Genomic DNA, 60,948 nt, shown 5'->3' on the forward strand with positions numbered 1-60,948 from the left:
AAAACAAAACAGGTTGTTTTTCCCAGGTGGGGTGGGGGTGGGGTGGGAGACTGTTGTTTTTTAGTGCAGCCTCTTCTGTACATTTGTTACTATGTTATAGCGCTATGACTCAATGACTCAAAAAGAATTAACAGGAAAAAGAAATGTTCCAGATATCCTAAAAGAAACAACTCAAGAGGGTATCATGATATCCTGTCTGCCATATGGCTGCCCTTTAAAAAGTTTCCCTTTCTGTTGCCATCCCAGCTTTGCCTCCTAGGAACTCTCTGACCTGGGCGTATATCACTTCTCTCTCAGTCTCAATTTTATTCCCTGTAAAAAGGAGAAAAGAAAAAAACAAAATAAAATTAAATTTAAAAAAAGGAGAAAAGATCCCCAACCGGCCAGGTTGTAGTGCAGACTACAGGATGATGCATAAATATCCCAGTGCTGGCACATAGTAGGTGCTCACTAAAGGCTAGTTTCCTGTCTTCCTTTTTTTCTGCCTGCTTGCCTGCCTCTCCCTTGTTCTATCCTACAGGTTGGTATTTGAAGTATAAGACTGGCTAAAAAATTCAATAGGGAAAAAGACCTCAGTCTCTGAGAAACATTTCTTTGCAGCACAGTGATGAGCGGATGTTTTGCTTCGATGCTGCTCCTGCCTTCCAAGGAACAGTCTGGGCCGGCTGGTGTATGTGTGTGTGCCTGTGTGCCTGTGTGTGTGTGTGTGTGCGTACATGTGTGTATCACAGCCTAGTGGTACCTATTTAATACTTGGTAAGGGGGTGTCAGCTGGAGGCTGCTGTGCTGCAATCGTCTAGCTGAAAATGGAGGGCCAGGGGGTGACTGCTTAATGACTAGACGTTAAATGTTCCAAACAATTTATACATTAAGGATCCTAAGTTTTCAAAACTCAGCCCGCCGCGCATTTCTGCAGATCTTGTTTATAACACATTCAGCTAAAATTATCTCAGTGCATACTGCACCTCCTATAGCACAGATGCTCCGGGACCTGCAGCTCTGTTTTGATCCCAGATATTCGTGCTGAAGCTATTTGTGTTTGTCGTAAATGAAACACGAAACCAAGGAACACTGGCTCTGGTGATTTTTTCATAAATATATGCCTAATCTTCACGGCAGGCGCTGGGGTTCAAGTTTTATTTATGTGTGTTTTTGCCTCCCGGTGCCCCAAGGGGCTTGTTTTCCCTGGTGCCTACAGGGGCTTCTGCTTGTTCAAGGAGGAGGAGCCAGGATGGAGCCAAGTGTGATTCCTGAGGAGTCTATTCTTGTCCGGGGAGGCAGCTTGGAACAGGGCAAAGAACATGTGCCATGGATTCTGCTGCTTTCTTTTGGCAATGCACAAACCCTCCTGAGCCTTACTTTCATCGTCTGTGATAAGGGGATAATGTTAGTTCAGACTTCACAGGGTTGTTCAAGGATTCTATGAAATGCTCAATCAATGTTGGCCCATTCATTCAGGGGGTATTCACCGAACTGGAGAACAGAGGTTTCCAAAGCCCAGTGCACATGGGAATCAAGGTGAGGTGTTGGGGGGAGCTTTAAACAATCCAGACCTCCAGGTCCCACCCAGGCCAATTACATCATAATCTCTGCAGGTGGGACTCAGGCGTCAATTTTCAAAATACCCCAGATGATTCCAGTGTGCAACCAAGTTTGAGCATCACTGACCTAGATAAATAATTCTCATATTTTTATGTGCACACAACCCCCCTGGGATTAGTTAAGATACAGATTCTGATGAGTAGGGCTGGGGGGGGGGAGGAGAGAGAATCTACATTTCTAACAAGTGCCCAAATGATGCTGCTGGTCCCCAGACCACAGAGTGAATAGTAAGGCTCCAGGCACTCTGCTAGGTCCTGTTAAAGGCAGTTGCTGCCTATATAGATTTACGAGGAGTACTGACAATTAAATAAGCAATGAAAATGACAAATGTTAAGATAAGAGTAGTGCAGGACCTTTTGGGAGTGCATTGGGGACCATCTGACCGGACTTTGTGTTGGGGGTGGGAGTGGGAAATCAAGAATGACTTCTTGCAGCAAGGTGGGACTTACAGGATGATAAAGTGTTAGCCAGAAGTGAGGGGAAGGACGCTGGGGAAATTGGTGTGGGCACAAGGAACAGCAAGAGCTAAAGCCCAGAGGTAAGAGAGGGTAGTTAAGAGCTAGAGGTTCAGGGCAACTAGAATTTTGAGATAAAGCTGGAGGTAAGCAAAGTTCAGATCAAGAAATAGCTTATCAGCTCTATTGAGGATCTTGACCTTTATCTTGCTGGAAATGGCTGGGGAAAGCACTGAAAAGTTTAAAGCATAGAGGAAGACTCCATCAGTTTTGCCTTGTAGAATTCCCAGTCCTTCCATTTGACCCTACTTCTCATCAAAAAAGCATGTCTTTAGAATAAAATGGATTACTAGCTATGAATGAGAGAACTAAAGTCCCTCCTATGTGCAGAGCTCAGGGCTAGCTGCTGCTTGGAGACCTGGAGATAACCTTGAACCCATGCTGGTTTCTGACAGTTCTCAGGCTGTTAGAGAGTAGGATGGGGGACCGACACACATAGAACTCAAAGACGAGATGGATTCCAGTAGATGCAGGAGAGCAGTATGAGGGCAATGGGAGTGGAGGAGGAGGAGAGAGACAGGCTCCACACAGACTGGAGAGTCTGAGAAGATTTCTGAGAGTCAGAAGAGTCATGTAGGCTGGGAGGACTGAAGCAGATTAGAGAAGAAACAGGATGTTCCAGGTAGAGGGAATGGTCTAAACAAATCTGCTCCATAGCACTGTAGAACTTGCTGGAAATAGTGGTTAGACCAGTGCAGCACTGGACAGTAAAGGAGGGCAGGGACCAAGGCTGTCTCCCTCATCACTGATTCCCCAGTGCCTGGAGAGGTGGCACTCAATAAATACTTGTTGAATGAATATTGAAGGTAGGGTGGGATAAAATCTAAAGCTGGGAAGAGAGGTGGAATCTAGTGCAAAAGGTCTAGCTGTATCAGTTAGATCAGCTCTGCTAGCAACTTGTACCCTAATTTCAGACTCAATGAATTTGCTTATTCTTATTATTTCAGATCAGACAATACTTGTCCTTTTGTGTCTGCCCTATTTCACTTTAACGTGATGTCTTCAAGGTTCACCCATGTCATTGCATGTATCAGAACTTCATTCCTTTTTATGGCTGAATAATATTCCATTGGAGTATTTACCACATTTTGTTCACCTATTTATCTGTTGATGGACACTTGGTTGCTTCCGTCTTTTGGCTACCATGATAATGACTCTGTGAACATCAGTGTGTAAATATCTGCAAATCTCTGCTTTCAGTTCTTTTGGGTATATATCTAGAAGTGGGATTGATTGGGTCATATGGTAATTCTATGCATAACTTTCTGAGGAACTGCCAAACTGTTTTCCACAGCAGCTGTACCATGTTACATTCCCATCAACAATGAACAAGTGCTCCTATTTCTCCACATCCTCTCCAATACTTGTTATTTTCCATTTTTTAAAATAATAGCCATTTTAGTGGGTATGAAATGATATCTCTTGTGGTTTTGACTTGCATTTCCCTAATGCAAAGATGCTGCTCTTTCAATGTGCTTTTTGGACATTTGCATATCTTCTTCAGAGAAATGCCTATTTGAATCTTTTGCCCATTTTTAAATTGTGTTGTTTACCTTTTGGATATTGAGTTGTAGGATTTCTTTGTATATTCAGGATATTAAATCCTTGTTAGATATGTGGTTGCCAAATATTTTCTTCCATTCTGTAGGTTGTCTTTTTACATTCATGATGAGGTCCTTTGATGCACAAAAGTTTTAAATTTTGATGAATTCCCATTTATCTATTTTTCGTTGTTGTTCATACCTTTGGAGAAAAGTCCAAGAAACATTTGCCTCTCCTTAATTATGAAAACACTGCCCTTCTGTTGGCAAATAGTTATTGGGCCTAGCCCTGGGCCTCCCTTGGCACAGGCCCTGGTCCTCTCTACTCTCCAGCAACTGAAGGGTTAATGTGTTGACCAGCAGGGACCTTTGGGACTCTGCTCCAGGGCCAATGCAGTTGTCAGGGCTACCCTGTTTAATGGTTGTATATTTGAATTCTGGCTGCTAGTAGCAGAAGCCAACTCAAATCCGAATGAGGATGAGGTGGAGGATGCTGGGCTGATTCACTGAGGGCAAGGGCTGGGTGCTTGAGCAGACAGTACCAGGGCCTGGAGCTTCTGGTAGCTAGACCAGGAAATGTGCTCGCTGTCTCATGCTCTTCTCTCTGTGCTTCTGGTCCATTCCCCTCCCTCTCTGACAACTGGCTTTTTTCTTCTCTTGGTCCACATGGTGGGCATGGCTACCAAAACCTGCTGAGTTTACACATCCTACAGTTCGGTCACATCTAAGAACCAGGGAAGGCTTCTACTTGGTCCATCCTGAGTCACTTGTCCTCCCCTGGACCAATGAACTGTGGTTTGGGGCTGGGTCATGTTGTTGACTAACATGGTTCTTCCTATCACGAGTCTGTGGATGGGATGAGTGCTTATGTGTGTGTGGTGGGGGGGAGGGCTTGGGGGTTGAAGGAACACTTCCAGAAAGTAGACAAGAGTCCCAGAAATGGGGAGGAAGCTGGGCAGTACTCAAGGAGCATGCATGCGATTTATAAATAGGCCATGGGAAGCCATTGAAGATTTTGGAGGCATGGTATAATCAGATTTAGGAAAGATCACTCTAGCAGAGAGTAGAAGGATGGAGGAGACAGGAGAACCAGTGGAGGTGACTGCAGTTGTCCAGGTGAGGAGTGACGTGGTCCTGCATTATGGTTAATGAAGTGGGTGTGGGATCCAGGAAAGGATGGAGTTTGAGTGACAGGAAGGAGTCAGGATGAATCCTGCCTGTGGTCTTGCTGACTTGGGGTCCATTTGTTATGTCTGTGGATGGTAGTGGGTTGATCACTGAAGGCCAACATCTTACATTTGGAGTCCACCTGTTTCCAGGGGTGCTGAAGATGGACAGTGTTTGAGATTAATTCTCATTACAAGGAGGAAGCAGCTGGTATGATTCTTCTAACCTCTCAAAGGGACCCTGGGCCTTACATTTTCACAGGGCCCAGTGAATTTCTCAAAGGCACTGAGAAATATCTTCCGTATCAGCAGTCAGCAAACTAGGCCGGTCGTGTCAATATAGTTTTAACATAGCCACACCCTTTCACTTACATATTGTCTTGTGCGCAAAGCATAAAATATTTACTCTCTGGTCCTTTATGGAAAAAAAAATGCTGACCCTTGTTTCCCCTCAATTGACCCTAATGCCTTTCCCATTGCCAACTGTCACCCAGGCCCAGAGCCCCAGGACTGTCCACCAAGGAACTTCTCCCAGAGCTTGGAAGGCTTTCATCTCCCTTTTTAATTCAAGATGTGAATCCTGGTTTCCCAGAGCCCACGTGCCAGTTGCAAAGCCATTACCAGGTTATACCTCCAGAGCCTGGCGATTCCTCACGCGAATAGGATACCTGGGTGTCCTCTCAATATCCCAGCATTCTCCGGGGGCACCGGGACCAGCCCATGCCCCTCCCTGGGAGAGTAGATGTCAAAGCATTCACAGGAAAGCAAGGCTGATTATTAGGGTGCAGGAAGGGAGGGCAACTCTTGCAGAGGAAATTCTGACAATGCGTCTGTGAGGGGGTGCCGGGTGACATCAGTGGAAACACCAGGGCAGGGCTGCCAAGCTCAGCCGTGATGGAAGGAGGAGCACAGGAGGCTTGCAATGCATAGCTGAAGGTTGGAAGGACGGGGAGAAGTCGAGGCTTGTGAAAAATGTTTAGAACAAAACCAAAGGTGCTTCCGGGGCATGACTAGGTGGAGAGCACAAGATGAGACTCACCGCTCGGTGCGAGGGAGTGCGGACAAAGCACACAGCGTGCTCATTGCCCTCCTGCCCTCTCGTGAAGGAGAATGTTTTTCGGGAAGGAGAAGGAAGAGTTGCCTTAATGGAATGGCTGTTACGTGCCAGGTGCAAGTTAGGCATTAGGCATTCCTTTTAAAGTTTTTTTTTTTCTTTTTACTGAAGTAAAACACACAAACTGCACAAACGACCAGTGTCCAGCTCAGTGGATTTTCACAAACTGAGCACACCCTTATAACCACAACTCCCTTCTGGCCCCCTCCCAGACACCAGCTCTCCCTAGGGTAACCACAACCCCAACTTCTAACACCATGCATAGGATTTATCTGTTTTTGCACCTCCTATAAATGAGATCATAATGTATGTTCGCTTTTGTGTCTGCTTCTTTCACTTAACGTTGTGAGATTCACCCACACCGACGCCTGCGTTTGTAGTCTGTTCTTTTTCCTTGCAACATCGTGTGATAGGTATGTGTGAATTTCTATGATGTATACTTAGAAGGGGAGTTGCTGGGCATATGTTTAGCTTCAGTTGATCCTGAGTAGGCATAATTCATTTTCACATTTCATACATAAGGGAAACGAGACTCAGAAGAGAAGTGACTTGCCTAAGGATACTCAGGTTCCTGGGGCTACAAAACCTCTGCCATTTCCTCCCACGGCGGGAGCCTGAGAAGCCTCTTATAGCGTGCGTCCCGGTTCTCAACTGTTAACTGACGTTTTTCAAGCAATTGAGTCAAGTTATCAAAGACACACAAAGAATTGATCTGTGCTGACCTGAAGCTGGGAGAGATGGTACAAGGGCTGGGAAATAAAAACAATGCTGTGGATTTTACTTTAATAGGAATGGCTGGTCCTACCGGCTGGGGGCAGGGGCAGGGCCGGGGCTGGGGGCGGGGAGCAGACAGCAGGCCCAGTCTAGGACCAGGGGTGGAGTCCCTAGTGAAAGCCCATGTGGCTGCTGGGAGTGTGAACAGAAGGAGGCAAAGAGGTGGGACCAAGGTGGGGCTGGGAAACAAAAAATGGCTGCAGGAGACAATAACCAGGGGAGCAAATGCTGGATTCCAGTTTCTGAGTGTTTTAGTTTGCTAAGGCTGCTGAAATGCAAAAATGCCAGAAATGGACTAGCTTTTAATAATGGGGAATTTTTCGCTTACAAGTTACAATTCTAAGGCCATGAAAATATCTGAATTAACGCATCAACAGGAGGCTACCTTCTCTGAAGAAAGGCTGCTGGCATTTGGGACACCTCTGCCACATGGGAAGGTACATGGCCCATGTCTGCTGGTCCTTCTCTCCCAGGTTTCGTTGCTTTCAGCTTCTGGCGTCAGTGCCTCTCTCAGCTCCTGTGGGTCCTTGATTTTCTGGAGCTTTTCTCCCTCGGCTCTCTCCAAACTTCTCAAAGTGTTTCTCTCTGAGCTCTCTGGGCTTTTTCTGTCTTTTATCCTCATAAAGGACTCCAGTAAAAGGATTAAGTCCCACCTTGAATGGGCTGGGTCACATCTCAACTGAAACAACTTAACCAAAAGATCCCGCCCATAATAGGTCTGCACCCACCAGAATGGATTAAAAGAACATGACATTTTCTGTGGTACATATCAGCTTCAAAACACCACACTGAGGGTGTCTGACTACAATGTAGTCTTAGTGATCAAATGTTAGCCTGATGCAGCTATGAAGGATCTTCAAGGGTGGCCTGGAGATACCTGCAAATGAGGGTATATGGTGTGTGATCTTTGAGTGCATGCATCCAAGGACAGATAAATGCATGTGCACCGGTGGGCTCACACCGTGAATGCATGTGCATGCCCTATGTGGTCTCCTCCTTTTGAGTATGGGTAGGACTTACTTCTGACCAAAAGAAGCATTGCTGAGATGTCACCCCATGATGAGGTACACACACACACACACACACACACACACACACACACACACACGGCTTGGTCTTGCTAGCAGGGACAAGAGTCTCCTTGCAGCTTTGATGAAGCCAGCGGCCACGTTGAGGAAGCCCATGGGGCAAGGAACCGACGGTGGTCCTCAGCCAGCAGCCAGCAATCCTTGGAGGAGGCCTCTGTTACACAGCCACAAGGATGAGAGTGTTGCCAACAACCTGAATGAGTTTGGAAGGGAATTTTCTCCCAGTAGAGCTTCCAGATGACAAGCGAGCCAGCTGATACCTGGATGCGGCCCTGGAGAGATCCTGAACAGAGGACCCAGTTGCACATGCCTGGACTCCTGACCCATGGAATCTATGAGCTCATAAACATGAATTGTTTGAAGGCACTAAGTTTGTGGTAATTTGTTACGCAGCAATAGAAAACCAATATAGCTGGGGCATATGTGAGCGTGTGCAAGGTATGTGGTTACTTGGGGGGGGTTAGATAGGTATACAGATATGGATTTGGATGGCATGTGTTTGAGTGTGGGTTTGTGGGTTTGAACGTGTGTCTGGGCATGTGACTGGGTCTGTGTGTGTGTTGGAGTGGCCAAGGGGCGTGAATGTGTGTGCCAGGATGTCACTGTGTGTTTGTGTCTATGCATGAACAAGCGTGCATGTGTGCACATGTGTGTGCAGTGCCCCCTTCCCCATCTTCTTTTATTACTTCCTCCCTGGGTTTGATGTTGTGGGCGAATAAAATTTAAAGAGCTCTAAATTTTTTTAAAAGAGCCCTAAAGGGAGTGGAGCTTTTTGTGCCTGAGTCATTACCAGAAACACCTGTGAACTGTTGATTTTAATTGGGCCGCAGCTGTCAGGTTGTGGAGAGGGAGGGATTGGTCCCTCGGCTTGCCTGTCCCCAGCCCCCACCTCCTGTCAGATCTTTGAGTAGGCAGGAGGGGAGGGAGGGCGGGATGCCCCCTTGAACCTCTATCTGGCCCAGTGCCCTCAGTCCTCCCAGGAGGCAGCAGGAAGGGGCCAAGTGCTTTGGGGAGAAGCGCTGGGCCTGGGTGTAGCCTCAGGCTTTGGCTCTCTGCCTCGCTGCAGGGCTTGGGTCTCCCGTCCACCTGTCTCTGACTTCCCCGTGCCAGGAATCACCCACCTGAGACCTGGGCACGCCCACTCCTGCACCTGCGTGCGCACACAATAGCAAGTGTTAACATAGCACTTACCATGTGCCAGGCACTTTTTAAAAGCACACTACATTCTCGCCGTCCCTCACAATCAATACTCACAAACTTGAAAAGACAGTCATGTGTGCACACACACAATTAATTACAAATGCAAATGTGCACCCTGGGGCACACACGTGTATCCACCACCCACACATAAAGCACATACCTGCTCATTCACCCTCAAACTCAAACATACCCACATCCTTCCTTGAACAACCACACAATACACAACAGCCAGTTACATTAGCCACCGATATGGTAATGTGCGCACAATCTCAGAACCCTACCACAAGCTCACAACCTTAAAAACAGTCAATGCACAGACCCCACAGATCTGCACCCCAAAAACACATACCTGCACTCTCTCACAGATCTGCAACCCCTCCCAGATCTGCACCATCCCAGGTTTGCACTCCCTACAGATCTGTGTACCCCCAGAATCTGCAGGCCCCACGTGGATCTCTACTCCCCACATATCTGCACCTCACACACATACCTGTACCCCCTCACAGAGTCATATACCCCCCAATCTGCAACAGATCTTAGCCCCCCCCACAGATCTGCACCCCCCCCCCACATCTATGCCACCTCACAGATCTGTGCAACTTCCACAGACCTGCATAACCCCACAATCTACATTCCCCATAGATCTGCACCCCCAACATAGCTTCATGCTTTCCACAGACCTGCACCCCTGAGAGACCTGCACTCCCTCTCACAGGTCTGCACCCTCCACAAATTTGCACCTCCACATAGATCTGAGCCCCTCTCGACTCATTCCCTGAGGGCAGAAGCTCTGTGTGCTTCTTTTTTGGGCGCCACAGTATGCAGCACACAGATGGCCCGTGGTGGGGCCCATAAAGCTTCTGCTGCTCTCAGAGCAGCTGGTCTGCAGGAGCTGGCCGAGGTGGCACCTCTCAGGGCCCCCAGGAGATGGCTGAACCCTGTCCACCATCCACCAGCAATCCGGTCCATTGTCTATGTCCATGCCAGAAATAACAACCTATTTCCCACTGTAACAAAGGTGACATAGGACATTTGTGTGAGCCACTTTCTCATGCCATATGCAAGCACTTGCTGAAATGCCCACTCCCTCTCTTCCACTCAAGAAGTCGCAACAGAAAGCTGGTGAGTGGGAGTGATGTCCTTATACAGAAGACCCTAAATCATCTGGCATGTGAGTGCCGCCCAGGGACCACCACATCCTTCATGGTCACCCTTAACCTTAACAGCTAAACAAAACCATTGCCCCAATCCCACAAATAGCAGGATCCAGCCTCGCTCCTGCCCTCACTCAGCTCTGCCCCTCTGCCACCTTGTCACACTCCTTCACTCTATTTGGAGAAGGGGATTGTCTTAGGTTTGTTCCTGACCCAGTCCACGTTGCAGCCTGTTCCTCTGAGGGCGCCGTGTCTGCACGCCTAGCTCCCACACTGGCCATTGCTCTCCAGGCAGCCAGGCACAGCACGGACCCCGCTGCTGCCATCTCCTTCATTCCCCAAACAACAGTTTACTCCAGGCAGTTGAGTGTGACAGACTTCGGTGGGTGAGTGGAGCTTTTCATGCCTGAGCGGCACGTAGCACTTACCATGTGCCAGGCACTTTTTTAAAGCACGCTACATTCTCGCCGTCCCTCACAATCAACACTCACACACTTGAAAAGACAGTCACGTGTGCACACACACAATTACAAATGCAAATGTGCACCCTGGAGCACATGTGTATCCACCACCCACACATAAGCACATACCTGCTCATTCACCCTCAAACTCAAACATACCCACATCCTTCCTTGAACAACCACACAATACACAACAGCCAGTCACATTAACTACCGATATGGATAATGTGCGCACAATCTCAGAACCCTACCACAAGCTCACAACCTTAAAAACAGTCAATGCACAGACCCCACAGATCTGCACCCCAAAAACACATACCTGCACTCTCTCACAGATCTGCAACCCCTCCCAGATCTGCGCCATCCCAGGTTTGCACCCCCTGCAGGTCTGTATACCCCCACAATCTGCAGGCCCCATGTGGATCTCTACTCCCCACATATCTGCTTGAACTCCAGGTCCAAGCAGGAAGCAACTTTGCATGGAAGTCAGACAAATTCGCCCCTGGAGAGGCATCAGATGTTCTAGCCATGGAGCACATCTCACTGACTGCCTCATTGCAGCCACCTCTCTCATAGCGGGGCACGGCTCTCTAGACCTTCTCCTTTTCCAGAGCCCACCTCCTCCTCGATGCCTGGGGGCAACTCTGAAATCCCTCTTTACAGTAGAGTCGTTGGACTCTTCCCCGACTGAACTCCTCCCTCAGGGCCTTGCTGACATGACCAAGCAGGCCCATGAGGGTGTTTTCCTAAATAAAAGAGCGGTGCTCTCCCTAGAGAGCCTCTACACCCTTCTAGGCCAGCCAGCATCTGCTGTCGCCATCTTTCATGAAAGCAGTTTTTCCTGTGCCATTACATCAGAACAAGTGACTTGCTACACACCAGACAAAGTCAAGATGTTGAGAAATGCCGATCTAAGTCATTGAACCAAGGCCACGCTGGGTGTTAGAGAAGAAACTGGCATGTGAACCCATATCCCTATCTACAAGAAGGACGAGCTAGTCTGCACTCAATGAGAGGCTGGTACGATACCAGAAGGGAGAAATCAATGCTGAAAATTGTGTCATAGGGGCCGCTGCCCTAGAGAGACGGGCTTGCCTCTCCCTCTCAACCGATCATCAACCCATTTCATTCATTCAAAAAAAACCCTCAGCGATTCCTCCCCCTCTGGTTGAAGGGGAAGAGAAGAATTAGACCCCAAAGAGCTGGTGGATGACAGAGCTAACTGCAGTGCAGCAAAAGCCATGCAGTCGGGGAGTGGGGGATCTCTGAGTGCTGGGATGAGAGGGGCACCCACAGGATTTATGAAAGGTCCTGGCACTTGCAGTGCGACCCTGTCTTTCTCTTCTACCAAGAAATTACACTAGAGGGCAAGTGAGAGAGGAACACAATTCCTGGCAAACACCCCTCAAACTCTTGTGAGTTGCAGACTGGTGAGCCCCATGGCAAAGTGGGCCCCTGCCCCCCTACGCTTTGGTCCAGGCCCCTCAATCTCCCAGCCATCTCTGAATCCATCACCACCACCCCCACAGCTACCTCCTGGCCATTCTCTTTTCACTTATTCTGCACTAGAGGAGCTTTTTTGATTGATAGATTTGGGAAGAATAAACTGGGCCTGGTGCTTCCCTTTTCCCCTGGGAGCAAGCGGCCCACAGAGGGTGCGAATGTGCCACTGCCCGTCTGTGCCATCAGAATGTCCCCACTTCACAACCTCCCTGGGGATGGGTGGGCCTTATTCTGGGGTTCAGCTTACAGGCCCATTTGGTGTTCACCCAAAGCGATGCCCCTCACCTGGCATAGGTGACGTTTGGCACTCGTTCATCAGCCTTGGTCTTATTTCTTAAATTGATCAGGACTCAGGTGGGGAAGGGAGTGGTCCTTCGTTGGACTTTATCAAGAATCCCAACAAAATGCACCACCGCGTGGCCCTTCGCTTAAACGAAAAGTCCACCCCGCCTCTTCCCTTATCTCCACATCCCGCACCTAACCCGTCCGTCCGGGTCTATCAAGTCACCTTCACACTTTCTCTCAAGCCTCACCCCTTCCCCCATCACCACGCTTTGCCCAGGCCACTGTCACCTCCTGAACAATCACCTCAGCCTCCCTGCTGGTCTCTGCATCTAATCTCTCTGTCCCTTGTCCTCTCCTCTCCTGGATAGGTGACAGGCTTTCAAAGAGAGCCTGTCTCTTTCCCAGGGACTCACTCACTAACTTGGAGAAACTTCCACATTCTATTTAAAGGGGAACATTCCTCATGTCTTCCCCCCCTTTTTTCTTTCTCACTTTCCCTCCGGACAAGGAGTCTATTTTTATTTTAGTTCATGGAATTTGTCTTTTAAAATAATTAACCACCTTCTTGCAGCAATTTTTCTTCACCCAGGAATGCAAAATCACATAACACATTGGAATATTTTTTAACACCCACTTTAAATTATGCAGTTGCTGTTTTGTGATAAATATATAGCTTGGGGGAAGTTGGGGTCATGTGCCTGGATCTGGACTCCATCCAACCCAACTCACAGAGGAGGTCATGGGTGTGGGGAATGGGGTGGGGAGTGGCCAAGGCAAGAGCTGCCTTAAGCTTTTCCTTCCTCTGCAGATCTAAGACCCAGAAAAGCCCATTCAGACAATCCATGCTCCCTTCTTGGGACAGATGCTGGAGATGCCTAATCTCATTTCATGCTCCCAATAATTCACGAAGTAGGAATTAGGACCTCAATTTCATAGATGTGCAAAATGAGGCTCAAAGTGGTCAAGAAAATTGCCCCAGGTAATTTGGCAAGGCAGTGGACTCGCAGCACTGCCAGGCAATCCAGGGAGAGTGTCCTAGTCTCTTCCTGGCGATTTTATTATGACTTACAGGTGACTTCTGTATACCTTTATCTTTCTCCTCAAATCTCTGACTCTCTCTCTCCTTCTCCTCATGCTCATTTAATGACCTCACCTCCTTGTTGCACTAAGAACATGAGGCGACCAGAAGAGAATTAGCTCATCTGGTGGTGTGTTGGGAAAATATTTAACAACAGGCTCTCTGGATAAAAAGATCCCGATTCATAGCATTTGCTGATTTCCATTGTACAAATGTTCCCACCATGGCCATTTCGAGCTGCCAGCTCACAAAATTCCTGAAAATTTAGCCTTCCTTCCTTCCGGTTGGCTCCAGAGCACCAGCAGGCTGAATCCTCCAACCTTCCTGCATAAGTGTCATCTCATATTCCCTATCTCCCTTGCTGTCACAAAGGTGAACTGCCCCGTGCCTTCGTGAGGCCAGGCCTGCATAGGAGTGTCCCAGACCCCATCTTTCTCATCCAGCTCCTGCTTGTCATCTCCTCTCCTTCCTGAACCAATTTCTCTCTCCACTCAATCCATCCCATTGTCATGCAACTACGCAGTGATGCCCTCTAGAAAAAAGCTTTCCTGTCAGTCCATGTTCTTATCCAGATACCAGTTCATTGATCCAAATCTCCTTTTCAAAAAAGCAAAAATTCTTCAAAAAGTTGTCTACAGTTTCTGACTCCACTCCCTCCTTCTTCATTCCCTCCTCAGCCCACCCTTGTCAGGCTTTTTACTTTACCACGTAGGGGGACATTCTGGCCAAAGTCATCAAGAGTGGCCGGGAGCAGTAGTAACTTTCAGCTCGTGGCCTCTGCCCTGTGGACGGGGTTAGACTCAGGCCATGAGCCTGTCCACCACACCTGCCAGCATGACCTGCCAGTCCGCCAGGACCTGGTCTCTGCCGGCTTCCCCTGCCATCCTCCTCCCTCCCTTGCTCCCACCTCGCTGGCCTTCTTTCAGCTTCTCAAGGGAGGACAAGCCTGCTTCTGTCTCCAGACCTCTGCCCTTGCTGTTCCCATTCCCGGGACACCCTTGCCATTGGCCTTTGTATCTGAATTCCCCCAAGTTTCTGCTGAAATGTCATCTTCCCTGACCACCTGATCTAGAAATTATCCCCCCCCCCCTTTCCTCTGTGTCCCTTTTTCCTGCTTTATTTCTATGTATAGATCTTATTACCATCTGGCATGTTATATGTTTATTTATGAATTTATGGCAGAATGTAAGCTCTGGGAGAGCAAGGGTTTCATATTTTGGTCACTGATGTATCCTCAGTGCCTAGAACTGCGCATGGCATATAGTAGGTGCCCAGTAACTGTTAACTGAGTGAATGAATGAATGAATGAATAAAATGGTGAGCTAAAATCTAAACCCAGATCTGTATGATTGCAAAGCCTTAGTGCTTTCTCTGCCACACGGCCTTCTCTGGAGCTGTTCCTATGTGCCAATGGCTGCAGAGAGCCACTCTTCAGATTTGTTTGTTCTGTGTGGTCATCTTAGTCTTTTTTTTTTTCCCTTTTGTGTACCTCTGGTTTCTCTCTTGCTTAGAACTTTTCATGATACTTACGGCCCTTAGGGAAAAACTCTAAAATCTTAGCCTGCCATGCACAGCATGCATCTCCTTATCCTAGCACCCTCCCCTAGCATTACCCTTGTCTCTTGTCCTTACCAGGTGCACCCCATAGACAGACGATCATTTGCAACTCCCCAAACATACCAGGTTGCTTATGGGCTCACCTGGATAACTCAGCTTGATATCACCCCTGCCCTGATTTTCCACCCCATGGGTTGCATCAGCTGCCATTTCTGGGCTCCCACAGTCCCTTGCACTGCCCACCATGTCCCATGGGTCATGATGCATTGGGATAATTGTTTTTTGTATCTCCCATTCCCCTCATTAGACTGGAAAGTCCTCGAGTTCAACTGGGCCTGAATTTCTCTGCGCCTCCAGCTCAAGACCTAATACGAAGTTAGATGTTCAGCATATGTCTGAGATAAAAGGATGCAGGGAAGAAACAGGTTGTCGAGGAATTTCTTCTTGGTGCTAAAGCCTCTCTGCTTCTTACTGTCTCCTAAAACAGCACCTGAGGGTGAATGCCATGACAAATTGTGGACTATTAGGACATTTGTCCTGTTCTCTGGCTAAGGGTGAGAGTTCCTTCTGAGCCTTTTCTGGGGATCTAACTGTATTATGAGAAACTGAGACCACCAAGAGCCCGTGGGTTTAATCCTACCACTCTTCAGTATCTGACCGTGAGCCTTGTTGACAGCTCACCTGCCTACCATGAGAGTCAGTTTCCCACTGATGAGTGGGCATGATAATCTCTGACCTGTTATGGGAATCACCAAAAATAATGGATGGCTAAGTGCTTTGAAAAAAAAAATCAGTTCTGATCCCTTGAAGGAATTATATGAGGTTATGTCATTGTTATTGAATTCTAAATGGCGATGTAGAAATTATTTCCCCTGAGTATGGTATATATTGCTGTTAAATAATAGAACTTTCCTGATTTGGAATACTCGGGGGGAGGGAGCTCTTGAATTAGTGATAAGGCCGAATTATGGGACATTGCAAAAATTTTATTACTTTCAATTAATGTGAATTAATGACTAACCTTGTATTGTCAAGACATGGTCCCTTAGGAGAGGTGATTTAATGAACAAATAAGAAACTTTAGTGATTATGCACTCATTTTAAATAAGGGGGTTCTAACCAAGTGGTTTTAAAAGTGCCGGAAAAACTTTTTCTTAAAAAAGCTAAGCATCTTCCCAGTACCATGGGTTTACTTGACAAACCTTTTCATATTCTCCAACCCAGTTCAGGTCATGAAAAATTCAGTACAAGCAGGATTTTCAATCATTGAAGTTTGGCTATTCCTATCATGACAGGCTGGGGATGCAGAGCAGCAGTGCCAGTAACCGGCAAACTCATGAATTGGCTGGGACCCCCCAAACCTGCAGATGGATGAAGAGTCTGGGCTGGCATCATGGCCAACAGACCCATTCCCCACCACACACAGACGCACAACTTCATACACACAGCCACTCCTTATTTGCATCTGCCCTTACATCCTCAATTGCATGTGGCCTTCCATAAAAGTCACACATGATCACGTGGCTCACCTACTTCTCACACTCACAGTCATGCCTACAAGCAGTCTTATGCCCACATACGCCAAGTCACATCAAGGATAACCACAAAGGCTGAGCATCCCGATTGGGATTCCAATGCTACAGTAGAGATAAAGGGTACCAGAGAACTGACCTCAGGCCTCACAGGGTATGCTCCATGTGTGTCTCTTCCCAATCCAGAGTTGTAAGACCACCTCTCATCTGACCTAAAAGAAGAAATGGACTTTCAAATGTAGGCATTCACTCCACTTCTGAAGAGGGGATAGAAACTTGAGACAGGAATCTCTACCTCCAACTTATCAAAAGGAGGAGGCAAAGCACCCCAAGAAAAGAAGATCAGAAAATATGCATTAAAAAGCCAAGAAGGTCAACAGTAATGGTTAATATGTATTAGGAACTCATGATGTGCCCCTGCATTAAGCACTTGACGGCATTTTCTTCTTTGATCCTTGCAACAATCTCATAAGGAAGGAGTCATTATTATCACCATTTTACAGATGAGGAAACTGAGGCTAGAGAGGTCAAGTGACAGTCTTGAAAACCCATAGCTGGTAAGTGATGTTCCAGGATTAAATCTAGGTTTGCCTGCCTGTCTCAAATATCTGCCCTCTTAACCAAATTTTGTCAGACATTCAGAAGAGGGACTCAAATCAAAATAAAATCAAAGAGCACAGGGAGTGGAAGGATGTTATACTGAGTAGGGAAATAAAGAGGAGGAATCTGGTTGCTCTACAACATTCTATGGGAGGAGGAGGGAAGCCAGGTTTCCTGGGAGAGCTTTGAACATTATGGAATCTGCAGATAACTTAAAGGAGTTACAAGGTGATTGGAACTCCCCTTTTGAGAGACCCAGAGTCAGATGCTGAAACAATAACTGCTGTCACTTCATGGAACATTTATTGAGATAATGAGAAACACTTAAGGAGAAATATCTTCTTCGATCTCCCAATAACTCTATGGATGAGGCACAATTACTAACTTCACTTTACAGATAAGAAAACTGAGACTCAGAGAAGTAAAGTGACTTGCCGAAGTCATAAAGCTGGTGAGGATCTGGAATTCAGACCCAAGTCTGACTGACTTCATGTCCCTGCTCTTTTTCTGCTATGCTGTGTACCCATCTCACCCTTTTGGAATATGTGTTGAGAATCCTCACAGCTTTGATCACATCCTGGCCTGGAGTAATGGTTAGCAACCAGGAGATTTGGGGGAACTGGTACTTCTTCTTTCCCTTATTCCTACAGATAACTCAGACTGTAAAGGAAGAAGAGCCTAACATCTTTTCAGGTGCTATTGAAAATATTTGGACTTCTGGATCTATGAGACTAGAATGATAGGGAAGCTTAGTTCTACAATTAGTGGTTGAAACACATTATCATGTTTTGTTCTTATTTTATCATAAATGTATTTATTAATCTGGGCATTTTGGACCCAAATACAAAGGAATTCAATAGAGCATCCAGGAGGAAAAAGAGAAATACTTTTAACTACCTTGGGACCAATAGCTCTGGTTCTATAACTGCATTTTTTAAAATTAATTTTTAAATTAAAAAAATCACAAGAAACACAAACATCCTTAATATAGGATCATTCCATTCTACATATATAATCAGTAATTCACAATATCATCACATAGTTGCATATTCATTATCATGATCATTTCTTATAACATTTATATCAATTCAGAAAAAGAAATAAAAAGGCAACAGAAAAAAATTCATACATATCATAACCCTTACCCCTTCCTTTCATTGATCACTAGCATTTCAATCTAAATTTATTTTAGCATTTGTTCCCCCTATTATTTATTTTTATTCCATATGTTTTACTCGTCTGTTGTTAAGGTAGATAAAAGGAGCATCAGACACAAGGTTTTCACTATCACACGGTCACATTGTGAAAGCTATATCATTATACAGTCATCTTCAAGAAGCACGGCTATTGGAACACAGCTCTAAAACCTCCAGGATAAACTCTCGACTCTGTTTGGAATCTCTCAGCCATTGACACTTTATTTTGTCTCATTTCACTCTTCCCCCTTTTGGTTGAAAAGGTTTTCTCAATCCCTTGGTGTTGAATCCCAGTTCATTCTAGGATTTCTGTCCCACGTTACCAGGAAGGTCCACACCCCTGGGAGTCATGTCCCATGTAGACAGGGGGAGTGTGGTGAGTTTGCTTGTTGTGTTGGCTAGAGAGATAGGTCACATCTGAGCAACAAAAGAGGTTCTTTTGGGGGTGACTGTTAGGCCTAATTTTAAGTAGGCTTGACCTATCCTTTGTGGGGTTAAGTTTCATATGAACAAACCCCAAGATTGGGGACTCAGCCTATTGCTTGGTTGTCCCCACTGCTCGTGAGAATATCAAGAATTCTCCACTTGGGGAAGTTGAATTTTCCCCCTTTCTCACCATTCCCCCAAGGGGACTTCGCAAATACTTTTTTTTTCTTTTTTTTTATTTATTAATTAAAAAAAAATAAAAGCAAACAAAACATTAAGATATCATTCCATTCTACATATATACTCAGTAATTCTTAATATCATCACATAGTTGCATATTCATCATTTCTTAGAACATTTGCATCGATGCAAATACTTTTTTACTTACTGCTAGAAGTGCATTTTAAGCCTGATGATAAAGGTCTGAGAAAAAGTCATGAAAGCCCTGAGTACGCCCCTCAATCTTCAGAACCTCTGAAAATATCACAAAGAGTGGTGAGTGTGTGTGTGTGTGTGTGGGGGGGAGCATCTAGCATTTCTTTTGGGGAACAAAGGGGAGAGATTTTAACGTTTTAATCAGCACCGCGGACAGCGGCCACAGCCACCATGACTTGGGGAGCTGTCCTGGGCGCTAGTGCTAACAGCTGAGAACCAGACATTTATATAAACAAACAAACAAACATAAATAAATAAATAAATACTAAACAAACAAATAAATAGATGTCTACTATATGCCAGACACTATTCCAATGCTGTACATGCCATCTCGTTTAATATGCCCAACAGGTCTGCAATGTAGGTGTCATTTCCCCCATTTTACGGATGTAAAGACTGAAGATCAGTGACAGGCACAAATCTGTCCAAGTGCATGCAGCAGCTGATAGAGCTGGTATTTGGATTGAAAATAAGCTGCCCATCTAGTCCCTCCTCCATAGTGCCTCCACACATCCCTAAAGACCTCCCACTCCCCATTCTCACCAGATTGGGGAGTCCATCCTGGATCTATCCAGGACATCATCAAATGTAGGTGATCTTGGGCTGGTCCCAGTGAGGGGCTGAGTTATGAATCCTCTCTGGCACCAGAAGCAGGGCATCTGGGAGATTGCAAGCCACAAATCTGCCTTCCAAGGCTTCGGTCAGGAAAAGACAATGGCAGCCCTAGCTGATAAAGGGGAGCAAGTATCATACAGGCCATCTAAGACGGAGACACAGAAATCTCCACCCATAGGCTCTGATTCTCCATCCTAGAGCCATTTCAGACAAGCACAGATTAGGGGTCTTTGGCAGCATTTGCCTTCCTCTCCACGTGGGTGGTGCCCAATTGACTTGTAGCACCACCTGCTCCCTCAGCCCCATTACCAAGCCTTCACACATGCTTCAGGGAAAATGAGACTGAAGAGCTGGGCTGAGAACTAATTAAGAAAATCCTTGAATTTGGAACTTAAGAATTTACATACTTTTACCACAGAAAATATGGAGCTACCTAAAAACCACCATCCCTTTTAAGAATCTCTACTAAGAGCCAGGTATTGCAACCTTGCAATGAACTACCTCGGGTGGTTACAATCATCTTCATTCTTGTAGCTGACAGAGCTAAGATCCAGAATGGGGAAGGGACTTGTCCAAAGCCAGAGCTGGTAATGGGTCAGAACCAGGATGAAAACCCTCATCAGCATAGTTCCTAATCCTTGCTCGCTCTGTCCCAGGGAGGAGTCTGTTGTTCCCCTGAAGGCCAAGTGCCTAGGACGTGGGAGAAGGCCTGAGCTTGAGGCTGGGCAGAGAGGGCTATGGGAAGTTTTTCTCCCTCTCTCGTTAGGTGCACAGTCACCACGGTTGAGAACCTACCTCGAGGGGAAATTACTTGGGAATCATAAAAATCAGTGACATTTCCCAAGACTCTTAGATTTATTTGGAACTGTCTGTAAGGACATGGAGGGCTGTGGCTTCTCAAGGAAGGAGCTGAAGCTGGGAATGGCATGAAGCCAGGCAAAGGAGCGCCTTAGAGGTCAAGCCAAAGGCCAGGCACCCACTCTAGTCTGAGGGACCCTAGCCTCATGGTGTTGGGGTCTTTCTTTTCTAAGCCCCTAAGCTCCTCTAAGTCTCTCCTGGCTCTCCCAGACCCTGTGACAGTCCTCTCCGTTCATTCTCCTCAGTCTCTTTCAGAAGAACGCTCTTCTCATGGCCAGCTCTGGACAGATCATTCTCTTGCTTTAAAAAGTTACCTCTACAAGTCTCAGTTTCCTCGCTTGTAAAATAGAAATAGAAATAGTGATAGCTACCAAGCAGGCACTTGCCTGGTTCAAGAGGGTAAGATACGGTCAGTGGTTTTGGCTGGGCAAGCCCCAGGCTGCCATGTGGTCCCAGGACAGTGAGCCTCTGCCCTGGGTCTGGGACAGCATCTGTGGGTGTACTCCACAGTCTGGTTGCCAGGGAAGGGAAAGCTGAATTAATGGCTGCTCTGGTGGCTGCCCTAAGCTTTTGAAGTTTTGTGCTCTGCCCCCTAAGAAGGCCCGGTCTCGCAAGTCTCAAAGCCTTACTCAAGGTTTATGTTTACTTTGAAATCCTTTTTGTTCCACTCTAGTTGTGATGAATCAATTGCAAGTCCACAAACATTCTTTATCGTCTCATTTTTGGAACTTTGCACATGCTACCCTCTAGCTAAAGTGCTTTTCTACTGATTTGTATGGCTAATTTCTATTCAACCTTTGAGTTCAGAGCGTAGCTTAGACTCTCCTTTCTTCAGGAAGCCTTCCTTAACCTTCAGGCAGGGTAGGTATTACTACTCCGTACTCCTCAGGCCACTGTTTGAACTGGGATGCAGGGCACGTTGGGAGATGAATGGAAGATGAGGCATGAGAGGTGGGACTCATTGCCTTTTGTCCATAAGCCACACCTGTGGCTGGAGGGGCATCTGGGAGCTGGAGGAGTCAGGGGCCAGGGCTGGGAAGCACTCCTCTGATGGCAACCTGCCTGGGGAAGGGCCCAGGTGTGGCACTTTGTGATCCTGGCCCCAAGGGTGGCTCTGCTTACCTGGCAGATGGGGGTGGAAGACAGAAGTCTGTCCCCAGAAAATCTGAGCCACCAACTGGCGGGTCTCAATGCTGCACTGCCCAACCCCCAAACGCTTACCTACAAAGAGGGGCAGAGAAGGGAAGGGTGGGAAATCTGCCCTGGAACCAGAACTAAGCCTAGGACTTAGCTTGATGTATTCACGTCAGGAAACTCAGCATGTGGACTATAATTAATACGTGCATCAATGAATCTGCTAGTATCTGTGTGTTGATGTGCATGCATGTGTCTTTGTGTCTCTGTGCACAAGTATGCCACCTGTAGGAATCTGTGTGCATGAGGGTACCTATAGCTGTGCATCACCAAGTCATGCTCTCTGATACACAATATGTGACCTGTGTGTACATTCACAAGTATGCAATGTACACAATTGTGCTCTAGCAAATAGTCTAAGGATTATGCAGCCTGGCCTTGGACTTCCATCCACCAGAGTTCAAATCCCGTCCTGGCCACTTTCTAGCTCTGAGACTTGGGCAAATCACTTCGCTTCTCTGAGCCTTATTTTCCTCTAAAGTGGGGATGAAAATGATAATGCCTTCTTGACTGATTTTTGCAAAGATATTTTTAAAAAGCAATATGGGTAGAATACTTAGCACAGTGCCTGTTTGTAGCAAGCACCTGACAAATATTGGTCATTACTATTTTCATTATGTGTTCATAGGTTCGGGGTTGTCTGTGAGCTTATGTGTGTCCAAGCAAGGGTTTATGTGCCTGTCTGGGGTTAAGTATGTAGTCTCATGTGCTTACATAAGAGTGGGCATGTGTCTATATTTCAGTTTTTATTTTTTCTTTTTAATTTTCAGTGATTCCCTGGAAGCTCTGAGCTCAGGTGCTAGGACAATCATGAGGAATGATATTTAAACTTCTACAGTTCTTTCAAATCCTTCCCTCCTTGAACCCTGGTCTTTGAAAAGAGATGATTATCCTTTCCCGAAATCAGATTTTGGGTTATTTGGAACCCAGACACACACACTAACCCCCACCCATGCCCAGATGACGTGTGCTGGTGCATACACGGGTATGTGGCTGTATGCCCCGTGATAGGCCGTGGCTCACCTGCAGAGCCCCAGCCCTAAGCTCAGCAACCAAACAAGGTGGGTCCCAATGACAATTGGGCGACTCCATCTTGACCTAGGAAGGGCTGGAAGTCTCTTCAAGCCAAAAGAATCCTCAGCGTGTCAGCTTGAAAGGGCAGGTCCCAAATCCTGCCTCCACCTTGGGGGCTCTTTTTACAGCAGGCACCTCCCAGCAAAGCGTGCAGGCCTGGGGACCGGGAAAGCCTTTCCCCTCCCCTCGCCCATCAGGCAGGGTAGGCCTGCCCTTGGCCACATCTTCTCTGAGCCCCTCGTCTGAGCCTGGTCCCTGCCGGGATTTCCCTAGAGAACAGGGGAGAAGAGGGGGTGCCGTGCATTTTAAAAAATGGCAGACACAAGAAATTGGTGAAGTGGGGTCGGGGGACTCAAGCTCATCACTTGGAAGAGCAAACTGACGTCCACGCATTTATAGTGTTTTTGTACGGGAACTGCTTTTAGGGAGTATAGTCAAAGCAAGATTTATTTTGAACATCTGTCATGCCTGCAAAGCTACAAAGTTTGGTTCCCAGCTCCTTGTCTCGGGAGCTGTTTATTTCTTATCAGCCTGCTCTTCATTCAGGTCTCTGCGGGCTCTCGAGTCAGCGTCCTTGAGAGCATTGCTTCAGCAGTTTACCACATTAGCAGGGCACCGTGTGCCTATGCCTCGCGTCCCCAGTCCACCCCGTGACACACCAGTTTCTGCAGTTTCCTACCGGAAACTGCTTAGGCAGAACGTTTCTACCGTAAGGCCAGATTAGGTAAGGTGCAGCCCAGGCCAGACCTCGTTCCTCAGAGACCAGGGGCCTTGCCTCCACGGGTGCTTGGACGCGGCCTTGCCAACTGTCAGAGGCCTGCTTCATGTAAAGCCTGACCTGGGCCCCAACAGGTCCCCAGCCCTGTGCTGCGACAGCGGAGGCTCGGGTCTCGTCCCACCCTCAGGGAATTGCAGACCCCACCCAGGCATCCTGGGGCGCGTCGCACGGCCCAGACAATTGTGCGGCATGACTGGGGAGGGGAGTAAATCCAGCCTGGGGGGGTTCGGGGAAGGCAGAACCTGGCCTGGTGAAATCAAAACGCAGACAGTGGACCAGGGAGTTGGGCAAGGAAATCTAAGTTAGCGCTTAGCAATTTGACAAAGTAATTTTCTGTCTGTTGAATTTAATCATAAAAAAATTGGGACTTTGTATGTCTTTCTTTTAAAGTCATATTTATTAGGGCTATAATTTACATACAGAAAAATTTGCCCTTTTGGGTGTACAGTTTTAGTTCACTCAAGATATAGAGTATTTCCATTACCCCCTGTGGAGTCCCAGGGCCTGGGCACGCCCCCTCCCTCTCCATATTAACAATGTTACTGAACGTAGCCCCCATGTGACCCAGACAGAAGCTGAAGGTCAACACGTTTCCTGGGGGTGGCGGTGGGGGGAGAATGCACAGATGGTGTCATAAACCAGGCATTAGAACTCCCCTCCCTTGATGACTGTTGATAACAAGTCTCCAGGTCCCCGTGTCAGGAGACCCGGCCGAAACTCTGTTCTCACCCTCTCGTCCTAAACCCTTATAAGCTGTCCCTGGCACACCCCTCTCCTTTGCAGAGCACTGACCTCCATTTCCCGGCCAGCCACCTGCAGGAAGAACCTTCTCCTGTTCGAAAGTCCTAATAAAATTTATGTCTAACGCCGTGCCTGACGTGCTCTTTGGTCTCAGGGCTGCCCCGACACAAGCCCTCCAAGAGCTGGGCTGGAATACCCCCCAAAAGTTCCCCTGTACTCCTTTGCCATTAGTGCCCCCTCCCCAAAACCCAGGTCTGGAAACTACTGCTCTGTTTTCATTCCCTATAGTTTTATTTTCTCCAGAATGTCATATAAACGGAATCAGAGAATGTAGCCTTTTGAATGTGGTTTCTTTCATTTAGCATAATCATTTGAGATGCATCCATATTATCATGTATAGCAGTAGCCCTTTCCTTTTCATTGCTGAGCAGTATTTCATTGCATGGATGCACCACAGTTTGTCTTTTCACCACCAGTTTTTGGTGATTATGAATAAAAACACTGTAAACATTTGCATACAGGTTTTCGTATGGACATATGCTTTCATTTCCCTTGGTTAAATACCTAGGAGTGGGATTGCTGGGTCTTTATGATAAGTGAATGTCCGTTGTTTTTATAAGATACCACTAAACTGTTTCCAAGGTGGCTATATCTCACTTTGCTTTTTTTTAGTTTCACTTTTTTCTAGACGTTCATTTTTATTGTATTTTACAAAAGCATTGGTGTACAATGGATCAGAAAAAGAAAAAAGCTGACCCTACCCCACAGTTAATTTGAGAAGCACTATTTTGGGAAAAGTCAGGAGATGAAGCAGTAGGGGAAAGGTTTCCTGGCAGAGGACAGCTTGTGCAAAGGTCCTGAGGAATGAGAGGGCCTGGTGTACTCAGAGAACTACAGTTGAAACTTTTGGCTCAAGTGGAGTTGGTGAGCTGTGAGGCTGGGAGCAGGGGCCAGATGTTAGCGGCTAAGCTGGGACTTTATTCAGAGTGGGGAAAGCCGCAGAAGAATCTTAAGCAGGAAAGGAAAATGATTTGACTTACATTTTAAAAAGGCCCCTCTGACTGGGGAATGGCAGCTCCCTAGAGGCAGGGAAGCTTCCAGGGCCAGAGCTGAGGAGGCAGACACGGGCAGTGGCAGCAGTGGGGGTTTAGAAATAAAGTGGACAGGATTGGAGGGAGCTGTTTATTTCTTATCAGCATGCTCTTTATTCAGGTCTCTACAGGCTCTACGGCCCAGGCAATTGTTTAGAAGTAAAGTGGACAAGATTGGAGGGTGGGATGGATGTGGGTGGACAGTAAGGCTTTGATTAGGGGGAGGAGGACTGGTTGTCCTGGCGTGGGCTGGGTGCCTCTTTAAGGGAGGTGATGGAAGGGGGCGGGGGCCTGTGGAGGTGGGAGTCCTGCTCGGAGAGGAGACCTCTCAACCCTGTGGCCGCCGGCCCGGCCTCCAGGAGTGCTTCCCCCGCCCCAGTCTGAAGCTGATTCAGCTGTCACTCTGGCGGGCCATGCCTCCGAAAGGCCCGCAAAGAGCCAGTGATCTTTGCAGGCCTGGCCAGCCTATTGTCCCACTGGGATTCGGTCTTTGCCAAGAGTTACAAAGAGCTCAGTAAAGAACCAGCTCTGGGCTTTGTGTAGGGAAGAAGGTGGGAGGAAGGGAGCCTTAATTCAAGGCTCGGCGCAGCTGAAGACCTTGCTTTCAGCCTTCCTCTCAAGCCTGTGCGGGTCTTGCAGTGTTTGCGCTTGTGTGCTTGTGGCTCTAAGTTGTGTGAATATGTGAGTGCATCTGGGTGTGCGTGCATCTGAATGCACTGTGTGTGTTGATACACGTACAGGTGTTAGATATTCTCACTTTGCCCCTCCAGATCCACTCTTCAGCCTACTTTGTGCCCCTGAGAGGCTGGCCCTATGGACCACACCCCCCAAGCGCCTCCCTGTCTGGCTTCCAGGTGGATTCTGCCAATGGGAGGCCTGGGCAAGAGATGAAAGGGCAGGGGCAGTGGCTGCATTTTTCTCACTGTCATAATTTCTGCTGAGCTGACCTCTCCAAAGCCTCTTCGGGGTTCATTCCCCTTGATCCTTCAGGGTACCGATTGTGAAGGGCTCCCAGTTTCTGCTAGCCCCAGGAGCTTTACTAAGGTATGCTAGTTTCCCTTGACCCTGCCCTCCCCTTTGTAAATAGTCCCTTTATTAAATTTGTTTGTGCCAATTGTTTTCTGCTGGGGTCCTGACAGATACAGCAAGTGTATACATCTGTGCATGTGTGCACATGCACTAACTGTCTCTGTAGGTGGGGATGGATGTGGATGACCCATTTTCACTTCTGTGTGTTATTTTTGCACCTGTGTGCACATGCTTTGTGCATGTGGGCACCCTATGTGTGTACACGTGGCCATGGGCACATATGCATGCATGCCCACGTGTGTATGCTCATGTGTACATTTTTTTAGTGCATTTCTATGTGTTCGTGGGTGCACATTTCAGCTGTGTGTGTCTGTGAGTGCATGCTTTTCTGGAATTATTGTGCGTAGTTATGCATGTGAGTGCTGGCAGAGCCAGATGAGAGAGGAGGGCTGATTGTTGCAGGCCCCAGCTCCTATAGGCTCCCAGGCAGCCAAGTACTACAGAGTCGCTCCTCCCAGGCTCCCCCTGGGGCCTCTTAAGGAGCTTTGCTTATCCAAAGGGATCTGCTCCCAGGAGTTCAGCTTGTTTTGTTCAAAAAGCACCACCAGGGGGGCCCTCTCTGCCTCCAGCATTATCCTTTGGGATGCCCCCCTGTGCAGGCTGGGCAGAGGTGACCTGCTTTGGCTGCAGTCTCAAAACCTCAAGTCACTTGACAGCATCAGACAATGTTCAGAGAGCAAGACCCACCCTCCTGGAAGGGTTGATATCTTTACGCCATAAAAGGCTCATGCCAGCAAGACATGAAACTCAGAAGATACAAAGAAAATGATCAACAGATTCAACTCTCTCTATAAAAAAACACTTTCCACACATCTATGTGATGATATTAAGAATTACTGACTGCATATGTAGAATGGAATGATTTCTAAATGTTGTGTTAGTTAATTTTTTTTTAATTACTAAAAAAAAAAAACACTTTCATGCAGTGAAAGGAATCAAACAAGTCAAAAAGACAAACTGGCTGGAAATAATTATCTGTCATTTACATTGTAGACAGAGAGTCATATCTATAACATGAAAGAGTTCCTGCAAGCAAATAAAATAAAATAAAAGCAAACCAATCATAAAATGGGCTAAATGTATGGTCAGGTATTTTAAAAATATATATCACAAATGGCCAATAAACAAATGAAGAAAGTTTACACTCACTAGTAAGAGGGAAGGTTAAAACTAAAATGCCTGAGAAACTCCTTTTTCCCCAATAGATTTACTAAACTAAAAAGACTGATAATATTCAATAACAGAGAGGATGTGGGGAAATGAGCATGCTCATAGGCTACTGGTGGGAATATACCGAATGTCACTTGGGGCCTAGCAATTCGTACTAAAATATAAAGTAGGCATATCCTACACCTCCAAAATTCCACTTAAAACTTCTATCCCCTTAACTTACTAGCACGTGTGTGTGAATATGTCTATAAAGTCATTCCCTAAAGCATCATCAGAAATACAAAAATATTTTAGAAGCAACATAAATGTTCTTTCAGAAGAAGTGTGGCTGGATAAATTGTGGTATAACTATACTGGCGTACAATGACCCTACTGGAAAAAAATGAGGTGAAGGTGTATATTGACATAGAAAGATAGCCATAATGTTTTCCAATATGTAAAGCCAAATTGAATATATTTAATGTACAACACGTATTAGATAATCCCACTTCTGTTTCTGAAACAATTCTGTATGTATAAATGGACAATATTTCGAAAATTATTAATGTGCTTTTCATTTTTTATTTCGGAGCATATGATCTTTCCAATGGTTGGGGTGTTAGTCAAGGAATGGTATGGTTGAGAATAGGGGGGCTCTGGCCTCTACTTCCCACTTTTGCCTCAGCAAGAGATCACCTGAGGATGCCACCCACAAAACCTGGGCTGTGGTAGCCAGCCTCCAAGATGACCCCAAGTGACCACCTTCTTGGCTGGTCCCTGTTGGGTGACAGTTCTTTGTGGACTGTTCACTTTTCTGCATGACTTGTGAGCAAGGCTCTGACTGCCCACTTTTCTGTGTTATGTTTTCAAGGATATTTGAAAGATAGAAGATATTTGCTTCTTCTGGAGCAAAGGGTAGCTCTGATTAGTGACCATTGTAAAAGACTCAGGTTCCCTAATCTCAGCGTTCCTCTGCTTTAATGCAGCCCGCTGCATGTGGAGGTGATATCTGGCCCTCTTCAGTCACCCTGGTGGAAACGGGGGCTTGGGAAACAGGTACAAAAAATACTGATACTCTGGCTACAACTATTGCTGTGAGTAATAAACTGTCCTTCATCTCTGACCCAGGAGTCTTGTATCTTCTACCAGCATCCCGGAAACTGGGGCAGCTTGTAAAGAGGGTAAACTCTCAGATTGTACATGGTCTTGACAGTTCTGTTCTACGTTGAGTCAGGGCTGACCCATGTGGCCAAGAGAATAAGGCAGAAGTGATGCTATATGACTTCAAGGCTAAGTCATAAAAGACAGTACAACTTCTGCCTGGCTCTCTTGGGATGTTGACTTTTAGATCTCAGTCACAAAGCTGTACGGACCCCAGGCTGCCCTGTAGAGAGTCTGCAGAGAGAGAAACCGAAGCCAGCCCCAGCTTGCCAGAAATGTGAGTGAGCCACCCTGGAAGTGGATCCCCAGTCCCAGGTAAACCTTCAGGTAGCAGCAGCCCTGCCCTGGTCAGCATCTTACTGCAATCTCAGTAGTTACCTCAGCCGGAACTTCCAAGCCAAGTTCCTCCCAAACTCCTCGCCCAGAGAAACCATGAGAGGTAGTAAACGATTATTGTTGTTTTAAGTGTTCATTATGCAACGTAGGGATCAAACACTAAGGCCCAGGCCTCACCCTCTTGTGGCAGTGTTATCCAGTGGAGGGAGACTCTAAGCTTTCTCGTGCTGCCCTCTAGGCCTGTGTGGTGTGGAGGCTGAGGTGAGAGCCCACCGACCTGCTAAGGAGAGCAGAGAGGGGCTGGGCCTGGGTTGTTGAACTATGGGCTAGATGGAGGATGGGAGAGGCTCTGGGCATAGTCTGAAAATTACAGCAGCCTCAGACTTCAGCCTGATGACCTATAGGATACACAGCAACCGAGGGAAAGGGACATGGCCCCAGAGGCTGGAGGAGGCAGATGGTGGCACTGAGCCCAAGACCTCCAAACTCTTTCTAACCCACCAGAGGTCACCTAGGCCAAACTCTTCCCCATCTGCTCCCCAGACAATCAGGCACAACCACTAGAAAAGAAGCGATTTGGGGGGCCTGGCGCTGCATGATGGAACAGTGTGAATTACTGAATTGGACGAAACTCTGAACCACAGAGGGCTCGAGTTCAACTTTTGTCCTAATGACTAATGGTTTTGGAGATGGGAAGATAAAATAATGTTTGTCTGCATCTCCAAGTTGTGATGGGAATTAAAGTTTGTGACCCTGTGAGAAACACACACACACACACACACAAGCCCATACACATAAATAGAAACACACATGCACATATAAATAGATTGAAAACTGTCTGGAAGGATCCATGTTCAATTGCAAATAGTGATTATCCCCTGAAGAAAGGAATGGGACTGAAGAGGCAGGACTGTGTGTATAGAAGGATTTTTAGATTTTACTCTTTCTCTTTCTTTGTTTATGTTAACTAACTAACAGCATTTAAATCTACTACAACTGTCTCCCTCAGGTTAGCTAGATCTGGGTTCAAACTCTGGTTCCATCACTTACTGGCTGTGTGCTCAAGGGCAATTGAATACACCCACCTGAGCCCAAGTCCTCCTGCCTGTGAAATGGGAGACGCTGACAGGACTGCCTTCTGAGGCTTGTGCCAAATATATAATGAGACAATCCATGCAAATCACTCAGCACGGGGCCTGACACAAGTCAATTTTAACTTCTCAGTCTAGCAAATTCTAACATGAGCACATACTGCTTTTGTTTAATGGTTCTGAGAAATTTAAACAATCAGAAAAATCCAAAGTATAAAAATCTCTCATAATCACATGACCTAGATTAACAACAAATAAACTTTTTGTCAAGATTTGCTTCAATTTTTTTAAAAATCACACAAGTAATATATACATAGGTTCTCCCTTCCAAAAATGAACCCAAACATTCCAGATAAAGCTGAGAGCCCCCTGACCACGCCCCAGGTCCCACCCCTTGTCTCTTTTGCCTGGACCAGCAGCAGCAGCTGCTGCTTACTTCTAGTCTGGGTTTTTTCCCAACTGCTGCCCCCGATGCTGGGTAGCGGATGGCCATACTCGCCCCCCACCCCCTCCCCGAGTCGGACACACACCATGGATGGTGCAGATGCAGAGGGATGCCTGGAGAGAAAGGCAGCAGGAGGTGAGCAGGAGATGAGCAGAAGCTAGGAGGCAAGAGAACCTATAGGAGAGAGCTACCCAGAGAGACGGAGAGGAGAGAGAGGGCAGCTAGAAGCTGTGTCAGGCTCACGAGGGGGTGCAGGCGCTGCTATAGCTTCCTGACGTTTGGTTAGCCATGGTCACTGGCAGAGAGTCACACAGCCACTTGTGATGTCACCCACACAATCAGCTCACCACCCAGTGCCGCCAGTACAAGCTCAGAGTCACATACAGTGCCACCAGCACCGTCCATGTTGCCTATTATAGCCAAACCAATGTACAGAGCATCACCTGTGCATAGTGTGTCTCACTGGGAACAGCCAACAGACACTCATGGTGTCACCCGCACACAGATCTACTGTCACCACCGCCTTCCCTGCACAGCCACTTATGACTTCACCCATTCACAGACATTGCCACCAGACAGCGTCACTGCATACAGCCAAGCAGTGCCCCCAGCTCAGGCACGCACAACCCTACAGAGTCACCTGCCTACCACCAGCCGCACCCAGTCATTTGCAGCCCCATACTCCATCGAGTCACACCGGGTGATCTGGCATGATGCATGTCACATGACACCTGCAGAGCTGGCCCCCGCCCCACGCACACCCCTCACTACACACTGTGTGCTCCTTCCATCCGGCTGGGGCCTGGGCTGTCCTGTCCAGAGGCCTGGGCCTGGAACCTGGCGCTGCCAGCAGACCGGCGCTGCCAGCAGACCCTCATTCAGGAGAACTGTGGGCTCCACTCCGTGAGCTGAGGAGGCTGGGGTGTGCTGCCCAAAGCCGGGCAACTGCAAAGAAAAGGCTTTGTTCTTTGTGGGCAGGTCATTAAGGGGAGCTAGAGCCCCTCCGCCAGCCCCTCCCCTCCAACAAAGGAACAAAACAGCAGCTATTTTTAGATTCGTGTCAAACTGCTCTCTCAGAGCCTGGGGTGGGGAGTCCCGTGAGAGAGACATTTGTGAGGGTTCTAACGAGCGGCAGCAGCGGTGCCGGCCCTGGCTGCAGCGGGCGCCCGGCTGCCCCTCTCCAGGCAGCTGGCCCCCATCTCCGCTGGGGGAGGAGGGAGCCTCGGATGCTCCTGAGACAAAGAGAAGGCCGGGACAATGAGAACAATACCTGGGGTTTTGGCATGTCTGCTTCTCTGGCGCGTCCCCCCACTCTTTGGAAGGAGGCCTCAGAACACCCACCGCCTTATTTGAGCCCACCAGGCAACCCACTGATCCCATTTCCCAGCAGAGGATGCTGCGGAGGAAGCCCTCGCCTGAAAGCACGTGGACTCTTTCTACTACACCAGGCTCACCAGGGCAGCCAGCTTTCGGGGTTACCTAGACCTACGGCTGAAGCCTAGCACTGCCCCTTGCAGGCCACCTGTAAACTGAGATGATAATTCACGCCTCCTAGGGCTGTTGTGAGGAACCCAGGAGATGAGAGTTGGGCACATAGTAGGTCTCCACCAGCCCAAGAGTCCTGGAGGGCTGTGGGCTCCTGGCAGCCCCGCCCACTGCGTGGCACACAGTAGGTGCTCAATAAAATATTTATTGAAGAGGTTGATGCCGGGGCTTTACCTGCCTTCACCCCAGCGGGCTTGTCCGCCACTGGAGTCACTCTCTTCCTAAGTCCTGCTCTCCAGTGTTTTCTTAGAAATATGACCCGCTCTGGTCAAGGCCCGGGTCAATGGGGAGAGTGAGCCTCCCGGGCCTGGGAGCACTTACCTGCAATGATAGAGCCTGGCCACGAGGGGGCACAGTCTCTTAAGGTTTTCGCACCAACCCGCGTCCTTCCCGCCACTCGGGCCTGGAGGCCGGGAACGCGAACAGCTCACGAGGTGGGGTACCCCGCCGCCGCCCTGCCGGAGCTCCGCGGGCTGCTCTTCTAAAGCCCGGAGGAGGAGCACCACTTAGCAACCAATTCTGTCAACGTGCAGTGGTTACAGCCTGATCCTCCTGCTGCGATTTGAACCCACTTTTCAGGACCGGTCTTCTCAGTCTCTCGCGCCCTGTTGCTCGCTATTGCATGCCCTGTTCTGTCACCTCTTCCTCAGCCCAGGAAGGATCCAGAGCGAGAAGGACCCTCGAGGTGATCTGGTTCTCTCCCACCCCGTTTTGCAAATGAGAAAACTGAGGTCCCCAGAGCAGAATCATTGGTTTTTCAAGGATACACAGTGAGGATCCCAAAACCCGGGCCCTGTTTCTGAGCTTGTGCCATCTCACTCAACAACAATTTTGTTATTGTTTTCAAGGAAGGAAAAGAGGGAGTGCAGGAAGAAAATCTTTGCAGGATCCTTGGGCTGTTTACATCCTTAGCCTTACTCTTTTTTTTTTTTTAATTTTGAAATTATTTCAAACTTACAGGAAAGTGGCAAAAATTAATATGAGTACTCCAATATGCCCCCTACCCAGATACCCAGATTTACCAGCTTTTAATATTTTGCTACATTGTTATATCACTCCATCTTCTAACTATTTGGGAACAGGTTGCATCCATCCTGCTTCTTTACCACTTAATACTTCCATATACATTTCCAAAGAACAAGGATAATCACTTAGGTAACCATATTAAATACAATGATCAAGTAAAAAAAAATTTAATATTGATGTAAAGCATACAGTACATATTCCAATTTTTTCCAGTGTCCCCAATAATGTCCTTTTGGACATTTTCAGCTCCATCATTAGATCCAGATCAGGATCATGTATTGCATTTAATTGTCATTGTCTCTTTAGTCTCTCTTTTTTCAAAACTGTGGTATCATATGTTCAACACGAAATTTCTCATCTCAACCATTCCCAGGCATACGGTTCAGTGGCTTTCATCACATTTGCAATGTTGTGCTACCATCATCCATTACTGAAACTTCCTATCACCCCAAATAGAAATGCTACACCCATTATGCATTAACTCTCCATTTTCTGCACCCCGCCCCCCCACCTCTGGTAGTCTGTACTCTACTTTCTGTCTCTATGAATTTGCATATTCTAATTATTTCATGTAAGTGGAAGCACACCACATCTGTCCTTTTGTGTCTGACTTATTTCAAGCCACATGATGTCTTCAGGGTTCATCTATGTTGTAGCACATATCAGAACTTCATTCCTTTTTATGGCTGAGTAATATTCCACTGTATGGATACGCCATATTTTGTTTATCCAGTCATCTTCTGATGGACACTGGGTTACTTCCACCTTCTGGCTACTGTGAATAATGCTGCTATGAACACTGGTGTACAAATATCTGTTCGAGTCCCTGCTTTCAATTCTTGTAGATATATACCATGAAGTGGGATGCCAGTTCATATGGTGGTTCTATGCTCAATTTTTTGAGGAACTGCTTGGCCTTCCTCTTTACCTACACTATTTCACTGAATCCTCTTCCAACCTCTTAAAGTTATTGTCTCCATTTATGGATGAGGAAAGTGGAACTCTGTGAAGTTGCCTGAAGTTTCATGACAAAGAAATAGCAGTATTTGTATATGTCCCCAGGACTGTCTGATTCCATTTTTTCTGTTGTATTAGGTTATACCTAATGCGGTATAGCCTAATACCATATGACAAGGAAGACTTCTTCATGACAAGGAGGAAGTAAAAAGTAAAAGGAGGACTTCTACTCCTTGTCATGAAGAAAAATCATAAAATGGAATATTCTAGTATGGGGGAGGGGGAAGGGATTTCTTTGGGAACAAAACACCCTGAGGAGACCGCTATTGCTGGAGAGAGTCTAACCCTAAACCCAAAACCAAGATCAGGAACTTGGAGTGACCAGACAGGTTTAGAGACCCAAGTTAAAGAACCCCTGACCATGGAGGAGTCATGTGCCTTGAACAGCAGGAGATTCTAGGAGAAATATTCCGAGCCAGGAATGTGGTTTCTCCAGCTTTGTCAGTGAGACCCCTTAGAAGAGATAAAAACCCACATGGTACAAATTTAGAAGGTTACAGAATGCCACAGAATATCATGGCTATAATGCCATAGAGTGTTGTTGAATGTCAAGGAATGCCGTAAAATATTCTGGAAAGTCAAAGAATGTCATAGGATATCATGAATTCTTGTAAATGTCATAGAGTGCTGTAAATGTCAAAGAATGTCATAGAATGCTGTAGATTGTTGTAAATGTCATAAAATGTCAAGGACTGCCTTCCAATGCCATCGTAGAATGCTGTAGATGGTTGTAAATGTCATGGAATGACTTAGGACGTCATCATGGAGCATAGTAGGCTGTCACAGAATTTCAGCATCAGAGAATGTCATGGAAACTTTGAACCAGGTGGAAAGGACTTTGGAGATCTTCCAGACTCATTTTTCAGATGGAAAAACTGAGGCCCAGAGGGGAAGGTCCTTGTCTAAGGGAAGCTTACACAGACAGTCATTGCCTGATGCAGATTTGAAACCTGGGTCTCTAGACTCCCAATGCAAAACAGCTCCCCTCGGGTTGGGGCTCTGGGGGACTAATTAACCCTGCGATGGAAACAGTGGTGCCCAGTGGGTATTAAGCAAAACTCCCAATTCTGGCTGGACTAGCCCTCTGTTAGGATGAGGAATTAACTCCACGTTTGGGGTTTTCTGGTCTGGAAAGTGAAATAATGAGTTATTTGCACCAAAATCAATATTTCTGCTCTGCCACAGAGAGAGGGCAGGGTATGCTGGAGGACAGTCCTCTCCCCAGACCCTGTGCCAGAAAAGGTGCCCTCTGCCTTTCCCAGGCAGCACTCCTTGCACAGACAACTCTCAATCTCGTAGACAACTCTTGGGAGAGATCCTATACCTAATAGACTGGGTGTCGGCCTGACATGTCCCCAGGTAGGAAGAGCATCATCACTTTGGCTAAACTGATTGCAGCGAATGGGGTGGAAGTTAGCAATAAGGGGCTGGAGAACCCTTTTGCTGTCTTGACAGGTTTGAGAGTTCCTGGAGGTGGGAGCCTTCAGGAAGTATCTTCCATGGCCTTTGCATCCAACGGGAAGGTCGCCTGTGATGAGACATGCTGTCCTTCTCTCCTTTTGTCCCCAATCCTCAAATCTCTCTCTTTTACTTTTCTTCCCTCATGTAAAGATCCCCAGCAATAGCCTTCCCACCCCAGCTCAGCTCCCTGGATCCCGTGAGCAGTCTACAAGTTCTCTGATCCACAAATGCACATGGACCTGATGTTCCCTGCCTTAAGAACAAGAGTGAAAGGGAGAATTTGAGGGATCTGCCCATATCTTTACTAATGCAGAAGCCCCTTCTCCTGGCTGCTGGTCAAGGGACATTTCTGGGCACAGAGCCCAGAGCCAGCCCAGGGTATTCCCAACCCTCAACAGAGAGTTGGCGGTGACAGCAAGCTGGCTTGCTGACCAGAGCCGCCACCCCAGCTGAGCCCGGGAAAATCTGACCCTTGGGAGTTGGGCTGGCAGTGACCCAGGGTGTTGGGCCCCTGCCCTCCTAGCAAAGTTTTCTCTCTTCTTTGAGAATTTGCTCCCTGCAGCTGTAAACATAACAAGGTCCCAGCAGAGCTTGGTGGCAGAGCCGAGTTCAGGAAGGGGCACAAAGGAAGAGCATGCAGGAGGGAGAGGGGAAGGGAGGGGCTCGGGCAGAGGAGGGCCACGTGCCGAGGGGGTCCTGGGGTGGGGGGGGGTCAGTATCTGTAGAAGACTACAGAATGGAGCAAGGGGGCCAAGTCATTTTTCTCTCGTCCGCATTAGTGGAGCTTTCCTAGCGCTGCATTCACACATATGTTGCTTGGGGCTCCATGTCTGTGTGTGGACGTGTGTGCCTCCTCCTGTGGGGTTCTGTGTACGGCTGCGCCGACGGGTGTCTGCAGGTCGCTCTGCACGTGGGTCTGGACGTGTTTCTGCGTGGGTGGGTGTGGTTAGTGTGCACATGTGTGTGTATCTTTAGGACAGCAGAAGCAGAATTTAAGAGCTTTACTTTGGGTTCACTAGGATCTGATCCTGCCTGTGGCATCTTGGGCGGGTAATTCAGCGTCTCTGAATTTTAATTTTTCCATCTGTAAGTCGGGGGCAAATTTAGTATCTCCATCACAGGGTTGCTGTGCGGCTCCAATACGATAGTGAGTGTAAAAGGGCCTCCTAAACTAGGAGAGGCAGACGGGGCACAGGAGTAGACTGCTCCTATTGTCCTGATGGTGATGCAGGATTAATGCAAGACCTGAAGATAAATATGATAATGATATGCAAATCATGTATGAGTCTGGTGTCGGGAATAAGAGGATAATAGAAAGGAGAACAAACAATGTACCAAAACCTTTGTATACATGTTGGGGGACAGTATTTATTAATGTGTCAACACTGTGTGCATTCCCTACCCCTGCCCTCCACCCAACATTTGCCGTCCTGATTCCCAGATGGTGAGTTGTGATGAATTGGCAGAATGGGTGAACAGAGAGAGGAGCACAGAGATGGAAGGAAAGGGGACAGGGCTAGGAGCAAAGAGGCCAAGATGATCCATGTGAGAAAGAACTAGAAGGAGGGAGAGAAAGAGAGAAAAACAGAAATTTGGGGATTTTATGCGTGAAAGGTGGTGAAGCAGGGGCAGCCGTGAGAGGTCGGGAGAAGAGAGCGGATGGGGAGAGCTTGGGAGCTGTAGCTTGGATCCCTTTTAATGCTTTACTTCTTGAAACTCAGGTAAAGGCTAGAAGTCTTTTTAGGGTAATATTGGGTGGCAATGTTTTGTGTGTTTGAGCATGGTGCTGTGCTGAGACTGGACCTTGTGGGGCCATAGTCTGTACTCCGAGCGTTTGTGTGGAGGACAGAGGGTCTGCCTCTGGTTGGAAGAGCAGTCCTGAGACAAAGGGGTTGTGGTGAACCAGACAGACACCCCGGAAAGATGTCCTCCAGGGAGGGCACTCCTGACCTTGGTGCCAAGGCTTCTGGGTAGGTGCTCCGCTGCCCCAGGGAGGCAGACAGAAAGACTGCAAAGGAACTAGGGACCCTGAAGGTAGGACCACTTGGAACTTCCAGCCTCAGGCAGAAGTTCAGGCAATGCAAAAATACGTTTACATATGGTCTCTGCCTCGAAGAGCTTATATTCTAATTCGAGAGAGGTGGGAAAAAAAACATGACTCCATTCGACATGGTAGTAATAATAAATAAAAATATTACAAGCAGGAGTGGAGAGGAGAGGCTAACCAATCTACCTTGGTGGAGGAAAGGAGCCACGAAGGTGATGAACTTCCACTTGAGTCTTAAAGTATGAATTACGATTGCCAAGTGGACACGGTGGTGAATTGTGGTCCGGGAAGTAGGAACAGCATGTGCAGGGAGGCCAGTGGGTTGTGAACAGTCTGGTACATAAAGAAAAACGCAATTGAATGAAGCATTGGCTGTGCACGGGAGAAGAGAGAGTGGGAGAGGGAAGGAGGGAAGAAATGAATGGGGGTCGAACATCGGAGGCCACATCAGGGGGGCCTTGGATTCCAGGGCAAGAAAGGAGTCTTATCATAGGAGCAATGAGGTGCAATGGAGAGAGGAGGAAGGTTTTTTTAAAATATATTTTTATTGAGAAATATCCACACACATACAGTTCAACCATATTATACAATCAATGGCACACAATGTTATCACATAGTTGTGTATTCATCACCATGATCATTTTTAGAACATCTGCTTCACTCCAGAAACAGAAATAATAAAAAAAAGAACTCATACATCTCACTTCCCTTACCCCTCTTTCTCATGGATCCACAATATTTCAATCTACCCAATTTACCCTTTATCTCTTCCTATTATTTATTTGCTATCATTTTTTTATAACTCATCCGTCCATACCCTGGATAAAAGGAGCATCTAGACAAAGGTTTTCACAATCACCTAGTTACATTGTAAAAGCCATATTGTTATCCAATCGTCTTCAACAATCAAGGCTACTGGAACACAGCTCAACACTTTCAGGTACTTCCCTCCAGCCTCTCCTATACGCCATAAACTAAAAGGGATGTCTATATAATGGGTAAGAATAACCTCCAGTGTAAGTGTCTGAAATCTCTCAGCCACTGAGATTTTATTTTGTCTCACTTCTCTCTTCATCCTTTTGGTAGAGAAAGTTTTTCCATTCCCATAATACTGGGTCCTGGCTTCTCCCTGGGAGCCAGGTCACATGTTGTCAGGGAGATTTATTCCTCTGGGAGTCATGTCCGACATATTGGGGAGGGCAGTGAGTTCACCTGCCAAGTTGACTTAGAGAGAGAGACCACATCTGAGCAACAAAAGAGGTTCTCTAGGGGTGACTTTTAGGCATAATTATAAGTAGGTTTAGCCTAGCCTTTGCAGGATTAAGTTTCATAGGGGCGAACCCCAAGATCGAGGGCTCAGCCTGTTGAGTTGGTTGTCCCTGCTGTTTGCGAGAATATCAGGAATTCCCCAGATGGGGAAGTTTAATATTTCTTACTTTCTTCCTAGTGCCTCAAGGGGACTTCACAAATACTTTTTTATTTTCTGCCCAAATTACTCTGGGCTATATTGGGGCACCCCACTAACTGGAACAAACCAACAAGATCTTGCACTGTATGCAAGATTCTGTATAATTACAGTGTTCAAGCCAACTGACCTTTCAAGCAAACTGAGTATACAAGTTAAATTAGCTAATGTGCTACCCAGACTATAAATTTTGCACCAAATAAATCTCTCTCTCTTTGATCTCACACAAGAGGCTGAAGTTTGAAATTATGGGCCATATTAGAGATTTATACCTCTAGATGAAGCCTGATCACTTTTCAGCTTTTTAAACAGTTGCTGAATGGCTGACGTTCATAGCTTCAGAGCTCTAACTTAGAGTCTCAGGTGTCACATAAGTACCTGAAATTTCAGGGAATGACTAAGTTATATACACATACCTCAGTATCTCAGAATTTAGAAATATCAGTTACAACTCCTGAATAGATGTGACTACTGTACGAGCTTATACTCTAGGACCCTTTACAATAAGCCCCAACCTAATAACCCATGCTCTCGACTTCAGTTCTCTGAGTCTGTATATTATACAGAGTGAGGCATGATAATATTTTCCTTTTAGTTTCTATATTGTCCTTAAGGTTCATTCACTTAGTTGCATGCCTTCTTGCAGCTGCTCAGTAGTCCGTTGTATGTATACACCACAGTTCCCCCTTCCATTCCTCAGTCATTGTACCCTTAGGCCACCTCCATCCATTGCGAATGGCCATAAACGCTGCCACCATAAACACCAATGTGCAAATGTCATTCATGTCTCCACTCTCAGTTTCTCCAGGCATATACCTGGCAACAGGGTTGCAAGGTCAACCCCACCCCTAGCCTCCTGTAGAACCACCGCACTGCCCTCTGAAGGGGCTGGAGGTGGAAGGCTTTAATCAGAGAATAAAGGCTCAACATGACATTTTAGGAAGATTGCTCAGTCTGTTGGGTGGCACGTGGGAGGGGAGATGGGAGGCAGCAAAAGCAGTCAGCGGTGAAGTAGACGTCCATCGAGCACTGCCTGTGGGCCAGGCACAGTGTAGGCACTTTATGTGCCTTATTTCATCTCACTCCCTCAACAGCCCGGGCAAGATCAGTATTCCCATTTTACAGATGTGTAAACTGGGACTCAACAGATGAAATCAATTTCCTAAGGTAGATCAGCTGGTAAGTGGCTCCCGTGAGAATCAAACCCAGACTCTTCTGATTCCAGAGCGCTCAGTCTCAATCTCCAAGCCGAGTGACGCTCGTGGGCTCTTTCTTCAGGCTGCCTGGGTTCAGAACCTGTCTTCACCACTTACAGCCGGTGGTTTTGGGCAACTGACGATATCTCCGGGCCTCGGGGTTTTTGTCTGTAAAATGGTATTAATAATAGCGTCTACCTCATGGGGCTGTTGTGAGAATTAAACAAGTCAATTTGTGCAAAGGTCTTAGCTCAATCCCTGTTCACAGGGAGTGCTCCCTGGGTTGGTGTCTTTGGGGAGCACATGCTGACTGTCCCTGGAAGAGGCCACAGCAGCAAGCCATCCCCCAGATAATGAGTCCTGGGCAGGAGATGCAGCTGTGGGATGGAGTGAAATGGAAGAGCTCGAAAGCGATTCGGGGGGTGGAATGGGTGGGATGTGGTAGGGAGGGGAGGGGGAGGAGGAGTTAAGGCTGTGGCTTGGTGCTGGCAGAGGGGTCTGGATGGGCGGCAGTGCTGTTCACTCAGAGGGAGGACCCGGGGTTACTGGGCAGGTTCGAGGGGGGCACGATGAGAGTGGCCTGGAGATGAGGAGCCTGCAGCTCCAAGGGGCCACCCCTACACCCCACCTGCCTCTGCAGCTTCGCCCCACAGCTCTGACCCTCACTCAGAGTCTCCCGGGAGAGCTTTGTATCCCCGAGGCCAGAGGAGACAAGGGCTCAGGAAATCCAACTAGAGGTCACTGTACCTGCTGGGCCCAGACCCTCAGTCCAGTCTCAGAGCTACCTCCAGTCCTGCTCTGTCTGTGCGGCAGCTCCCCGTGTTGAGTGAATCTCAACCACCCGCCAGGGCCGGGCACGCTTAGAAGACTGGGGGCTGTTTTCTTGAATCACTGTTGAAACTGCTACCAGAAAAGTAACATCTTTTAAAACGTGGGTTTTTACTTCTAGTGTGTAATCTGGGGGGGCAAGGGGGTGGAGTATTTGGGATGCCAACACCTATTTAATGTTTTAGGAGAGAAGGGACATATTGATGAAAAAGACTGGTCACACAAATGCTTTTTCCTTCTGATCATGCTGATTATAAACGTCACTTTTTTTTTTTTTGCTTTTAATAAAAGGGGACTTATTTCATTAGTTCTTCAGAGGAAAGGCCGCTAACCTTCAACTGAGGTTCTTTCTTACATGGAAAGGCACAGGGTGATCTCGCTGGCCTTCTCTCCAGGCCTCTGGGTTCCAACAACTTTCCCTGGGGTGATTCCTTTCTGCATCTCCAAAGGCCTGGGCTGAGCTGCGAGTGCTGAGATGAGGTATGCTGAACTGCTTGGGCTGTGCTACGTTGAGCTCTCTCATTTAAGCACCAGCCAATGAAGTCAAACGTCATTCATTGCAGCAGGCACGCCTCCTAGCCGACTGCAGATGTAATCAACAACAGATGAGGTTCATGTACCATTGGCTCATGTCCACAGCAACAGAACTAGGCAAAACGTCACTTATTTAAATAAGAATAAGAATAATAAGGCAAAATGCACCAAAGAGGAGTCCCTGTGGGCCAGGTTGTGCTGTTTAGGGATTAAGGACCAAGTTTTGAACTCAGATAGTCCCGGTTGTGAATTCCTGCCCAATCTTTCCAAGCCCTGAACCTCAGGCAAGTTACTTTCATCTTTTGGAGCCTTCGTTTCCTCATCCTCTAAATGGTAATGGAAATATCTACCTGACAGTTTAGACGTGAGGATTAAAGAAGACAATGACAGAGGGTGAGGCCCCGATTGAGTGCTTGTTGAATATGGTTGGCTCTGAAATGCTGGGGACGCGGGGTGTGCCTGCCAGTGGTTGAGACTTGGGGTCAGGTGGCGTGGGGTTAGTATTGTTATTGTATGCGCTTTGTTCTTCCTTCTAACACAAAATAGCTTAAAGTAAATACAAGCAACATTTATATAAAAGATCCGTCTAAGTGTGATACATTCGGCGCCACCTGGAACCCCCTTCCCATGTGGTCCAGCTTCTAGCCCTTTCCCACAGCCTGTTTTCTGAGGCCACCGGATGGCTTGGGAATGAGCCTCCCCTAATTACAATGTGCATATTTTTCTTAGTATGCAGTTGAGGTATTTACATTTTGAAAAATGCAACATAGCCAGTGCTATTTGTGGCCCACACCATATCCGCTTGGCCCACCTCTCATTTCAGCTGCACCTGTGGTGGGCAGTTGGGGTTTTTCCAGGGCAGCTAGAAAGTCCGGAGGAGTTAACAGCCCTGTGGGCAACTTTCAACCCATGGGTAGAGGAGAGCCAGTGGACAAATACTGTAATTTCAAGGGACCACATCTCAGGTGCTTTCTAGCATTCTACACAGTTTTTTAGAGAATCCCCAGCAATGAACATCATTTGCCAGTTCCCTATACTGCATCCTGCCCTGGCTTTTCTCTTTCTGCATCATTCCTCTTTCTCCCTGACTCCAGTTTCCTGGTATTATCATGCAACTAAACTCCAAGTCCCCAAAGTCCTTGTCTCAGGCTCTGTTTTGGGAGGAACCCAAACTAAGATATATAAAGTTAGTGCTTTGTGCAGTCACAGCCTAGTGATTGGTGTAACTGGAATTTTCCAGAAGTGGGTGGCTTGAGACCCAGACCTAAAGGGGCTGACACTCAGTAGACCCCTATAATGATGATAGGTTGCTGTGCTTGGAAAGCAGAGTGCGAATTAGGTGCCTGCTTCTACCCTCCAGGAACAGGAGATGTGAACCTGGAAAAGAGGACTTATCATTTACCCAAGGATGTTTAATTTGACTGCTCGCAAGTGATAGCATATAGAATTGCCACATGGAGACCCAGAACTAGAGGAAAGATACTGAAGTAAAGTAACTGTGAGTCCACCAGGAGTTCACGGCCAAAGGAGAGTTTCCTTATATCTTGAGTCTCAGTGTAGTTTTTCTTTTCTTAAAAAAATTCTTTTAATGATTTTTACTCTTACTTTCTTCATTTCATTTTTGAAGTAGGTTTTTCTTAAAGTTCCTTCGACAGAAAATACTTATCTTTAAATTTCAAAGAGGTAATCTGATCAATTAAAAACTCTAAAAGATCAATGGAAAAAGTGGATCCAAATCCTGAAAAAGAAATCACAGTAAAATAAAGACAAATAGCTGATAAAAATGAAAAGATGTCATCCTTTCTGCTGAGCAAAAAGGAGGTGGAAATTTAAAAATGATAAAATACCATCTTTTGCCATCAAACCGGCAATGATTTTTAAATGCTAGTGTCAAGCATGGTATGACAGACCATTGTTTATTCTTTCAAATACATTACTTTCTTTTTCTGTAGTAATACTGTTTCGGGTAGGCACCCAGATACCCAGTTGTAGACAACATTTCTCTGGCCCCTTAGTAGCTGAGTATGGCCATGGGGCTAAATTCTCACCAATGGAATGTGCTGGAAGTGATGTTTTAGTTTTAGTTTTACTTGGTGTACTTTTCAGGGTCCCAACAGAAAACAGATGACACACTCAAGTTGGGTAAATCGAGGAGAGTTAAATAAAGGGACTGTCCTTCAAAACTCTGGTTAGGGTTTAGGAAAGGCAACAAGGGATGATGCAGTACCTCTAGACTAGCAACAATAGGGATCTGTTACTCTCCCTAGACCCAGGAGACATGAGAAGGGAAAATACAAACCAGGGAAAGAACTATGTAGAGTGAATTGTGAGACAGAGTTTGGTCTTCAGAAAAGGGACAAAGGCAACCTGTAAGGACTTGGAGGGAGGGAGCCGAGGAAAAAATAGAAACCCTGATCTCTTTCTTCCACCCTCCAATCTCTTGCAGGTGCCACTCATTGGCTGAACTAACTGGAAGCGAGAGGGCAATTACCTGAGTTCTGGTCTTGTTAAATCCTACCTCCTAACTAATCTCATGTTTCCTATTCATAATTATCCAAAACTGTTCTTTTCTTATCCTTTATAAAAGTCTGTGTTTGGTTTATTTACAAGGTGCATCTCTATCAGCTATGGGCAATCTGGTCCATGTAAACAGTGGTGGCAGGGTGGAAAGTGGTAGGATCCAGGAACCTGTAGAAAAACACAGACCAATTTTCAGGACCAAGGACAGCTCCAAAGGCGTTGTACTCCGTGATGATTTCCTGCTCTCTTTGTCATGGACAGCTCACGCACACCCTTCTAGGTCACATTCACAGGGAAGAATTGCATGTCCCTGAGGTGTCAAATGTTTTCATCTTTTACACTAAGTATGACTGGTTTTGGCCGCTCAAAATACTCTATTGGTGAGCACTGTGAAACCTTGTATAAGTTCAACAGGAAATCATATCAAGGTTGATTAATGATGTCTGCCATAGGTAGAAAATGAGTGGGCCATGGGATGTTTGCTATGCATTTGCCGATTATAGTTTAGCCTTTAGGTTACCTTGATTCTTAACTAGGTAAAGTAAGCCTATCCTTTTAGAAATCCTAATTATTTATGTCTAGAATGTCATCAGGCATGTATCTTGAAATTGTGTTTCAGTCTATTCATATTCTTCTCCATTAGCTCTCATCAGATGACTGTTTGCCTCATATTTTCTTTCCAATACTCTGATTCCTGAACACTAATTCATCTTGTTGAGACCCTAAACCCCTATTTGACTTTTGCCAACTCATTTCCCAGATGTCTGGTAATGCTTATGAAAGTCCATATTCTAAGAGTGGTCCTAGATGGACTTATCCTTTCCCTAGTCACCAGAACTGTAACATTCCTTAAATGCCTATGCTTATGTCATAATTAAGGGATCAGGTCCTAGGAAAATCAATTCCATCCCAAACCATGATGGAGCTTTCAGGTACTTTTTCAGACTCTTTGATTTGATATTCTTCCTTTCTCCTGATTTACTTTTCCAGTAGCGTCTCCAGTCCTGACCATGCTGAGTTTTAGCTTCCTCTTGCCTCCTCTTTCCCGTTAAAATTAGGGACTCCCAATTTAGAAAAGTTACATAAAACATGTTTCAACCCACAACTATCATCTCAACTGTCTCCTAAGTGGACTCAAGGCAGGATATCCAGACAATAAACACAAATTGTAGGCCTCTGTGCCTAGCACATGAGACAGTGACTCCATAACCTTAAGATAATTTCTGCTTCACTTTGGGTACCTATGTTCAGTATTCTTCCCATAGCCAGGAAGAATTTCTCCTTACCACGTCCATCTACTGAGAGACCTCTCTATGGAATGTGGAGGGTCAAGATCAGAACACTCTTTATAGAATGAGGGAATAGTGTGCAATGGCTCTTGGGATCAACAGCCCCTTCTAGGACTGCCTCCTTTTCCTTTATGATCAGTGACTCTGACATTATCTTGGCATCACTATTATGATAGGCAGGATGGATGTTGGTTGGAATGGAAAGACTTGGTCCCTGAGAGAATCTGAATACAATGTTTCATCTTCAGGAGCTTAAGAGAACATATGACCACAGGACTGCACTGCAGCCTCAAGTCAAACTTCCACCATCACTCACTTGCCTTTTCTTTTTTTCTGTCTTTGTCTTTTAGAACTCTGGGCTCCATCTTTTCTCTCTCTCTTCTTTTCTTCTTCCCTCTATTCTTTTATTCTCTTCTTCTATCTTTTTTTATTTTTAAAACTAAAAAAAATTTATTAGAGAAGTTGTAGATTTGCAGGAAAATCATGCTCAAAATAAAGAGTGCTTATATGCTATCCCATTATTAATGCTTTGCATTAGTGTAGTGTGTTTGTTGCAATCGATGAAAGAACAGTTTCATAATTGTACTATCTATATTTCATAGTTTACTTTAGGGTTCATTGTTTGCATTGTACCATCCTATGGATTTTTTAAAAGTTTTCATTCTAGTAACATATATACAACCTAAAATGTCCCCTTTTAACCACATTTAGATACATTTTTCAGTGCGATTAATTAAGTTCACAATGTTGTGCTACATCTTTATCATCATCCCAAATAGAAACTTTGTACAATTTAAGCATTAACTCCCCATTCTCTAAACCCACCCAGGCTTCTGGTAACCTACATTCTAGTTTCTGACTCTATATTTATTTATTCTAATTATTTCATATCACTAAACCATACAATGTTTGCCGTTTACTGTCCAACTTATTTCATTCAACATGAGACTTCAATGTTCACCCATGTCAATGTATGTATCAGAACTTCATTCCTTTTTACAGCTGAATAATTTTTCATTTTATGTATATACCACATTTTGTTTATCCATTCATTAGTTGATGGACAGTTGGGTTGCTTCCATCTTTTGGCCATTGTGAATAATGCCACTATGAATATTGGTGTGGAGATATCTGCCAAGTTCCTGCTTTCAATTCTTTTGAATTGAAAAATTCTCATTTTTTATACTAGAAATACTATATATATCACATATATTATATTTATAGTATATAAAAATTATATATTTATATAATATATTAAAATAATATTTTTATATATTAATATTATATAGTATAAAAATGTATACTATGTATTTATTTATGTATATAGTATGTAGTATATTTATATACTATATATTCTCGTAGTATATACTAGAAATGAGATTGCCATGTCATATAGTAATTCTATATTTAACTTTCTGAGGAACCACCAAATTATATTCCACAGTGGCTGCACCATTTTACATTTCCATTAACAATGAATGAATGCTCCTATTTCTCCACAACCTCTCCAACACTTGTTATTTTCTGAGTTTTTTTGTTTTTTTAGTAGTAGTCATTTTAGTGTGTGCAGTGGTATCTTATTGTGGTTTTGATTTGCTTTTCCCTATTGGCTCACGATATTGAGCATATTTTCATGTGCTTTTTTGCCATTTGTATGTCTTCTTTGGAGAAATGTCTATTGAAGTCCTTAGCCCATTTTTAAATTGGGTTGTTTGTCATTTTGTTGTTGAGTTTTAGGATTTCTTTATATATTCTGGATATTAACACTTATTGGAGGCATGGTTTCCAAATATTTTCTCTCATGACAAAGTCCTTCAATACATAAAAGTTTTAAATTTTGAAAAAGTCTCATCTATCTATGTTTTCTTTTGTTATTCATGCTTTGGGTGCAAAGTCTAAGAAACCATTGCCTAACAGAAGGTTCTGAAGATGCTTCCCCACATTATCTTCTAGGAGTTTTATAGTTCTTGTTCTTACACTTAGGTCTTGATTCATTTTTTAAAAACATTTTTATTGTATAGTATAACATATATACAAAGCAAAGGAAAAAAAAGCAATAGTTTTCAAAGGACTTTTCAGCAAGTGGTTACAGGACAGATCCCAGAGTTTGTCATAGGATACCATATTTTTCCTTATAGCTACGCCAGAATATAGGGGGTTAGAGGGCTTGAGTATTTTTTTAACATCACAATTGACTTTTTTCTTCTTTTTTTTGTGAAAAATAATGTATATACAAAAAAGCTATAAATTTCAAAGCACAACACCACAATTAGTTGTAGAACATATTTCAGACTTTGACATGGGTTACAATTTCACAATTTTAGGTTTTTACTTCTAGCTGCTCTAAAATACTGGAAACTAAAAGGTATGTCAATTTAATGATTCAGCATTCATATTCATTTGTTAAATCCTATTTTCTCTGTATAACTCCACCATCACCTTTGATCTTTCCATCCTTCTCTTTAGGGGTGTTTGGGTTATGGCAATTCCAAATTTTTCATATTGGAAGGGTCTGTCACTAATATGGGGTAAGGAGATGGAACTATCTGATATTCTGGAGAGGCTGGGCTAGGTGTAAGGACTTATCTGGATGAAGGACCCATCTGGAGGTTGTAGGTCTCTAGAAAGTTACTCTTGTGCATGGAACCCTTGTGGAATCTTATATAGATGTTCTTTAGGATTGGCTGGAATGGTTCTGATTGGGGGTTGACAGGTTATGATAAGTAGCAAGGTCTACCTGAAGCTTGTGTAAGAGCAACCTCCACAGTAGCCTCTCGACTTTATTTGAACTCTCTCTGCCACTGATACTTTATTAATTACACTTCTTTTCCCCCTTTCAGTCAGGATGGAATTGTTGATTCCATGGTGCCAGGCCTGGATTCATCCCTGGGAATCATCTCCCACATCCCCAGAGAGACTTTCACCCCTGGATGTCATGTCCCACATAGGGGGGAGGGCAACGGTTTCATTGCAGAGTTGTGCTTAGAGAGACTGAGGCCACATCTGAGCAACAACAAAGGTCCTCCAGAAGTAACTTTTAGCCATGCCTGTAGGTAGTGTAAGCTTCTCTGCTACCTACATAAGCTTCGCAAGAGTAAGCCTCATGATCGAGGGCATGGCCTATTGATTTGGGTGTCCCTAAAGTTTAGGGATAGTATCAGGGAATTCCCTGATGGTAAGGTTTAATAGTTCCATATTCTTTCTCCCATTCTTCAGGGGACTTTGCCTGAATATTTCCAGGCATTACAATAATCTGTGCAGGATTAAAGGACCTCTTTCTTATTCTGTGCTCCCTGCATTTCAGTTGTTCAAATGAGTTATACAGATAGGTAGAATTAGATTATGCACCACAGAAAATTTCAGTTCCAGATCAAATAAAACTTTCTTCAGTTGGTCTCACAGAGTACGTGTAGTTCTAAAATATGGACAGTGTCTTCCTGACCCCTATGTTCTGAATTACTTTAACCCCAACCTGTTCAGCTTCATTCTCATCTCTAAATATCAGGTTATATATATCAAAATCCAGTAATAGTAATCATCATCTGGACTTAATGTGTCTGCTCTAAAAGTTTACAATCTAGGCCCCTGTTTTCTTATAAGCACTTTTCTAAAGGTGACCATACCATTGTTGTTTTTTGTTTCTGGCGTATTTGTCTCACCAAATGTCCCACATGTATTCATATCATTGCATGCCTCACAGCCTTTGTTCATAATTGTACATCATCGTTCGCCATTCTACTTCTCTGCCAGTGTATCCTTCAGCCACTTGCATTCATTGGGCATGATGTAGAGGACCCAATGTCCACAGTTCATCAACATTCTCAATTTTAGATAATTTCATTGTTCCTAAGAGAAAGAAAAACAATGAACACACCCTTGCCAAATAGGAAATCTAAACCTCCTCTTAACTCTTGTCCCTTACCCCTTTATTTACTTCTACTGTTGCTGTGGCAGTGCTAATGGTTTCCTTTTGAACATAGTTCATATAATGCAATAGCAATTTTCCCCCTGTACCCTGGAGTTAAACACTCTTTATATAAGAATCATATCTTTAAAGTAATTCTTAAGAGAGCTCATTCATATTTCTAGTGTGAATCAGTGGGGCATGTAGGTCTATATAACCCCTTTCAATCTTGTTCATCTTCAATATAGCAATATTGCTTCTAGACCCACTAGAGAACCACCTTCACTCCTAATATTCCATTACATTGGAGTTCAACCTCATTAACTAATGGTTCACCCATCTATAGTTTCTATGTACCTCTAAGTCCCCTATATTCTGTATTATAAGTTCTGATTATACCCTTATACCTAAAAGTGGAATCACACAGTATCTACCACTTTTGTCTGGCTAACTTCACTCATCATTATGCCCTCAAGGCTCATCCATCTTGTCATGTGCTTCAGGAAGTCACTTTGTCTTACTGCTGCATAATATTCCATTGTATAGTATTTACCAAATTTTGTTGATCCACTCTTATGTTGATGGGCATTTGGTTTGTGTCCATCTTTTGGCAATTGTGAATAATGCTGCTATGAACATTGGTGTGCAAATGTCTGTTTGTGTCATTGTTTTCTGGGTATAGACCAAGTAGTGCTATTGCTGGGTCATAGGGCAACTTGATATTTAGTTTCCTAAGGAACCACCAAACAGTCTTCCGCAGTGGCTGTACCATTATACATTCCCACCAGCAGTGCATAAGTGTCCCAATTTCTCCACATCCTCTCCAACATTTATAGTTTTCTGTTTGTTTAATAGAAGCCATTCTTATAGGTGTGGTGGTATCTCATTGTAGTCTTGCTCTTCATTTCCATTATAGCCAATGAAAAGTCATGTGCTTTTAAGCCATCTGTATTTGCTCTTCAGAAAAATGCCTATTCATATCTTTGGCCCATTTTATAATTGGGCTGTTTGTACTTTTGTTGTTGAGTTTTATGATTTCTTTGTATATGCAGGAATCAAACCTTTGTCTGATATGTGATTTCAAAATATTTTCTCCCATTGAGTTGCCTGCCTCTTCACCTTTTTTGGGGGGGACATGGGTAGGCACTGGGAATTGAACCTCTTCACCTTTTTGACAAACTCTTTTGAGGTGCAGAAGCATTTGATTTTGAGGAGTTCCCATTTATCTAGTTTTTCTTTTGTTGCTTGTGCTTTGGGTATAAAATCTAGGAAGCAACCTCCTACTACTAGGCCTTGAAGATGTTTCCCTACATTTTCTTCCAGAAGCTTATGGTGCTAGTTCTTATATTTAGGTGTTTGATCCACTTTGAGTTAATTTTTTTGTAGAGTGTAAGATAGGGGTCCTCTTTCATTCTGTTGGCTATTGATATCCAGTTCTTCCATGCCTGATTACTGAAAAGCCTGTCCCAGTTCAGAGGATTTGGGGGCCTTGTCAAAAGTCAGCTGACCATAGATTTGGTGGTCTATTTCTGCACTCTCGATTCACTTTCAATGGTCAATGCTTCTATCTTTGTGACAGTACCATGCTGCTTTGAGCACTGTGGCTTTATAATAGGTTTTAAAGTCAGTGAGTGTTAATCCTCCCTCTTTGTTGTTCTTTTTAAGGATGCTTTTAGCTATTCAGGGTCTCTTTCCCTTCCAGATGAATTTGGTAATTAGCTTTTCCAAATCTTCAAAGTAGGTTGTTGGAATTTGGATTGGTACTGTGTTGGATCTGCAGATCAATTTGGAGAGAATTGACATCTTAACTATATTTAGCCTTCCTATCCATGAGCAGGGAATGTCTTTCCATTTATTTAGATCTCCTTTGATTTCTTTTAGCGTTGTTATGTAGTTTTCTGTGTACAAGTCCTTTACATCCCTAGTTAAGTTCATTCCTAAGTATTTGATTCTTTTAGTTGCTATTTTGAATGGATTTTTTTCCTTAACTGACTCCTCAGCTACGTCATTGCTTGTGTATAGAAATGTTACTGATTTTTGCACATTAATTTTATATCCCACCACCTTACTAAATTTGTTTATTAGCTCAAGGAACTTTGCTATAGATTTCTCAGGATCTTCCAAGTATAGTATCATATTATCTGCAAATAATGAGAGTTTTACTTCTTCCTTTCCAATTTGGGTGCTTTCTATTTCTTTGTCCTGCCTGATTGCTTTAGCTGGAATTTCTAGCACAATGTTGAATGATAGTAGTGATAGTGGGCATTCTTGTCCTGTACCTGATCTTAGGGGGATGGCTTTCAGTCTCTCTCCATTGAGTACAAGGTTGGCTATCAGTTTTTCATATATTCCTTTTATCATATTGAGGTAGTTACCTTTGATTCCTATCTTTTGAATGTTTTCATCAGAAAAGGATGCTGAATTTTGTTGAATGCTCTTTCAGCATCAGTTGAGATGATCATGTGATTCTTTTTCCCTTTTGATTTGTTAATGTGCTGAATTACATTAACTGATTTTCTTGTGTTGAACCATCCTTACATTCCTGGTATAAACTCCAACTGGTCATGGTGTATAATTCTTTTAATGTGCTGTTGGATTCAATTTGCTAATATTTTATTGCAAAATTTTTCATCTATGTTCATTAGGGACATTGGTCTGTAGTTTTCTTTTCTTATAGCATCTTTACCTGGTTTTGGTATTAAAATGATGTCAGCTTCATAAAATGAGTTAGGTAGAGTTTTCCATCCTTTCACTTTCAATCTATTTGTATCCTTGTGTCTAAGATGAGTCTCTCATAAGCAGCATATAGCTGGATTATGTTTCTTAATCCATTCTACCAATCCTTATCTTTTAACTGGTAAGTTTAGTCCATTAACATTTAAAATCATTACTGAAAATGTGTTTCTTGATTCCACCATCTTATCTTTTTTATTTCATTTGTCAGATCTATGTATTCTTTTCCCTCTTTCTCTTTGTATTCTTTAAATTACCTTTAGTGGTATTCTTCAATTCTGTGCCATCCTCCATACCTCCCTCTCCTGTCTTTTTTATTTGCAGCTGGCAGAACTCTTTTTAGTAACTTCTTGAGGGGCCAGTCTCTTGTTGACAAACTCTTTCAGGACTTATTTTTCTGTGAAAATTTTAATTTCTCCCTCAATTTTGAAGGACAATTTGGCTGGGTACAGAATTCTTGACTAGAAGTCTTTTTCCTTCAGGATCTTGAATATATCATACCACTGCCTTCTCACCTCCAGGGTGCTAGTTGAGTAGTCTGAACTCAGTCTTATTTGATTTGGCTTGTACGTAGTATATTGTTTTTCTCTTGCTGCTTTCAGGATTTTCTGCTTCCCATCAACATTTGACAGACTGATTAATATGTGCCTTGGGGAAGGCTTATTTGGATTTATTTTGCTTGGAGTTCATTGGGATTCTTTGATTTGTATATTTATGTCCTTTATGAGGTGTGCTGGTCTGAATCTGTGGTGGACCCCAGAAAAGCCATGCCCTTTGATCTTCACTCAATATTGCTGGGTGGGAGCATTTTGATTGTTTCTATGAAGATGTGACCCACCCAATTGTGGGTGGTAACTTTTGATTAGATGATTTCTATGGAGGTGTGTCTCCATCCACTGAAGCTGGAGTTGTTTGCTGGAATCCTTTAAAAAAGGAAACATTTTGGACAGAGTCTGTTTTGGTAGAGCCACAAGAAAGCCAGCAGACACTGCCATGTTCACCATGTGCCCTTCCAGCTGAGAGAGAAACTGTGATTGTGTTCGCCATGTGCCTTCTCACTTGAGAGAGAAACCCTGAACTCCATTGGCCTTCTTGAAACAAGGTATCTTTCCCTGGATGCCTTTGATTGGACATTTCTATAGACTTGTTGTAATTGGGACATTTTCTCAGCCTTAGAACTGTGAACTAGCAACTTATTAAATTCCCCTTTTTAAAAGCCGTTCTTTTTCTCGTATATTTCATTCTGGCAGCCACAAACTAGAACATGAGGGTTGGGAAGTTTCCTCCCATTATATCCTCAACTACTCTTCCTAGCCCTTTCCTCCTCTCTTCTCCTTCTGGGACACCAATGATTCTTATATTTGTGCACTTTGTTTTGTCTATCATTTCCCTGAGTTCCCATTCAATTTTTTTCCATCTTTTTGCCATTTGCTGTTTTGAGTCTTCGAAGTCAATTATCCTGTCCTCTATATCACATATTCTTTCTTATGTCTCTTCAAAATCTGGTGTTGTGTGCCTCTAGTATGTTTTTTATTTATTAGAGAGTCTTTAATCTCTGTGATATCCACTATTTTTCTATTTAGTCTTTCAAATTCCTCTGTATACTCTTCTACTCTCTTCTTGATCTCCTTTATGTCACTTGCTATCCCACTTATTTTATTAAATAGAGCTGTATGAACATCTTTGATTAGTTCTTCCAGCATCTGTGTCTCCTCTGGTGTTTTAATTTGGTCACTAGGCAGGGCTATACTGCCTGCATTGTGATATACTTAGTGATCTTCTGCTGTCTTTGTGGCATGTAAATATCTTGATTGATTTACTTTGGGAGTTGATTTCTTTCAGTAGTCTAAGGTCTTGTGTTTGTGGGATGGTTGTACAGCAGGGAGCAGGGCACAGGGTGGGCACCCAGTGTGGTGATTTGTTTCAGGGCAGGTATAGGTGCAGGTTGGGAATGTTAAGCTGATGCTTGTGAGCATAGGCACCCAGTGGCCAGGAAGGATGCAGCTGTGCATATGTATTGGTCTGGGGGACATATCCCTGGTGTGTGCTGGTCTTAAGGCACAGAGCCCTTTGTGCATATGCATAGAGCTGTGGCAGCAGGTCAGCATTATGCCTTCATAGATTGGGGGCAGATGTGACCTGGTTGCGCAGGTCAGCACTTTCTCAGAGCTGGGAAGTGTGGCTCAGGGCTGTGTGCATGAGTGGTTTTAGGTTTTAGTAGGTTTTACTACTGTAAAGTGCAGTTCCCAGAGATGAATGATGTGATTGGGGGTCTGTGAGCATGCATGGGCCTGGGAGTGTTGTAAATGGATGCACAGAACTTAGGCGGGGTGGAGTGAGACTGTGGAACACTATAGGTAAGGTAGAGTGTGGGGGTAGCCTAGTGCCCTCAGCCTTTATGTGCTGGTAACAGCCTGCAGGGAACATGTAGGGGGTGGTAGTGCTCAGGAGGGGTGCAGGAGAGGTGGGTTAGGCTGCACTTGGGGTGGGGGTTGGGGGCAGGTACGTGCGCTGGGGACTGGTAGGGTAGAGGCACCTGGAGCACAGGGAATGGGAGAAGATGATGGGGTTTGGGTGCTTGGGGTATGGGGTGAGTCACCAGTTACTGGGCTGCACTGGTGAGGGTAGCACACCCAAGGAATGTGGGCTGGCTTACTTCCTAGTCCCAGGCTCCCATCTGTGTACTCCCATGGCCCCATGCTTCCATGCCAGGCTACAGCTTTCTGCCTCTCAGTTCCTCGGCCTCTGCAACCAGGGCTGCCTCATGTGGTGCAGAAGGTTCTCCCAGGTGAGCAGCACTCCTGAATTACCACCTCAGTTGCTCTGTCCCTTCTCTAACTTTTCTGTGGAGCAGGGCTAAGCTCAAGCTACTCTATTCAGCCATCTCCCTGGAAGTCTCCTTTGATTCATTTTGAGTTGATTTTTGTGTACGATGTGAACTAAGGGTCCACCTTCATTCTTTTACATATGATCATCCAGTTTTCCCAGCACCATTTGTTGAAGAGACTTTTCTTTTCCAATTGAGTGATCTTGGCCCCCCTTGTCAAAAATCAGTTGGCCATAAGTGTGAGGACTGATTTCTAAACTCTCAGTTCAATTCTTTGGTCTATATGTCTGTCCTTGTGCCAATACCATGCTGTTTTTATTACTGTTTCTTTGTAATAAGTTTAAAAATCAAGAAGTGTGATTCCTCCAACTTCATTCTTTTTCAAGCTTTGGCCATTCAGAGCCCTTTACCCTTACATATTAACTTGAGTATTGACCTTTACATTTCTGCACAAAGGCTGTTGGAAATTTGTTTGGAATTGCATTGTATTTGTACATTACTCTGGAAAGTATTTTTGTTTTCTAGACTGCTTAAAGCAAATACCATGAAATAGTTCCTTTTAAACAATTATAATTTGTTTGCTCACAGTTTTCAAGTCAGGAAAATGCCTAAATCAAGGCATCATCAAGGCAATGCTTTCTTCCCAAGACTGGCTGCAAGTGGTCCTTTGTTCTTTTGTCACATGGCGGTGTCTGAAGGTCTTATCCTTCTCTTCTGGATTTTATTGATTTCTACTTCTTGCTTCCGTGGCTTTCTTTCTCATGTCTAAATTCATTCTATTTATAAAGTACTCCAGAAATAAGATTGAAGCCCATCCTGGTTGAGGTGGGACAAATCTTAACTGAAGTGATCTCATCAAAAGATCCTACTTACAATGAGTGTACATGCACAAGAATAGATTAGATTTAAGAACGTCTTTTTCTGGGGTATATCCAGCTTCAAATCACCACAGGTAGTTTATACCAGGAATGCAAGGATGGTTCAACATGAGAAAATCAATGTAATAAAGCACATTAACAAAATGAAAGGGAAAAATCACATGATCATCTTGATTGGTGCTGAAAAAGCATTCGAAAAAATTCAACATCCTTTTCTGATAAAAGCACTTCAAAAGATAGGTATCAAAGGTCACTTCCTCAATATGATGAAGGGCATATATGAAAAACCCATAACCAGCATCATACTAAATGAAGAAAGACTGAAAGCTTTCCCCCTAAGATTGGGAATGAGACAACAATGCCCTCTGAGTTTATACCACCAAGTATAAACTCCACTTGGTTGAGGGTATGATTCTTCTAATGTGTTGTTGGATTAGATTTGCTAGTATTTTGTTGAAAATTTTTGTATCTGTGTTCATTATGGATATTGGTCTTTAGTTTTCCTTTCTTGTAGCATCTTTACCTGGTTTTGGTATTAAACTGATGTTACATTCATAAAATGAGTTAGGTAGTGTGCCTTTTTCCTCAAGTTTTTGGAAAATCTGAGCAGGATTGATGTATGTTCTTTTTGGAATGTTTGATAAAATTCCCCTGTGAAGCCATCTGGCCCTGGGCTTTTCCTTGTAGGAAGATTTTTGATGACTGATTGAATCTCTTTATTTGAGATTGGTTTGTTGAGATTTTCTATTTCTTCTTGAGTTATTGTAGCTTGTTCATGTGTTTCCAGGAATTTGTCCATTTTGTCTAAGTTGTCTAGTTTGTTGGTATATAGTTGTTCATAGTATCCTTATATGATCATTTTTATTTCTTCAGGATCTGTGGTAATGACCCCCCTCTCATTTCTTACTTTGTTTATTTGCGTCCTCTCTCTTTTTTTTCTTTGTCATTCTTGCTTGTGGTCCATCGATTTTATTGATTTTCTCAAAGAACCAACTTTTGGTTTTATTGATTCTTTCTATTGATCTTTTGTTCCCCCATTCATTTAACTTTGCTTTTATTTCTGTTATTTATCTTTTTATATTTGCTTTGTGTTAGCTTGCTGTTCTTTCTCATGTTCCTCCAGGTGAGCAGTTAAGTCCTTGATTTTTACTCTTTCTTCTTTTTAATATAGGCATTTAGGGCAATAAATTTCCCTCTCAGAACATCTTTTGCTGCATCCCATAAGTTCTGATATGTTGTAGTCTCATTTTCATTTGTCTCCAGATAGCTACAGATTTCTCTAGAAATTTCTTCTTTGACCCACTAGTTGTTTAAGAGTGTGTTATTTAATCTCCATATATTTGTGAAAGTTCTCGTTCTTTGGTGGTTATTGATTTCCAGCTTCATTTCATTGTGATTGGAGAAAGTGCTTTGAATAATTTCAGTGTTTTTAAATTTATAAAGACATGTTTTGTGTTCCAGCATATGATCTATCCTGGAGAATGTTCCATGAGCACTAGAGGAGAATGTATATCATGGTGTTTTTGGTGTGTAACCACCTATATATGTCTGTTAGGTCTAATTCATTTATCAAATAGTTTAATTTTCTATTTCCTTGTGATCCTCTGTTTGGTTGTTTTCTCTATAGAGGGGAGTGATGTATTGAAATTGCCTACTATTATTGAAGCTTCTACAGCTTCCTTCAGTTTTGCCAATGTTTTTCTCATGTACTTTGGAGCTCCTTGATTGAGAGAAACATTTATGACTCTTACTTTTTCTTGGTGAAGTGTACCTTTTATTAATATATAGTGTCCTTCTTGTCTCTTATGATGTCTTTACATTTATAAATAATTTACATTTATTATATAAGTTATATTTATAAAATATAACTTATATAATACAAAACTATATTAGTCTAGTTACTCCTGCTTCCTCTTAGTTACAGCTTGTGTGGAGTGTCTTTTCCATCCTTTCGCTTTCAATCTATTTGTATCCTTATTTCTTAGATTAGTCTCTTGAAAGTAGCATATAGCTGGATTTTATTTCTTTATCTATTCTGCCAATCTGTACATTTTAGATGGTAAGGGAGGGGTTGGGTGGGAGCACTTGGAGCATGGGGGGGGCAGGTGACAGCATTCAGGAGAATGGAATGTGGAGGTAGTTGTGGGTCATGGGACAGGAGTGTCTCATTCAAGGAACATGGCTTGGCTTACTTCTTTGCTCCCAATTCCTTGTCTGTGCCCTCCTGAGGTTCTGGGCCTCTGTTGGAAAGGGGCACGCTATAGGTTGTTGCACTAGCTGGATAGTCTCTGGTTCTCTGCATCTCAATTCTTCAGCTTTTGCAACCAGGGCTTCCCTACGTGGTGTAGAAGATCCTCCCTGGTCACCTACACCCTGGAATTGCCATCCCAGTCACCTTCCCATCCCTTCTCTAATTACTCCTTGGAGCAGGGGTGAACTCGACCTATCCTATTCTGCCATATTCCTGGAACTCCACCTTGGTTCACCTTTGAGAATTTGTCATTCAAGGAATTTGTTCATTTTATTTAAATTATTGAATTTATTGGCATAGAGTTGTTCATAATATTCTTTTATCATTCTTTAGTGTGTGTAGAATTTTTAGTGATAACTCTTCTTTCATTCTCAATATTGGTAACTTGTGTTCCCTCCCTCTCTCTCTCTCCTTGGTCAATCTGACTACAGGTTTACCAAGTTTGTTGATCTTTTTAAAATACCAACTTTTGCCTTTGTTAATTTTCTCTATTGTTTATGTTCTATGCCTTTGATTTCTCTCTCATCTTTGTAAATCCTTCTACTTTATTTGGGTTTACTTTGCTCTTCTTTTTCTACTTGATAAGGTGGAACCCTAAGTAATTGATTTTAGGTCTTTTTTCTTTTCTAATATAAACATTTAAACTTTCTTCTCTTATGTGTTTAAAGGGCCTTCTTTTTAAATATAAATATTTAAATCCACAACATTCCCTCTAAGTATACTGTGCATGTATTTCAGGTTTTTATGTGTTGTGTTTTTACTATCATTCAGTATGAAATATTTTATAATTTCCTTTGGGTTTCCTTCTTTTTCTCATGGATTATTTAGCATATGTTGTTTAATTTCTGAATATCTTATTTTTACTGATTTCCAATTTATTTTAAATTGTGGTTAGAGAACATTTTGTCTATTTTGACAATCTGCCTTTTAACTGAAGTGTTTAGTGCATTAACATTTAATGTAATTATTAATATGGTTGGATTTAGTTCTTACCTTTTCTACTTGATTTCTCTTTGTCCCAAAATATTATTATTTTTAAAAATTTTTCAGCTTTTTTAAAAAGTCTAAACCAATAGTTAATTTTGAGGTTGTTTATTTTTTTACATCTATCTTGCTATACTCAGAGAACGTGGCTTGTATTCTTTATTTACTTAGGTTAATTTTGTGGGTGAATACAGTCAATATTTTTTGTTTCATGGATGTTTGAAAAGAATATCTATTCTCTGCTTTATGATTAGAAAATTTATCAAAAACTATCAATCTATCATCTATTTATTTTGCTCATTGTGTTACTCAACTCCACACATCCTTATTTATTTTAAACTTCCTAATATTAAATGTATTTTTTATCTTTAATTTTCTGAGACATTTGAACATTAAAATCTGCCATCATTTTTGTGGATTTACTTATTCTCTTTGCAATTCAAGCAGTATTTCCTAAATATATTTTGAAACCATGCCATTAGCTGCATCAAAGTTCAAAGTTTTATCTTTCTGGTTTGGAGTGTACCATTTTCTCACTTAATGTATTTCTATTTTTAAAATATATTTCTTTTAAATTCCTTTTTATATTTTTTACAGATACTGCTTTATAATTGTTACCACTTGTGTGGTAGATAGCCTCCAAATACGTTGCGAACAAGTTCTCCAATCCCTGTAAGTGTATCCTCCTACAGAAAAGTGGAATTTAATTTGCTTAACCTAAATCCAGGCTGGCTTTTAGACTTGGTTTGACTGTAGAGTGTGGCAGAAGTGATGCTGTGCCAGTTCCTTAACTAGCTCTTAAGATCTGGTATCTTTCACTTTTGTGCTCTGTCAAGACTGCTGCCATGAAGTAAAGAAGTTCATACAAGGCTACTGAATGGTGAAATGCCATTGGAAAGAGTCCTTATGTGAGAACACTGAGGTAACATATGTGAGTAAAGCTTTCTTGCATCTTCCAGCCAAGCCCAACCACCTGCTGAATGCAACCAAGTGAGTGTCACCACTGACCCCACGTGGAACAGAAGCACTGCCCAGTCCACTCCTGCTAGAAACGCTACCCAGAGAATAGGGAAAAATAATAGTCATCGCTGTTTTGTGTCACTGGGTCTGGGGGTTGTTTTGGACTCAGTAACAGAGGGCTGACATAATGTATGCAGTATATCTTATCTCATTGATTAAAAAATTTTGACCATATTTTTATTGGATTGTGTTTTCTTATTATTGAGTTTTAGGGTTCTCTCTCCTTTCTAGATACAACTCCTTTATTAGATGTGTGATTTGAAAATATTTTCATTCAGTCTGTAGTTTAATTCTCTTAACAGTAACTTTACAAGAGTAGGAATTATTAATTTTTATGAAATCCACTTAGCAATTATTTTCCTTTGTGGTTCATGCTTTTGGTGGCATACCTGAGAAAATTTTGCTTACCCTTGGTAGTAGAACTTTAACCTATGTTTTCTTCTTGAGGTTTTATAGTTTTAGGTTTTACATTTATGTCAGATCAATTTTGAGTAAATTTTGGTATATGATGAAAGGTGTGGATTGAGTTTCTTTTTTTTTTTTTTGCATAAGGATATACAATTTTTCCAGCACC

At 44.3% G+C, this 60,948-nt stretch overlaps 2 long non-coding RNA genes across 2 annotated transcripts; both read left to right on the forward strand.

The window, feature by feature from the left end:
• Window positions 1-8,196: 8,196 nt before the first annotated feature.
• On the forward strand, window positions 8,197-16,940 carry LOC143660044 (uncharacterized). The gene is made up of 3 exons (XR_013163822.1): window positions 8,197-8,238; window positions 15,346-15,592; window positions 16,757-16,940. It is a non-coding gene; the product is annotated as an uncharacterized LOC143660044 (long non-coding RNA).
• A 12,206-nt stretch (window positions 16,941-29,146) lies between these two features.
• On the forward strand, window positions 29,147-60,538 carry LOC143660045 (uncharacterized). Its single transcript, XR_013163823.1, has 3 exons — window positions 29,147-29,292; window positions 59,952-60,032; window positions 60,158-60,538. It is a non-coding gene; the product is annotated as an uncharacterized LOC143660045 (long non-coding RNA).
• The last annotated feature ends 410 nt before the right edge of the window (window positions 60,539-60,948 follow it).

This window comes from Tamandua tetradactyla, chromosome 2 (assembly GCF_023851605.1).
Source record: "Tamandua tetradactyla isolate mTamTet1 chromosome 2, mTamTet1.pri, whole genome shotgun sequence".
In the NCBI taxonomy this organism is placed as follows: Eukaryota; Metazoa; Chordata; class Mammalia; order Pilosa; family Myrmecophagidae; genus Tamandua; species Tamandua tetradactyla.